At 39.9% G+C, this 72,089-nt stretch overlaps 1 pseudogene; it reads left to right on the forward strand.

The window, feature by feature from the left end:
- The first annotated feature begins 11,371 nt into the window (after positions 1 to 11,371).
- On the forward strand, positions 11,372 to 43,689 carry LOC115670815 (oligopeptide transporter 1-like; annotated as a pseudogene).
- Positions 43,690 to 72,089: the final 28,400 nt, after the last annotated feature.

A 72,089-nucleotide genomic window follows, 5' to 3' on the forward strand; every position in this document is an offset into this window, starting at 1 on the left:
AAATATCTTGGATATATTTAAAGGATTTTGAAAATTCTAAATTCTATCCAAATTTGAAAAGTAATAGATATCCAAGATTTCAAAAAAGGAAATAAAATCCTAATTGAAATAATGCTTATTATCCAAATATGCAAAATTAGATATCAATAAGCACAAATTAGGCAACCAAATATTCGAATCAAATCGGGATATGGTAATTACCTGATTTGCAGATTTCTTTCCTAATTTGAATCTGCAGCGGATCGGGATTGCGGATCGGCAGTGCGTCGGGAGCGGCGGCGCGACGTCGGGAACAGTGGCGGCTAGCGACGGTGACACGACGGGAACAGCGGCGCGGCGAGCGTCTCCGGGCAGCGGCCAACAGGCGGGGACGGGCAGCTTTCCGGCGGTGACCAGACTTGGCGTTGAGCTTACGGTGGGTCACGGTTTTCACTTGCACCTCTCTCGGTTGGATGCCTATCTCTTTGACCACTGAATGACTTTGAGTTGGGTTGGACTTCAGCGAGCAATGCCGATCGTCGTGAGAATTCGTCGGGAAACAGCAAGCGCGTCAGAGGAAAATCGTTGGCGTCGATGGAATTGGCTCGTCTCCAAGAATGGAATGCCTCGTTGTTGAGGCTTGAATCAAATTGAACTTCGTCGAAGGGGCTCCAACTGGACGTGCTGCTCTTCACCACGTGGGAAGCAGTAACAGCAACACAGGCACGGTGGCCATCGTGGAGCTTGATGGCTGTGTATTCAATGTTGTGTGTCCCCACGTTGCAGAACAAGAAGAAGAATTGTCACGGCTGCAGAACAAGTCACGGCTGCAGTGATCTTGACTTCTTTTTTCTCAGTGTTCTGTACCCATGACACCAGAACGTCATTCCAAATACATGTCCCCACGTTGACCGATAGTATGGAGCAGCGACCGACGCAAGGAGCAGCGACCGCGATGGAAATCTCAGCCGCTTCCTTCGCCTTTAGTTCTCTTTCTCAAGTGTTTTTCTCTCGTGTGTTCTCCGAAAATTCTGAGACCTCCCCCCTTGATTATGAGACATAAACATATATTTATAATGTAAACCTAGGTCAATTAGCTGGGCTTTCTAGTCCTAATGGGCTTAGGTTTAGGCTTTAATTTAATTCTAAGTGGGCTGAATTAATTTGGGCTTTTCTTTAATTAAGCATAATGGGCTAATTTAAGCTCAAATTAAGACAACCAAGCCCTTTTGCGTGTGATTTTCGACCCATGCTTTCCGAGTGAGCCGAGTCTCGTTCGGTGCCCGAGCTCGATTTACGTGATGAATTTTAAGCTTGCTTACCACCGCCGATCCGATGCGAAATGCAGTTAATCTATATGAACCTAAACTTTATGCTATGCGATTTATAATATTTTTGTTCAGGGGTTAAAATTTAATCCCTAATTTTCTATGCAATTAACCACTAAATGATGCGTCGAAATTTAGGTGTCAACAAGGCCTAATATGATTTCTAATCATGTTTTACATTGTTTGATTGCATTTCTGATTGAAAAACGCGCATGAATCGTCTCGGCCACCATTAAACTTTCTCGCCGGAGCTTCCTTGACCTCACCAGAGCGCCTCCCGTGGTCATAAGCCCCTCAAGTTAGTTGATTCTCTCTTTGATTGATGTTCTGATGTTGATTTGGATCGGTTTAGACGACTAGGGCGATTAGAGTAAAGATTTGAAGCTTGGAGAAGCATGTTTAGGTTAGTGATGACTTAGGATGTTTAGATCAGTTTTTTGCCGGCCGGCGGAGGTTCGACAGCAAACTGGTTAGACTAGTGATGGGATGTCTATGGGAGGTATGGTCTGGGAGAGGCCCCCGTTTGGCTAGTGATGGGATGTCTATGGGACGTTTGAGCGAAATATCCGTATCGGACCCTAGTAGCTCATTCGGGGACAGTTTCCCCATTCATGACAATTCATGACAAATGGAAGTACCTCTTTAGTGTGCCAATGGCACGGCGCAACAATTGCTCTTTCTGCCAAATATCTTTGCAATGTTGTAGCCGGAAAGAAGACAGAGTACCCAAGTCCCACGTTACTTTGCTAATTCTATACTACTATCTAAAGAGAGCACTTAAATATGGTGTCACGACTTAAAAAGAAACGACAAATCCTGCAAATTATAGAAATACTTTTACTAAATTAATTATAGCATTGATTATGGACATGGGACGTCCTTTCAATAAATTAGCTCTTCGGGGGCGACATGAAGAGGTACTGGCGTTGCACCGTCGGAGCCGACCTTGACTGCGTTTGTCTTCCGGTGAGTGAATTCGCCCTCGAGTGATGTCAGTAAAAGATGGGCAAAAGGACACTATAAGTGCCATAACTTGTGTACGGAGATCACTTTGGTGCCATAACTTTCTTTCGGATCACTTTGGTGCCAAGTCGGAGGAAAAACGATCACTTAAGTGTCATAAGTTTTTTTTGGATCACTTCAGTGCTAAAATATTTGAAAAACGATCACTTAAGTGCTAAAAATTTTTAAAAATGATCATTTAAGTGCTAAAATTTTTGAAAAACGATCACTTAAGTGCCAATCTCCGGCGAGCCTCTGGCGAGCCACGTCAGCTTCAGAAATTAATAAAAAAAATGCCACGCCGGATTTCCGGCGAAAAATTGTGTACGGCACCGGAGTTGGCACTTAAGTGATCGTTTTTCAAAAATTTTAGCACTTAAGTGATCGTTTTTCAAAAATTTTAGCACTAAAGTGATCCAAAAAAACTTATGGCACCAAAGTGAGCGCCATACACAAGTTATGGCACTTGTAGTGTTCTTTTGCCGTAAAAGATGAAAGGCGAAGGTGGAGATGAAACAGCTCTTGCCGTTTGCTATGAAGTTTTTATTCATGCATATCATTTATGTTTATTGATTTTTACCACAAAATCGAAATCGAAATCAAGCCAGTCCTTTTACTCCACTTAATTACAATTTGACACCGCAATAATTGATTTGTTTTTTAAATCCGAAATATCTGAAATTTCACGAAATGCAAAAGATTCACATATGATTTTCTTCAAAAACTTGAAAAAATTTAATGATATTCTAAATTTCGACAACAAAGCAAAAAGGTTATTTCTTATTTTCACTTTAGCTCAAACAAACATACCCCGATAGTGTGTTTTTTATGTTTATTATGTTTGTCTCGAAATTGTATTAGCTTGGTTAGTATGATTAAGAAATTATTCGTGTATTTATATAATTTAATATCTTTCTAGTCATCTGCCCTTGATTTGTTGATGATATTATCTTCTTGCATAACGTGCGATTTAACATACTAGTAGGTGTGCCTATATACTATATTGAGTGACTAATCACGGTACAATATTAATTGAGTTAACAATGTATAATGTTGGATGAGATGTAAATTTTTAATTTACCTATAAATTAAATTTCTAATACTTAAATTCCTAACACTTTTCGAATTTTAAATTTAAATCTTTATTATTCTTTCGGAAAGTTAAACCCCTATTATCTTATAAAACTAGTACTTATATGAACTTTGCCGTTCTACAATTCTTTTATCGTGAAAGTCGTGTTAAAAAATTACAAAATTATAAGACTACTTATTTCACTTGTCAATTAAAATATGATCTAAATACATCATAAAGTTCTCATCTGAAATTTAGTGAAGCTGTGACATCCTCGATTCGAACCCTATTTCGGCAAGAAAAGTGGCTTAAACTGTCAATGCACTAATAGCAGGTGTTGAACAAAATCCCTAATTAGTTTTGACGAATGACAAAACTATCTTTTACTAATCAGAATTACACTTAAGTTATTTGATGCAAGTAAATGCTGAGTCATCAGACTTAGTCGATGAAAGGACTTTATCATCTACTCAAAATTACTCGTTAGATTCATAAGTGTTATTTTTGGTAAGTTTATACAGGATAATCAAACTGATATCTCAAGATATCCTAATTGGCAATCATAAGATCGTTCCTTAAACACGAAGAACTACACTTATGGAAACCTTGATTCGATTGTATGGGCGATCAAATCACCTGGAGATAATGGTTTTTCTTCTAACGGCTATGCATTTTCTTTTGGGAAGTTTTCTCTAACGGTTTGATTTGGAGATCAATCCTCTGAAGATTATCCATTGGATAGATTGGAAATGGAGGAGTATAAAAGGAGTGCAAACGTCGTACAAGAAGAATAACCAGAATCGAGAATTCCAAAGTTTGAATAGAGCTTCGATCTTACATACTTGTGATTACTGTATTCCACGTTGTGACTTTAGAAAGAAAATTACTTAAGTGAATAGCGTACATGATAGTGCAGTCTATCATCTGAGAAGCACTGCTCTTGTAATCTTCTGGTGATTCAATAGTGAAACACAGCCAACAGGCTGCCAGCGTGGAGAGTGGACGTAGGTTTGATAAAGCCGAACCACTATAAAGATCTGTGTGCAGTATTCTCTATCCCTAAACTTTTATTTATTATTACTGATATTCTACTGCATACATATTTGTCAAACAAGTTCGTCAGAATATCATCTTAGTCATCAAACGCAATCATCTGACGACAACAAGTTTGTCATACGCATCCATCTGATATTGTTCATATGAGTTGTTGACCTCGACTATATTCATTCCGCACGTTTAAATCATTCAATTTGTAAAATCACCTATTTACCCCCCTCTAAGTGATAAAACTAGCCGTAACAATTGGTATCAAAGCCTAGTGCTCATTTTTCTTTGAAGTGTTATTTTACTTCTAAACTAACGATTCTTGATGGCTAGTAATGCTGAGTCAGGTCACAACAACATACCGTCTTACTTCAATGGAACTGAGTACAGTGTCCGGAAAAACAAGATGAAGACATTCATCTTGGGAATAGATCAAGATATATGGGATATCGTTGAACAAGGAATCATTCCAACTGAAACAAAATCTCCAGAAACTTCAAAAGGGCAAAATGAGACACCTTCTGCTGAAGGAATTAGAGAGCAAATCAGACCTCAAGCTCTACATCTCTCGGCCAAGGAAATTTCCAAAAGGATCTATCTTGATGCAAAAATCAAAACGGCCATATACAATGGTCTAGCACACGTTGAATATAAACGAATTGCAAATCTCAAAACTGCAAAAGAAATTTGGGATCGTCTCAAGCTTGTTCATGAAAGAACAGAGAGAGTCAAGGAGACAAATCTCAACATTCTCCTTGGGCAGTATGAGTCCTTCACTCAAAAACCAAATGAAACAATTTCCGAGATGCAGAGCATATTCACTGAAATCGTAAATGGGCTTGAATTCCAAAATAATCCCATCTTAGAACCTATGAAGGTGAACAAGTTGCTGAGAGCTCTCTCAAAAGAGTGGAACAACATCAAAGTTTCTATTCGAGAAACTCAGGGGATCAGACCACTCACAGTGGACGAACTTATCGGAACTCTTCAATCCTATGAAACTGAAAAGTTCTTAGAAATTGAAGAACCCAAAGGTAAAAAATCCATAGCTTTAAAAAATAACATTGATTCTGATGACACAGATTCAGATGAAGATGATGAAGATGAAGAGTTGGTTGAAATGGTCAAGAAACTGAGAAAGACAGCAAAGAAGGTGAAGATGAATAAGTCAAAGAAGTAATTCAAGAATTATGAGCCATCAAAAGCCAAGAAGCTAAACCTTCAGAAGAAATCAAGTGTCGAAGATGAAGAAAACAAGGACGTGATATGTTTTCACTGCAAAAAGAACGGACACATAAAGCCCAAATGTCCTCTTCTCAAAACGAACAAAGGAAAGTATGAACGATAGAAGAAGGCTTTTAAAGCTGAAACGTGGAGTGATTCAGGTGATGATGACAGCGAACAAGAATATGCCAATATCTGCTTGATGGCAAATTCAGACTCAGAATCAAGTTCTGATGAAGAAGACGAAGTAAGTAATTCCAAAATTCTTGAAGCAGTTGCAAATTATATTGATGAATTAATCTCTGTTGATAAAACTGCTTTCAAAAAGATTTCTGTATTGAAGAATGAGATTTTGTCTTTAAAAAGTGCAACTCAAAACAAGGAAATTGATGAGTCAATTGCATACGAAAATGAATGTTTAAAAAAGGAAAACAATCTTTTAAAACAGCAAGATATTTCACAAAAGGATAAGATTGATTTTTTGCAAAAGGAATTTAATCTTATCAAGGAGAATAAGGAATTCCTTGAAAAGAAAAATGATTTATTGAAAAAGGAAATTTCTGATATGAAAAATATTTCTATGGAAAGTTCTGATCGTATCTCTAAAGAAAAAGAACTTCTGAAAAATGAAATTTCAAATATAACCAAGAAATTCTCAATGGGTTCGAAAAATCTTCAACATATTTTGTCAATTCAAGCTCCCTATTATAATAAATCAGGTTTGGGTTTTGAGAAAAATACTGAATTGAAAAATATTTTTCCTAATGTCAAAGAAAGACTAAAGAAAAGACCCCCTAGATTTGTGTATCAAATTCACTTTCAAAAGCAGTTTGTGAAATTCAATGGTCAAACTTCCTTTAAGTGCTCAAATTGCGGTGATACAAATCACTTTAAGAATGATTGTCCTAAAGTTTGGAAACCTATTCAAAGGGACATTCTGAGAATGATTGATCCTAACCAAAACGGATCCAAGAAAATTTGGATACCAAAGAAAAGATGAGATTACTTTTCTTGCAGGGAATAAAAAAAAAGGGTAAGTAAAGGTATGTTGTTATATTTTGGAACATCCTTTACATATCTATAAATTCCCATTGTATTTGATATTCCTTTGGCATGTTCTATTATTTTACAATGTTGATTTACGCTGGAAATGTTTTTTTTTAATAAAAGTCAATTTTATTCCGATGGATTTTTTAGATGAAATTTTATAAAAGAGATTGATTGATATCTTATTGGGAAAGAAATAATTTGGATTTATGGACTCATTATGTGTTCTCTGACCTTGTCATGCCTTACAAAGAAATAATTTTTTTTTACGAGATATTGTTTTATATTTCCCTTAAATATTCTACTAAGATTGTTGGGAAAGAATGTTGGGCTTCTACGAAAGTTTCCTATTTTGCGCCTAACAAAAGGAAAGGATCCAAATCTATGAATACCAAAAAGGAAATGAGTTTATTGCAGGCAATTATACAAGGGAGCTTTATTGCAAATCATGATGCAATCAAAGAAGGATCTCAAGTGATGAATTCTTTCTAAAGAGGAAAGGAATATTCTGAACATGCATGTTGAGAAACAAATTGGTAATATTTGTTGCCATGTATGTAAAATATTGCATATATTTAATGCTTGAAATATCTACATTCCTTTAGCGAAATTCATTAATTATCTTTTGAGATTTATTCTTCAAGAAAACCCCTTTAATCTTTAAAGATATTATTGCATATTTTGGATACACTTGCTATATTCTTGGAAGTACTATTATAATTGACAAGTTTGATCCGCAAATCGGAGGAAGGTATGTACGTGACATTCTCTATATTTTGCAAAGATTACTATTTCTCTTACAAGTATTTGCAGGTTGTAAATGAATCTTTCCTTGTGAAGTTTGGAAAGCTTGATCCCAAAATCGTGGAGATTTTGCAATATTTTTGAAGGATCAAAAATTTCTCCTTTGCGCAATATTCTCACAAATTATTGAAGGCTTATTAAAATATTATGAGCAAACGCTTTATGCGTCGTAAAGGATAAGTTGCTTCAGAATGAAATATTTGATACTCTTATATATGCTATTCAATTTATTTATTCAAAAGAAATGGCATTATATATTACGTGAGATATTATATCTTTAACAGCGAAATTGTGCAAAAAGTTTGTTAAGTTTATGCAGATTGAATTCGAGAAGAGCTTGAATGAAGAAAATAAATTTCTTTCTCGAAATTCAAAAAGCAAACAAATGTTGCGGATGTTGCTGCTACAAACAAAATAGAGGAACAACATTATGTTCAACGTGCACAAGCCACAAGGAAAGTTGTTTGCAAAAGCTGTCTTGACGACAGGGGGAAAAAATCAAAAAGGTGAAAAGCTAAAAGTGGAAAAATGCAAAAGAAAGGGGGAGAATCATTATCATGTCAAAATGGCATCAAATTGAGGGGGAGCATAGATCAAGTATGGAAAAATCCAAATAAAGTTTTTTTTTTAATTTCTGCATGTTCTTGATTGCTATGGAAGAAAAGGTAATGTATGTTAGAACTTGCTAAGTTCTACATAATCCAGGTTAGTATTTCTTATATTTCCCTTATTTTTTGTCATATACAATCTCTTATTTATATTATCGTTTTATTATGACAAAAAGATTGTGAAATTTATTATGTACATCCGTAATCATTGATTTTTATATTTGCTGATGTATATGATAGTTGTTTCTACAGAACATGAGCTATATTGAATATATGTTATGTTCGTGAAAGATGATACTTGTAAAGGTTATGTTTCATGCCAAATAAATTTCGAAGATACTATGCAAAGATGAGTTCAATTTATATTCTCTACGTGATACCCTTTTCATTAATATCGCTTCTTGATTATGACAAAAAGGGGGAGAGAATGTAAATACGCATATATACTTATTACTTGATGCAGATATGATATGCTTTGATATGCTCAAATATGCAAATATCATATGTTTTGATATGCAGATTATTGGATGCAAAGGAAAAGAGACGGACTGTGATTCAGATTTTTATGGTTCAAATTTTGCGCTTCGCCTAATCTTATTCATGAATAAAGTTTAAAAATCTCATATCTACTCATATAGAATATCTTGAATATCTGCTACATTATATGTTTGATCATATTTCTCAAAATTATCTCAAAATCTATTTATCTGCATGGAAAGTTTTGTCACCATTAAAAAGGGGGAGATAATCTGCGAAAAGTTTCCGCGCTTGATACTTGTTTTTTATGCGTTTTGACTTGGTGTGAACTTTATTGCTATTTATCCTTTCTGCTGATGTCAAAAAGGGAGAGAAGGTTTATACAAATTATGAATGCAAATGTTGACGTAAGCGGGTAGAATGAGAATTGACATACTTAAAAATATTTTGCTGATTTCAGAACTTAACAATATTTTATGCCTTAAATGTTATATCCTCTGAATATTTTTCTAACGTTTATGGATAGTTTTGTCATCATAAAAAAGGGGGAGAATATTGAGCAAAATCCATAATTAGTTTTGACGAATAACAAAACAATCTTTTACTAATCAGAATTACACTTAAGTCATTTGATGCAGGTAAATGCTGAGTCATCAGACTTAGGGCCCGTTTGGTAACGTGCCAAATAGTGAAAATTTCTGTTCTTTTGTTCCCAGAAATAGTTTGGGAATAGAAATGCGTTTGGTAAACTTTTTGTTCCTGGGCACATTTTTGCAAAAATTTGTGCCGAGAAACAGTTTTGGAAGAGAAACAAGAAGTAAAAAAAAGTTGCTTCTTGTTTCTCGGCACAATTTTGAGAATCAGTTTTTTTTCTTCTTTTTCTTTTTTTTCTTTTCTTATTTTTGTGCTGTTCTTCCCTGGGCTGGCCCGGCCGCCGGCGACCCGCGGCCGGCGGCCGGCGACCGCCACAGCCCCGTGGCCGGCGAGGCGAGGGTCGCTCGCCGGCGAGGGCAAGGGTCGGACCTCGCCGCCCGGGCGAGGCGGCCTCGCCAGAGACGGCGAGGCCGAGCCTCGCCGCCGCGACCCACGGCGAAGCCGACCTCGCCGTGGTCGCGACGGCGAGGCTCGGCCTCGCCAGATCCGGGCGAGACCCGAGCCTCGCCGTCTCCGGGCGAGGCCGCCTCGCCCAAGCGGCGAGGGTCCGCCCCTCGCCTCACCGGCGAGCGGCGACCCTCGCCTCCGCCGGCGGCCGACGAAGGCCATGACGCCCTCGCCGGCCCTGGGCTGTGGCCGGTTGCTGGCCGCCGGCCGCCGGCGACCGGCCATGGCCAAAGAAGAAAATGGGTAGAAAGAAAAACAAATTAAACAATTCAAAATATTATTAAAATATTATTTGGGAACAGAAATTTTGTGTAGTTACCAAACGCATTTCTGTTCTTTTCTACTCTAGGAATAGAAATTTTGGACAGTTTATCAAATGCCTTAAAATACTCAAAAATTGTTTTCGGGCACAGAATAAAAAAAAATCATTTCTGTTCAGAAATAGTTCCCGGGCACAGAATGGCATTCATGCGCACCCTTAGTCGATGAAAGGACTTTGTCATTTGACTTAAAATTACTGGTCAGATTCAATAAGTGTTATTTTTTGTAAGTTTATGCAAGATAATTAAACTGATATCTCAAGATATCCTGATTGGCAATCACAAGATCGTTCCTTAAATACGACGAACTACAGTTATGAAAACCTTGATTTGATTGTATGGGCGATCAAATCACCTGGAGATAATGGTTTTTCTTCTAACGGCTATGCATTTTCTTTTGGGAAGTTTTCTCTAACGATTTGATTTGGAGATCAATCCTCTGAAGATTATCCAACGGATAGATTGGAAATGGAGGAGTATAAAAGGAGTGCAAACGTCGTACAAGAAGAATAACCAGAATCGAGAATTCCAAAGTTTGAATAGAGCTTCGATCTTACATACTTGTGATTACTATATTCCACGTTGTGACTTTAGAAAGAAAATTACTTAAGTGAAGAGCGTATATGATAGTGCAATCTATCATCTGAGAAGCACTGCTCTTGTAATCTTCTGGTGATTCAATAGTGAAACACAGCCAATAGGCTGCTAGCGTGGAGAGTGGATGTAGGCTTGATAAAGCCGAACCACTATAAAGATCTGTGTGCAGTATTATCTATCCCTAAACTTTCATTTATTATTGCTGATATTATACTGCATACATATTTGTCAAACAAGTTCGTCAGAACATCATCTTAGTCATTAGACGCAATCATCTGACGACAATAAGTTTGTCATACGCATCCATCTGATATTGTTCATATGAGTTGTTGACCTCAACTATATTCATTCCACACGTTTAAATCATTCAATTTGTAAAATCACCTATTCACCCCCCTCTAGGTGATAAAACTAACCGTAACAGCAGGGTTAGACCATGAGTCGATTCCCGAATTGTGCATAGGTCAACTATTCGATTAGGATGGGCAATTGAGTGTCGGGAAATGCGCTCGACTAGAGTACTCGACCATAAGAATCGATGCGGGACGACCTTACGCCGTCACGTAGACATGGTCACGAGCCGATTTTGGCCCGGAACCAGCTCAGGTCGAACCCGGGACCGGCCCGTTGACCGGGCCCGAGGTTCGGAACCGGAACCGGCCCGTGGCCTACGGGCCCGGTTGCAGTTCCAATAATTTTGGAACCGGCTCGGAACAGGCGGTTCCGGGCCCGATTCCAAAAAAAAAAACCCACCTCCTCCAGTCCTCCATGCCTTCCTTTCCCACCAGTGACCAGTCCCTCATCCGTCACTTCCGCTCCACCCTCTCCTCCTCCGTCTACACCCCTCTCCACCACTCCCACCCCCTCTCCGCCGCCGCCGCCCCCTCCGCCTCCCTCCTCCTCATGCCCTCCCCGGTCCTCCCACCCTTCCCTCCCTTACACGGCGTCAAGCTCGTGACCCACTTCCCCGGCAACTCCTCCGCGCCGAACCCCGCCGGGGTCCACGCCCGTCTTCGTCCTCTTCAGCCTCCTCACCGGCCAGCCCCTCGCCACCGCGGACGCCACCGTATTGACCCTGTACCGCACCGCCTGCGTCTCGGGCCTCGCCTCCGAGCTCCTCTTGCGGACCGACAGCAAGGTCCTCGTCATGGTCGGTCCCTCCTTCCCCCCTCTCCCCTGCGCCTCCTCAGGTCCTCCCCTTTTCTCCTCCGCCCGCCCCCCGTCTTCCCAGATCTGACCCTCGCCACCGTCACCGCTGTCGCCCCCACCCATGGCCGCAGCCGCCGACGCCGATGCCCCCTCCTCCTCCCCCCTCGCTACCCTATGCCTCATCTCCTTTTCTCCTCCTCCCCCCTCGAACCGGAACAGGCCGGAGCCGGAACCGGCCCGGAACCGCCGGTTCCTGAACCGTGGCCATGTCTACCGTCACGGGTCAATTAGTGAATGATTATGGATCGATTCGACAAGAGTATACTTAGTCGGATTGCAGGTGATTCCGCACAATCATTATATTAAACCCGAACGATCCTAAGCTAATTTCACAAGACCACGTGCCCCAGGTAAATAAGTCAATTACGCACGATTACATGACAACCGAGAATGATCTATTGATTGACGAGACTCGAATATGGATTGATTGACGAATCAACCATAAGTCATGCTAGCGACACCCAATAGACCGCCTTACTCGAATAGGCTGTATTAGGAGCACTTCATATTGAAGTTTAGCCACGAGCCTTGGTTAGGTTATAGGTTTTCGATTAAGGATAGTTCAGAGACTTTCATTTCCGGTTTAGTCGAGATAGAACCCCGGGAATAGTTTTGGGCCCCGAAACTTTGAACAAAGTAATTATTGGGCCGAGAATGGAAGCCCACAAGTAGGCCGCCCAAGTGGATCAAGATGGGCCTCATGCCCAAGGCCAAAGCCCTATGGGCCCAAGGAAAGCCCATTAACCTTTTCAAGCCCATTTCTCTTCAAATTGGGCCCGTTCAAGCCCAAGCCCAAGTGAATAGTGCTCGTGAATAGTGACAATGGCTGAAATTACCATTTTGCCCCTAAGTCTTTTAGAAGCCATCATTAGCTTGTCTTATAAGATCAATTTCTAGCCATTAATCTTGGCTTGTTGGGCAAGAGTTGATCTTAGCCATCCATCTTTGGGTGTGTCTTGCAAGACAAGTTAGCCTTCTCTCTCTCTCTCTCTCTCTCTCTCTCTCTCTCTCTCTCTCTCTCTCTCTCTCTCTCTCTCTCTCTCTCTCCCCTTGTTCGGCTCCCCTCTTCACCGCCCCCTCCCTCTCCCTTTTTCCTCTTGTTTTGTTTAGTACCGCCACCACCATCGTGCGCCCTTGCCGCCCCCGAGCTGTGCATAGCCGTGCGCCGCCGTCCGCCTCACGCCGGACCGCCGTGAGCTGCGCCTCACCCCTCACCGAGCCACCCTTGTTGCTATCCAACAGCCACCCGTGAGACTCATTTCCCGCACCGCCACCCGTGCCGTTCCGGATCAAGCCACGCGTAGCCCTCGCCGCCGCCGTCGCACCGGTGTCATCAGAATCGTGTTCGGGTGATAAGTGGACTTGATAGGTTATCGAGAAAATGTGATAAGCTATCATTAAAGGGATGATAAGTTATCGGGCATTTGTTGATAAGCTATCGACGAAATGGATGATAAGTTATCACGAGAGAGCGATAAGTTATCGGTTTTATTTGATAAGTTATCACAATAGGGCGATAAGTGATTGTTATATGTGGTTTGTACTTGAATTGTGTAATAATTTTGTGTATATTTCATGTGCTTTAGAGCTTGTTATGCCATGAAATGTGATTGCCCATTTTATAAACCTTGAATGTTGTTTTTAAAGAAAGGTTTTATGGACATATAAGTGGAAATTCCTGAGGTGTCGGGTTTATATGTCCGGTTTTATGAGTTAAATGGGGCAAGGATGTTTAAAAAGGAAATCGTGCAAAGGTTGATGGGTTGATTGTGCGTATGTGATCACGTGTGAATTTATTCCTGTATTTTTACGTGTGAAAGTTGCGGTACTTTGTTGTGTGAGCACGAACCACGTTTGCATTTAGCTAAATACTGAGATATAAATGAGTGGTGTGGTTATTGTGCTCGTATAATCACATAAAGGAACCGGCTGTTTTGAGGGAGAACACCTTTTGAGGTTGTCCTCATGGATAGAGGAGCTAGGTTAACCCCCTACCTTTTGTGGTTGTAATCGGGAAGATCTGCGTGGCGGACTTATAATATATTAATTCTTGATGTACTGCTATTAATGTGTGTGTATATATATATTTGTTGTATGTTTTCTAGTCTATCCCTATCCCTCCTGTTGTTGTTCGGAGATATTGTGCTTCCGCATATGCATAATTGAAAGTTAAAATAAGTGGGTCGGCGACGCGTCCTGGGACATCGCAATTCCACGACCAAGGAAGGATGTTCGCGCTCTCCAGGGTTCGGGGCGTGACAGAAGCTTATTGAACAAAATGATTAGAAATTGATGAAATGTTTATCTTCTGGGATATGATTATAAATTGTTCCCTCGCGGTTTGATTAGATTAGTTTTTTAATAATCTAAATATACCTCATATTAATGGTTTCATTAAAACAACTAGGATTAATAGATTAACAAATAATTGGAAATAAAATTAGTAACTTTCGGCTAAGATATAAAAAGAAAGGTTAATAATACCATGAAAAATCCCAAACTCGTACCATTGTGACAATTTTACCCCAAATTAATTTTTTGATCAAGAAAAACCCCAAACTAAAACACCTGTAATAAATTTATCCCAAACTAATTTTTTGATCACCAAAAACCTCAAACTGGTACATTTGTCATAAACTGATGCGCCTGTGACAAACGGAGGGTAAAACATAAAATTGGTACATCCGTCATTTGTCGCGTGTCATTTAACAAAGCAATTTGACATTAACATTTAACAGAAATAAATTGAGGGTAAATTTGTCATAGATATACCAGTTTGGGGTTTTTGGTGATAAAAAAATTAGTTTGGAGAAAAATTGTCACAAGCGTACCAGTTTGGGGTTTTTTGCGGTATTAACCCAAAAAAAGAATTGACATTACCCATTCATGACTCAGCTCTCGTCGTAATTATTTGAAAGAAAAAGAATCTCATGAGAAAAAAAAGAGTATCAATCAAGATGGAATAATAAATAATAAATAATAAAGAATTAAAGATCCTTTTAATTTATTAAATATAATATTTAGATGTATTAAATAAAATAGGGCCTAATATCCTAAAAAAAACCTTCGATTTTTGCTTCAGTCCTAATTCTATCCTAAACTTTTTTTGTCTCATTAAAAAACCCCAAACTTTAGGTCCAATCACAATTCTACCCTAAACTTTTTTTGTCTCGTAAAAAACCTAAATTATAGGTCAATTTCCAATTCTATCCTAAACTTTTTTGGTCTAATAAAAAACCCCACCTTTAGTTCTAGATCCAATATTATCCTAAATTTTTTGTTTCTCATAAGAAATTACCAACTTTTACTTGAGTCTCAAATTTGTCTCCATTAACCTTCCGTTCAAAATCGATCTTATGATCTTGCGTGGCAATTTCACGTCATTACTTTAGTTTTTCCCCAAATTTCAGATCTAGGAAAACGTCTTTTGGAGAGGGAAAATTGTTCAAAAAGTCCTACACCTATTGTACGGCGGTCAATCAAGTCCTAAACCTTTCGATTTTGTCTATTCAGTTCTAAACCTTTTGAAAAGTTGTCAATTCAATCCTAAACCTTTCAATTGTGTCAATTTAGTCCTAAACATTTTTACGATTTGCCAATTTAGTCAAAAACCTTTTAATGAATGCCAATTTAGTCTTTCTAATTAATTTTGGTCGGAAATCGCTAACGTGGTGGTCCAGTCAACACCAGTCGTCTTACGTGGTGTTGACGTAGATAAATTTTTATTTTTTAAAAAGAATTCCGAAATTTGTATAGATTTTTTCTTTTCTTTTCTTTTTCCCCTTCTTCTTAATTAAGCCGCCGGCCCTCCGTAGCCCTTGCCAGGCCATCACCAACCACAGCGAGGGCGGGTGAGGGCCGCGACGCCCTCACCCAGAGGCCGGCGAGGGTCGCTAGCCCTTGCCCGTCGCCGGCTCAATGAAGAAAATAGGAGAGAAAGAAAAGAAAAGAATAAAAAATAAGAAAAATCAATAAAAATTTCAGAATTTTTTTAAAAAAATAAAAAATGATATATATCAGTGCCATGTAGGATGGCAGGCGCTGACTGGACTGCTCATCAACGATTTTTGGCCATAATTAGCTGAAATGACTAAATTGGCAATTCGTTAAAAGGTTTAGGACTAAATTGGTAAATTATAAAAAAATTTATGACTAAATTGGCACAATCTAAAGGTTTAAGACTGAATCGGCAAAATTGAAAGATTTATGACTAAATTGGCCGCTATACAATAGGCTTAGGACCTTTTGGACAATTTTCCCCTTTTGGAGATAAATTTCCATATTAGCCCAAACAATGTCTTCTTAGATTTGAAATTTGGTAAAAACTAGAGTAATTAGTGTTGACACCTAATTTTTAGCCGACTCGCCTTCAAAAAAAAAAAAAATTCGTGATTAGGGTTCCGATCGCGACAGAACCCGTTTCTCGTACAAAAAGTGCCGTTTTTTAATTCTGTTTGTTGGCCTAGCTTCTATAGACGGTTTACCATTCATTTCATACAAAAACCCGTAAAGTCAAACAGTTGACTTTCGAGTTGACTTTTTGGTCAACCATTTGACTTTTTGGTCAACCCAGGGTCAAATTGGGGCTTTTCGCATAAAAAGATTCCTTTCAAATCCAATTTCACTTTAAAAGTGGAAATTTCAGAAAAATTCAAAGATTTGATCATTAAATCAAGCTCCTAGTGAAAAATCAACTAGGATTTGACTTTTGGTCAAACATTTGACCAAAAAATCGAAAAATACAAAAATTCAAAAATCATCTTATTTTACATTCAATCTGACTTTGGCATTTGAAATTTTGCAAAAATTGATTAAGAACATATTTTTTCCCAATTTGCGGAAATAGATTCGGAATCGGCCAAAAACAAAATTTCTTTCATTTTGTTCATATTTTAGCTTGGTTCCTTTTACGACATTTGATCCAGAGGTCATCATAAGATTACTCGTGCGACCAATTTTGTGAATCGGCACTTTGAAATGAAAACCCCCAATTTTAGCCCTAATTAGGGGCTTGAACTAATCGTTCACGATTCGCGAATGGTTGATATCATTTGACTCGTTTTTGTGAGATAAACACGAATCCGAAGTCAATTTTGCGAAATTGATTTGAGAACTCTCCAATTTTTAGATTTTTCAAAAAAGTTCTCGGATTTTGTGAAATTACAAAAATGCCCCTAATCAAGTCCTTAATTGCAAAATTAATTGAGACTGTTGATGAGATTAAATCGTGACCATTCAAATTAGCACATGTTAAATGAGGTCTTTGTTTAACCTCTAAGAAAAAGATAAGCACAAATCTTGACCGTCGAATCACACCGACGGCCGAGATTGAGTCTTGAGAAGGGTATATAACCCATTTTCCCTCCAAAACCGGGCTTTCCAGGTCGACCTGGTCAACCCGACACGACTCGAGAACCCATCTTCTTTGCCCGACGTTCACGTCAGCGCCGACCGACCAAAAGTGGCCGGATGGACTGAATTGGCACAATTGCAAAAGGTTTCGGACTGAATTTACAAAAAAAAAAAAGGTTTAGGATTGAATTGGCACAATTGCAATAGGTTTAGGACTTTTTTGGTAAATTTTCCCTATCTCACCCACTTAAAGGGCGAATCGCATCCTAGAGACCATTCTTAGAGGTTGTTTCTACTTAATCCTGCATTATGGATTTTAAGCGTTCTGTGAACGTTCATACTGTAAAAGCAAATATGTCTCAAAATGCACGATCGCAACACCCGACTTTCGGTTGTGGACTAAATTAATTCATTAAAAGTGATAAAGTGATTCTTTACGCATCTTCCCCACGCCACATAGTCGAAAGCTCATCCATCTAAATTAAATGCTAGCAGACCAATACTCTCCTCACTTGTGCATATTAGTATTGGTAGGTGGTTTTACCCAGAGGCAACATTCTTGAGAAGAGCAAGTATACAGTGATTATTCGGATGAAGGGGCTTCAAACTGATCTTAGAAATGATGGCGGGAATTGTGGTTGAAGGTGCAAAGTCTGCCGAAAAATTATCCGGTAAACTCCTGGCCCATCACCACCGAAAGCATTTACATTTGCTGTTATGGTTTTGTGACTGAATGCTACTAACTTACCACGCAGGAGGAGACGGAATAACAGATGATTGCCTCATCGAAGAGGTGCGCCTCACGGTTCCACTGACGGATGACCCATCGCTGCCCGTCTGGACATTCAGGACATGGGTTCTCGGCGTGGCCTCGTGCGTGATCTTGTGCTTCACCAACCAATTCTTCAGCTATCGGACTAACCAATACTGCATTTCGGCAATTTTAGCACAAATTGTTACACTTCCCCTAGGACGATTGATGGCCGCAACTCTCCCTTCGAGGCCGATCCAGGTCTTGTTCATGAGATGAGGGTTCTCACTAAATCCAGGACCTTTCAATTTGAAAGAATATGTCATGATCACCATCTTTGCCAACCTTGGGTCGCGCGGAGCTTATGCAGTGCAAATTTTCACAATTACCAAGATTCTCTATCACGGAAGCATCTATATTATTACAGCCTTCATGCTGTTACAGACGACTTATGCACTTCAATTTCTTCATGTTATATAGTTACTATCATTCCTTACTTGCTCATTCCTCTATATATAATTGTCTTCTTACCGAATGAATTTCATATGCATGTGACACGGCCCAAGGGAACGAAGGGCTCCGAGCCCATCCGTGAAAGATATATGGCGTCTTACGTGTATGGGACGTGACCCATTCGTGCATGGAACGTGGCCGATTCGTGCATGGGACGTGTGTTAACACCTGATTTTTAGCTCATTGTTTTTTTCATTTTTTCAAAAATCTCAAAATTAGGATTAGGAATCTTGGCCAAACCTAGAAACCTATTTTTAGACCAAAAATAATATTTTTAGCATTTTCCTGAGTTTTTCTTTAATTTCTTTTAGTCAAAATGAGTGAGAAAATCAAGAAAAATAGCAAATGAAATCTGAAAATTCCATAAAAATAGTCATTAGTCTTATTTTAAATCCAATTTCATTAATGCAACATCAATTTTGAAAATTTTCAATCGGGTATGTGTTTTTCCCAAAATTGGGCAAAATCAAACCCGAATTAAACCAAAAATGCAATTAAATCTTTTCTAGTCATTTTTAAGTCATAGTGTCTTCACAAAAAATGATTCTGGGATCTTGAATTACATGATGGTCGGTCCAATTGCACAATTTGATAAAGAAATCAGAAAAATCCAAAATTCAATTGAAAATTAGGAATTTTGAGCCCAAATTGGGAATCGTGCCCAATTCGAATTTGTCGAACCATGAGACCATCTTTTCTAGGGTTAATCACATGTGTGTAATTCAATTTTGGCACCAATATTGCCTAATCAGGTCATTAAGATATTGAATTGAACAAAACCCTATTAACCCGAGTACAAAAATTTAAAAATCTTAGACATGATTATGACAAAAATTGGGGACAATCACATATTTGGGTTCAAAATGTGACGAGAAATTCAATTTTGGGGTTTAATTTTGAAAATTGGATCAAAACCGTGCTTAATTTGCGAATTTAGTCAAAACCGAGCTTTCCAGGTCGACCGGGTCAACCCGACCCAACCAGGGAACCCATCTTCTTCGCCCGACGTCCACGTCAACGCCGGCTGACCAAAAGTGGCCGGATGGACTGAATTGGCACAATTGCAAAAGGTTGAGGACTGAATAGGCAAAAAAAAAGTTTAGGATTGAATTGGCACAATTGCAATAGGTTTAGGATTGTTTTGGTAATTTTCCCGATCTCACCCACTTAAAGGGCGAGTCGCATCCTAGAGACCATTCTGAAAGGTTGTTTCTACTTAATCCTGGATTATGGATTTTAAGCGTTCTCTAAACGCTCATACTGTAAAAGCAAATATGTCTCAAAATGCACGATCGCAACAACCGACTTTCTGTTGTGGACTAAATTGATTCTTTAAAAGTGATAAATTGATTCATTACGCATCTTCCCCACGCCACTTAGTCGACAGCTCATCCATCTAAATTAAATGCTAGCGGACCAATACTCTCCTCACTTGTGCATATTAGTATTGGTTGGTGGTTTTACCAGATGCAACATTCTTGAAAAGAGCAAGTATACAGAGATTATTCGGACGAAGGGGCTTCAAACTGATCTTAGAAAGGATGGCGGGAATCGTGGTTGAAAGTGCACAGTCTGCCGAAAAATTGACCAGTAAGTTCCTTGCCCATCACCACCGAAAGCATTTACATTTGCTGTTATGGTTTTGTGACTGAATGCTACTAACTTACCACACAGGAGGAGACGGAATAATAGATGATTACCACACACGGTTCCACTGATGGATGACCCATCGCTGCTCGTCTTGACATTCAGGACATTAGTTTTCGGCGTGGCCTCAAGCGTGATCTTGTGCTTAACCAACCAATTCTTCAGCTATCGGACTAACCAATACCGCATTTCGGCAATTTTAGCACAAATTGTTACAGTTCCCCTGGGGCGATTGATGGCCGCAACACTCCCTTCGAGACCGATTCAGGTCCCGTTCATGAGATGGGCGTTCTCACTAAATCCAGGACCTTTCAATTTGAAACAACATGTCCTGATCACCATCTTTGCCAACCTTGGGTCGCGCGGAGCCTGTGCAGTGCAAATTTTCACAATTACCAAGGTTCTCTATCACGAAAGCATCTATATTTTTACAGCCTTCATGCTATTACAAATGACTCATGCACTTCAATTTCTTCATGTTATATAGTTAATATATTTCCTTACTTGCTCGTTCCTCTATATTTAATTGTCTTCTTACCGAATGAATTTCAGATACTTGTGACACAGCCCAAGGGAACGAAGGGCCCCGAGCCCATCCGTGAACGATATATGGCGTCTTACGTGCATTGGACGTGACCCATTCGTGCATGGGACGTGTGTTAACTCTTGATTTTTAGGTCATTTTTTTTTCATATTTTCAAAAATCTCAAAATTAGGATTAGGAATCTTGGACAAACCTAGAAATCTATTTCTACACCAAAAATAATATTTTTACCATTTTCTTGAGTTTTTCTTTAATTTCATTTAGTCAAAATGAGTGAAAAAATCAAGAAAAATAGTAAATGGAATCAGAAAATTCCATAAAAATAGTCATTAGTCTTATTTTAAATCTAATTTCATTAATACATCAATAATTTTGAAAATTTTGAATCGGGTATGTGTTTTTCCCAAAATTGGGCAAAATCAAACCCGAATTAAACCAAAAATGCAATTAAATCTTGTCTAGTCATTTTTAAGTCATAGTGTCTTCACAAAAAATTATTCTGGGATCTTGAATTACATGATGGTCGGTCCAATTGCACAATTTGTTAAAGAAATTAGAAAACCCCAAAATTCAATTGAAAATTAGGAATTTTGAGCCCAAATTGGGAATCGTGCCCAATTCGAATTTGTCGAACCATGAGACCATCATTTCTAGGGTTAATCAGATTTGTGTAATTCAATTTTGCACCAATTTTACCTAATCAGGTCATTAAGCTATTGAATTGAACACAACCCTATTAACCCCAGTACAAAAATTTAAAAATCTTAGACGTGATTATGACAAAAATTGGGGAAAATCACATATTCGGGTGCAAAAGGTGATGAGAAATTCAATTTTGGGGTTTAATTTTGAAAATAGGATCAAAACCGAGCTTAATTTACGAATTTAGTCAAAACCGGGCTTTCCTGGTCGATCGGGTCAACCCGACCCGATCGGGGAACCCATCTTCTTCGCCCGACGTCCACATTAACGCCGGCCGACCAAAAGTGGCCGGATGGACTGAATTGGCACAATTGCAAAAGGTTTAGGACTGAATTGGCAACAAAAAAAAGGTTTAGGATTGAATTGGCACAATTACAATAGGTTTTGGACTTTTTTGGTAGTTTTCCCTATCTCACCCACTTAAAGGGCGAGTCGCGCCGTAGAGACCATTCTTAGAGGTTGTTTCTACTTAATCCTGCATTATGGATTTTAAGAGTTTTATGAACGTTCATACTGTAAAAGCAAATATGTATCAAAATGCACGAACGCAACAACCGACTTTCTGTTATGGACTAAATTGATTCATTAAAAGTGATAGAGTGATTCATTACGCATCTTCCCCACGCCACTTAGTCGAAAGCTCATCCATCTAAATTAAATGCTAGCAGACCAATACTCTCCTCACTTGTGCATATTAGAATTGATAGGTGGTTTTACCCAGAGGCAACATTCTTGAGAAGAGCAAGTATACAGTGATTATTCGGACGAAGGGGCTTCAAACTGATCTTAGAAAGGATGGCAGGAATCGTGGTTGAAGGTGCAGAGTCTGCCGAAAAATTGTCCAGTAAGCTCCTCGCCCATCACCACCGAAAGCATTTACATTTGTTGTTATGGTTTTGTGACTGAATGCTACTAACTTACCACGCAGGAGGAGACGGAATAACAGACGATTGCCCCATCGAAGAGGTGCGCCTCACGGTTCCACTGACGGATGACCCATCGCTACCCGTCCTGGCATTCAGGACATGGGTTCTCGGCGTGGCCTCGTGCGTGATCTTGTGCTTCACCAACCAATTCTTCAGCTATCGGACTAACCAATACCGCATTTCGGCAATTTTAGCAAAAATTGTTACACTTCCCCTGGGACGATTGATGGCCGCAACACTCCCTTCGAGGCCGATCCAGGTCCTGTTCATGAGATGGGCGTTCTCACTAAATCCAGGACCTTTCAATTTGAAAAAACATGTCCCGTTCACCATCTTTGCCAACCTTGGGTCGCGCGGAGCCTGTGCAGTGCAAATTTTCACAATTACCAAGGTTCTCTATCACGGAAGCATCCATATTATTACAGCCTTCATGCTGTTACAGACGACTCCGGCACTTCAATTTCTTCATGTTATATAGTTACTATCCTTCCTTACTTGCTCATTCCCCTATATATAATTGTCTTCTTACCGAATGAATTTCATATGCATGTGACACAGCCCAAGGGAACGAAGGGGTCCGAGCCCATCCGTGAACGATATATGGCGTCTTACGTGCATGGGACGTGACCTATTCGTGTATGGGACGTGATCCATTCGTGCATGGGACGTGTGTTAACACCTGATTTTTAGCTTATTATTTTTTTCATATTTTTAAAAATCTCAAAATTAGGATTAGAAATCTTGGCTAAACCCAGAAACCTATTCCTAGATCAAAAATAATTTTTTAGGCATTTTCCTGAGATTTTCTTTAATTTCTTTTAGTCAAAATGAGTGAGAAAATCAAGAAAAATAGCAAATGGAATCAGAAAATTCCATAAAAATAGTCATTAGTTTTATTTTAAATCCAATTTCATTAATGCATCATCAATTTTGAAAATTTTCAATCGGGTATGTGTTTTTCCCAAAATTGGGCAAAATCAATCGCGAATTAAACCAAAAATGCAATTAAATCTTTTCTAGTCATTTTTAAGTCATAGTGTCTTCACAAAAAATGATTTTGGGATCTTGAATTACATGATGGTCAGTCCAATTGCACAATTTGTGAAAGAAATCACAAAACCCCAAAATTCAATTGAAAATTAGGATTTTTGAGCCCAAATTGGGAATCGTGCCCAATTCGAAATTGTCGAACAATGAGACCATCATTTCTACGGTTAATCAGATGTGTGTAATTCAATTTTGGCATCAATTTTGCCTAATTAGGTCATTAAGATATTGAATTGAACAAAACCCTATTAACCCGAGTACAAAAATTCAAAAATCTTAGACATGATTATGACAAAAATTGGGGAAAATTAGATATTTGGGTTCAAAATTTGATGAAGAATTCAATTTTGGGGTTAAATTTTAAAAATTGGATCAAAACCGAGCTTAATTTACGAATTTAGTCAAAACCGGGCTTTCCAGGTCGACCTAGTCAACCTGACCCGACCCGAGAACCCATCTTCTTCGCCCGGCGTCGACGTCAGCGCCGGCCGGCCAAAAGTAGCCGGATGGACTGAATTGGCACAATTGAAAAATGTTTAGGACTGAATAGGAAAAAAAAAGGTTTAGGATTGAATTGGCACAATTGCAATAGGTTTAGGATTTTTTTGATAATTTTCCCTATCTTACCCACTTAAAGGGCGAGTCGCATCCTAGAGACCATTCTTAAAGGTTGTTTCTACTTAATCCTGCATTATGGATTTTAAGCATTCTATGAACGTTCATACTATAAAAGCAAATATGTCTCAAATTGCACGATCGCAACAACCGACTTTCTGTTGTGGACTAAATTGATTCTTTAAAAGTGATAAAGTGATTCATTACGCATCTTCCCCACGCCACTTAGTCGAAAGTTCATCCATCTAAATTAAATGTTAGTGGACCAATACTCTCCTCACTTGTGCATATTAGTATTGGTAGGTGGTTTTACCAGAGGCAACATTCTTGAGAAGAGCAAGTATACAGTGACTATTCGGACGAAGGGGCTTCAAACTGATCTTAGAAACGGTGGCGGGAATCGTGGTTGAAGGTGCAGAGTCTGCCGAAAAATTGTCCGGTAAGCTCCTCGCCCATCACCACCGAAAGCATTTACATTTGCTGTGATGGTTTTGTGACTGAATGCTACTAACTTACCACGCAGGAGGAGACGGAAAAACAGATGATTGCCCCATCGAAGAGGTGTGCCTCACGGTTCCACTAACGGATGACCCATCGCTGCCCGTCCTGACATTCAGGACATGGGTTCTCGGCGTGGCCTCGTGCGTGATCTTCTGCTTCACCAACCAATTCTTCAGCTATTGGACTAACCAATACCGCATTTCGACAATTTTAGCACAAATTATTACAGTTCCCCTGGGGTGATTGATAGCCGCAACACTCCCCTCGAGGCCGATCCAGATCCCGTTCATGAGATGGGGGTTTTCACTAAATCCAGGACCCTTCAATTTGAAAGAACATGTCCTGATCATCATCTTTGCCAACCTTAGGTCGCGCGGAGCCTATGCAGTGCAAATTTTCACAATTACCAAGGTTCTCTATCACGGAAGCATCCATATTATTATAGTCTTCGTGTTGTTACAGACGACTTATGCACTTCAATTTCTTCATGTTATATAGTTACTATCCTTCCTTACTTGCTCATTCCCCTATATATAATTGTCTTTTTACCGAATGAATTTCATATGCATGTGACACGGTCCAAGGGAACGAAGGGCTCTGAGCCCATCCGTGAACGATATATGGCATCTTACGTGCGTGGGACGTGACCCATTCGTGCGTGGGACGTGGCCCATTCGTGCATGGGACGTGTGTTAACACCTGATTTTTAGCTCATTTTTTTTTTATATTTTCAAAAAATCTCAAAATTAGAATTACGAATCTTGGCCAAACCTAGAAACCTATTTCTAGACCAAAAATAATTTTTTTAGCATTTTCCTGAGTTTTTCTTTAATTTCTTTTAGTCAAAATGAGTGAGAAAATCACGAAAAATAGCAAATGGAATCAGAAAATTCCATAAAAATATTTATTAGTCTTATTTTAAATCCAATTTCATTATTGGAACATCAATTTTGAAAAATTTCAATCGGGTATGTGTTTTTCCCAAAATTGGGCAAAATCAAACACGAATTAAACCAAAAATGCAATTAAATCTTTTCTAGTCATTTTTAAGTCATAGTGTCTTAAAAAAAATGATTCTGGGATCTTGAATTACTTGATGGTTGGTCCAATTGCACAATTTGTCAAAGAAATCAGAAAACCCAAAAATTCAATTGAAAATTAGGAATTTTGAGCCCAAATTGGGAATTGTGCCCAATTCGAAATTGTCGAACCATGAGACCATCGTTTCTAGGGTTAATCAGATGTGTGTAATTCAAATTTGGCAACAATATTGTCTAATCAGGTCATTAAGATATTGAATTGAACAAAATCCTATTATCCCGAATACAAAAATTTAAAAATCTTAGACATGATTATGATAAAAATTGGGGAAAATCAGATATTTGGGTTCAAAATGTGACGGGAAATTCAATTTTGGGGTTTAATTTTGAAAATTGGATCAAAACCGAGCTTAATTTGCGAATTTAGTCAAAACCGGGCTTTCCAGGTCGACCGGGTCAACCCGACCCGACCCGACCCGACCCGGGAAACCATCTTCTTCGTCCGACGTCCACGTCAGTGTCGGCCGACCAAAAGTGGCCGGTTGGACTGAATTGGCACAATTGCAAAAGGTTTAGGACTGAATAGGCAAAAAAAAAAAAAGATTTAGGATTGAATTGGCACGATTGCAATAGGTTCAGGATTATTTTGGTAATTTTCCCTATCTCACCCACTTAAAGGGCGAGTCGCATCCTAGAGACCATTCTTAGAGGTTGTTTCTACTGCATTATGGATTTTAAGCGTTCTATCAACGTTCATACTGTAAAAGTAAATATGTCTCAAAATGCACGATCGCAAAAAACAACTTTCTATTGTGGATTAAATTGATTCGTTAAAAGTGACAAAGCGATTCATTATGCATCTCCCCCACGCTACTTAGTCGAAAGCTTATCCATCTAAATTAAATGTTAGCAGACCAATACTCTCCTCACTTGTGCATATTAGTATTGATAAGTGGTATTACCAGAGGCAACATTCTTGCGAAGAGCAAGTATACAACGATTATTCGGACGAAGGGGCTTCAAACTGATCTTAGAAAGGATGGCGGGAATCGTGGTTGAAGGTGCAGAGTCTGCCGAAAAATTGTCCAGTAAGCTCCTCGCCCATCACCACCGAAAGCATTTACATTTGCTGTTATGGTTTTGCGACTGAATGCTACTAACTTACCACGCAGAAGGAGACGGAATAACAGATGATTGCCCCATCGAAGAGGTGCGCCTCACGGTTCCACTGACGGATGACCCAACGCTGCCCGTCCTGACATTTAGGAAATGGGTTCTCGGCGTGGCCTCGTTCGTGATGTTGTGCTTCACCAACCAATTCTTCAGCTATCGGACTAACCAATACCGCATTTCGGCAATTTTAGCACAAATTGTTACAGTTCCCCTCGGATGATTGATAGCCGCAACACTCCCTTCGAGGCCGATCCAAGTCACGTTCAAGAGATGGGCGTTTTCACTAAATCCACGACCTTTCAATTTGAAAAAACATGTCCCGATCACCATCTTTGCCAACCTTGGGTCGCGCGGAGCCTGTGCAATGCAAATTATCACAATTACCAAGGTTCTCTTTCACGGAAGCATCCATATTATTACAGCCTTCATGCTGTTACAGAAGACGCATGCACTTCAATTTCTTCATGTTATATTGTTACTATCCTTCCTTACTTGCTCATTCTCCTATATATAATTTTCTTCTTACCGAATGAATTTCATATGCATGTGACATGGCCCAAGGGAACAAAAGGCTCCGAGCCCATCCGTGAACGATATATGGCTTCTTACGTGCATGGGACGTGACCCATTCGTGCATGGGACGTGGCCCATTCGTGCATGGGACGTGTGTTAACACCTGATTTTTAGCTCATTATTTTTTTCATTTTTTCAAAAATCTCAAAATTAGGATTAGGAATCTTGGCCAAACCTAGAAACCTATTTCTAGACCAAAAATAATATTTTTAGCATTTTCCTAAGTTTTTCTTTAATATATTGTAGTCAAAATGAGTGAGAAAATCAAGAAAATTAGCAAATGGAATCAGAAAATTTCATAAAAATAGTCATTAGTCTTATTTTAAATCCAATTTCATTAATGCATCAATAATGTTGAAAATTTTCAATCGGGTATGTGTTTTTCCCAAAATTGGTCAATATTTAACTCGAATTAAACCGAAAATGCAATTAAATCTTTTCTAGTCATTTTTAAGTCATAGTGTCTTCACAAAAAATGATTCTGGGATCTTGAATTACATGATGGTCGTTCCAATTGCACAATTTGTTAAAGAAATCAGAAAACCACAAAATTCAATTGAAAATGAGGAATTTTGAGCCCAAATTGGGAATCGTGCCCAATTCGAAATTGTGGAACCATAAGACCATCGTTTCTAGGGTTAATCAGATGTGTGTAATTCAATTTTGGCACCAATACTACCTAATCAGGTCATTAAGATATTGAATTGAACAAAACCCTATGAAGCCGAGTACTAAAATTTAAAAATCTTACACATGATTATGACAAAAATTGGGGAAAATCACATATTTGGGGTTCAATTTTGAAAATTGAATCAAAACCGAGCTTCATTTGCGAATTTAGTCAAAACCGGGCTTTCCAGGACGACCGGGTGAACCCGACCCGACCCGGGAACCCATCTTCTTCGCCCGACGTCCACGTCAGCGCCGGCCGGCCAAAAGTGACCGGATGGACTGAATTGGCACAATTGCAAAAGGTTTAGGGCTGAATATGAAAAAAAAAGGGTTTAGGATTGAATTGGCACAATTGCAATAGGTTTAGGATTTTTTTGATAATTTTCCCTATCTGACCCACTTAAAGGGCGAGTCGCATCCTAGAGACCATTCTTAAAGGTTGTTTCTACTTAATCCTGCATTATGGATCTAAAGCGTTCTATGAACGTTCAATCTATAAAAGCAAATATGTCTCAAAATGCACGATTGCAACAACCGACTTTATGTTGTGGACTAAATTTATTCTTTAAAAGTGATAAAGTGATTCATTACGCATCTTCCTCACACCACTTAGTCAAAAGTTCATCCATCTAAATTAAATGTTAGTGGACCAATACTCTCCTCACTTGTGCATATTAGTATTGGTAGGTGGTTTTACCAGAGGCAACATTCTTGAGAAGAGCAAGTATACAGTGACTATTCGGACGAAGGGGCTTCAAACTGATCTTAGAAACGGTGGCGGGAATCGTGGTTGAAGGTGCAGAGTCTGTCGAAAAATTGTCCGGTAAGCTCCTCGCCCATCACCACCGAAAGCATTTACATTTGCTGTGATGGTTTTGTGATTGAATGCTACTAACTTACCACGCAGGAGGAGACGGAAAAACAGATGATTGCCCCATCGAAGAGGTGTGCCTCACGGTTCCACTAACGGATGACCCATCGCTGCCCGTCCTGACATTCAGGACATGGGTTCTCGGCGTGGCCTCGTGCGTGATCTTCTGCTTCACCAACCAATTCTTCAGCTATCGGACTAACCAATACCGCATTTCGGCAATTTTAGCACAAATTATTACAGTTCCCCTGGGGTGATTGATAGCCGCAACACTCCCTCGAGGCCGATCCAGATCCCGTTCATGAGATGGGAGTTTTCACTAAATCCAGGACCCTTCAATTTGAAAGAACATGTCCTGATCATCATCTTTGCCAACCTTGGGTCGCGCGGAGCCTATGCAGTGCAAATTTTCACAATTACCAAGGTTCTCTATCACGGAAGCATCCATATTATTATAGCCTTCGTGTTGTTACAGACGACTTATGCACTTCAATTTCTTCATGTTATATAGTTACTATCCTTCCTTACTTGCTCATTCCCCTATATATAATTGTCTTTTTACCGAATGAATTTCATATGCATGTGACACGGTCCAAGGGAACGAAGGGCTCTGAGCCCATCCGTGAACGATATATGGCATCTTACGTGCGTGGGACGTGACCCATTCGTGCGTGGGACGTGGCCCATTCGTGCATGGGACGTGTGCTAACACCTGATTTTTAGCTCATTTTTTTTTTCATATTTTCAAAAAATATCAAAATTAGGATTAGGAATCTTGACCAAACCTAGAAACCTATTTCTAGACCAAAAATAATTTTTTTAGCATTTTCCTGAGTTTTTCTTTAATTTCTTTTAGTCAAAATGAGTGAGAAAATCACGAAAAATAGCAAATGGAATCAGAAAATTCCATAAAAATATTTATTAGTCTTATTTTAAATCCAATTTCATTAATGGATCATCAATTTTGAAAAATTTCAATCGGGTATGTGTTTTTCCCAAAATTGGGCAAAATCAAACACGAATTAAACCAAAAATGCAATTAAATCTTTTTTAGTCATTTTTAAGTCATAGTGTCTTAAAAAAAAATGATTCTGGGATCTTGAATTACATGATGGTTGGTCCAATTGCACAATTTGTCAAAGAAATCAGAAAACCCAAAAATTCAATTGAAAATTAGGAATTTTGAGCCCAAATTGGGAATTGTGCCCAATTCGAAATTGTCGAACCATGAGACCATCGTTTCTAGGGTTAATCAGATGTGTGTAATTCAAATTTGGCAACAATATTGTCTAATCAGGTCATTAAGATATTGAATTGAACAAAATCCTATTAACCCGAGTACAAAAATTTAAAAATCTTAGACATGATTATGATAAAAATTGGGGAAAATCAGATATTTGGGTTCAAAATGTGACGAGAAATTCAATTTTGGGGTTTAATTTTGAAAATTGGATCAAAACCGAGCTTAATTTGCGAATTTAGTCAAAACCGGGCTTTCCAGGTCGACCGGGTCAACCCGACCCGACCCGGGAACCCATCTTCTTCGTCCGACGTCCACGTCAGCGTCGGCCGACCAAAAGTGGCCGGTTGGACTGAATTGGCACAATTGCAAAAGGTTTAGGACTGAATAGGCAAAAAAAAAAAGGTTTAGGATTGAATTGGCACAATTGCAATAGGTTCAGGATTATTTTGGTAATTTTCCCTATCTCACCCACTTAAAGGGCGAGTCGCATCCTAGAGACCATTCTTAGAGGTTGTTTCTACTGCATTATGGATTTTAAGCGTTCTATCAACGTTCATACTGTAAAAGTAAATATGTCTCAAAATGCACGATCGCAAAAAACGACTTTCTATTGTGGATTAAATTGATTCGTTAAAAGTGACAAAGCGATTCATTACGCATCTTCCCCACGCTACTTAGTCGAAAGCTTATCCATCTAAATTAAATGTTAGCAGACCAATACTCTCCTCACTTGTGCATATTAGTATTGATAAGTGGTATTACCAGAGGCAACATTCTTGCGAAGAGCAAGTATACAACGATTATTCGGACGAAGGGGCTTCAAACTGATCTTAGAAAGGATGGCGGGAATCGTGGTTGAAGGTGCAGAGTTTGCCGAAAAATTGTACGGTAAGCTCCTCGCCCATCACCACCGAAAGCATTTACATTTGCTGTTATGGTTTTGCGACTGAATGCTACTAACTTACCACGCAGGAGGAGACGGAATAACAGATGATTGCCCCATCGAAGAGGTGCGCCTCACGGTTCCACTGACGGATGATCCAACGCTGCCCGTCCTGACATTTAGGACATGGGTTCTCGGCGTGGCCTCGTTCGTGATGTTGTGCTTCAGCAACCAATTCTTCAGCGATCGGACTAACCAATACCGCATTTCGGCAATTTTAGCACAAATTGTTACAGTTCCCCTCGGATGATTGATAGCCGCAACACTCCCTTCAAGGCCGATCCAAGTCCCGTTCAAGAGATGGGCGTTTTCACTAAATCCACGACCTTTCAATTTGAAAAAACATGTCCCGATCACCATCTTTGCCAACCTTGGGTCGCGCGGAGCCTGTGCAATGCAAATTATCACAATTACCAAGGTTCTCTTTCACGGAAGCATCCATATTATTACAGCCTTCATGCTGTTACAGAAGACGCATGCACTTCAATTTCTTCATGTTATATTGTTACTATCCTTCCTTACTTGCTCATTCTCCTATATATAATTTTCTTCTTACCGAATGAATTTCATATGCATGTGACATGGCCCAAGGGAACGAAGGGCTCCGAGCCCATCCGTGAACGATATATGGCTTCTTACGTGCATGGGACGTGACCCATTCGTGCATGGGACGTGGCCCATTCGTGCATGGGACGTGTGTTAACACCTGATTTTTAGCTCATTATTTTTTTCATTTTTTCAAAAATCTCAAAATTAGGATTAAGAATCTTGGCCAAACCTAGAAACCTATTTCTAGACCAAAAATAATATTTTTAGCATTTTCCTGAGTTTTTCTTTAATATATTGTAGTCAAAATGAGTGAGAAAATCAAGAAAATTAGCAAATGGAATCAAAAAATTTCATAAAAAATAGTCATTAGTCTTATTTTAAATCCAATTTCATTAATGCATCAATAATGTTGAAAATTTTCAATCGGGTATGTGTTTTTCCCAAAATTGGTCAATATTTAACTCGAATTAAACCGAAAATGCAATTAAATCTTTTCTAGTCATTTTTAAGTCATAGTGTCTTCACAAAAAATGATTCTGGGATCTTGAATTACATGATGGTCGTTCCAATTGCACAATTTGTTAAAGAAATCAGAAAACCACAAAATTCAATTGAAAATGAGGAATTTTGAGCCCAAATTGGGAATCGTGCCCAATTCGAAATTGTGGAACCATGAGACCATCATTTCTAGGGTTAATCAGATATGTGTAATTCAATTTTGGCACCAATACTACCTAATCAGGTCATTAAGATATTGAATTGAACAAAACCCTATTAACCCGAGTACAAAAATTTAAAAATCTTAGACGTGATTATGACAAAAATTGGGGAAAATCACATATTTGGGTTCAAAATGTGATGAGATATTCAATTTTGGGGTTCAATTTTGAAAATTGAATCAAAACCGAGCTTAATTTGCGAATTTAGTCAAAATCGGGCTTTCCAGGACGACCGGGTCAACCCGACCCGACCCGGGAACCCATCTTCTTCGCCCGACATCCACGTCAGAGCTGGCCAACCAAAAGTGGCCGGATGTACTGAATTGGCACAATTACAAAAGGTGTAGGACTGAATAGGCAAAAAAAAAAGGTTTAGGATTGAATTGGCATAGTTGCAATAGGTTTAGGATTTTTTTGGTAATTTTCCCTATCTCACCCACTTAAAGGGCGAGTCGCATCCTAGAAACCATTCTTAAAGGTTGTTTCAACTTAATCCTGCATTATGGATTTTAAGCGTTTTGTTAACGTTCATTCATACTGTAAAAGCAAATATGTCTCAAAACGAACAATCGAAACAACCGACTTTTTGTTGTGGACTAATTTGATTCATTAAAAGTGATAAAGTGATTCATTACGCATCTTCCCCGCGCCACTTAGTCGAAAGCTCATTCATCTAAATTAAATGCTAGCGGACCAATACTCTCCTCACTTCTGCATATTAGTATTGGTAGGTGGTTTTACCAGAGGCAACATTCTTGAGAAAAGCAAGTATACTGTGATTATTCGGACGAAGGGGATTCAAACTGATCTTAGAAAGGATAGGGCGAATCGTGGTTGATGGTGCAGAGTCTGTCGAAAAATTGTCCGGTAAGCTCCTCGCCCATCACCACCGAAAGCATTTACATTTGCTGTTATGGTTTTGTGACTGAATGCTAGTAACTTACCACGTAGGAGGAGACGGAATAACATATGATTGCCCCATCGAAGAGGTGCGCCTTACGGTTCCACTGACGGATGACCCATCGCTGCCCGTCCTGACATTCAGGACACGGGTTCTCGGCGTGGTCTCGTGCGTGATGTTATGCTTCACCAACCTCGGTGTGGTTCTCGGAATGGGATGTGGCCCATTCGTGCATGGGACGTGTGTTGACACTTGATTTTTAGCTCATTTTTTTTTTCATATTTTCAAAAATCTCAAAATTAGGATTAGAAATCTTGGCCAAACCTAGAAACCTATTTCTAGACCAAAAATAATTTTTTTTAGCATTTTCCTGAATTTTTCTTTAATTTCTTTTAGTCAAAATGAGTGAGAAAATCAAGAAAAATAGCAAATAGAATCAGAAAATTTCATAAAAATAGTCATTAGTCTTATTTTAAATCCAATTTCATTAATACATCATCAATTTTGAATAATTTCAATCAGGTACGTGTTTTTCCCAAAATTGGGCAAAATCAAACCCGAATTAAACCAAAAATGCAATTAAATCTTTTCTAGTCATTTTTAAGTCATAGTGTCTTCACAACAAATGATTCTGGGACCTTGAATTACGTGTAGGTCGGTCCAATTGCACAATTTGTTAAAAAAATCAGAAAACCCTAAAAATTCAATTGAAAATTAGAAATTTTGAGCTCAAATTGGGAATCGTGCACAATTCGAAATTGTCGAACCATGAGACCATCGTTTCTAGGGTTAATTAGATGTGGGTAATTCAATTTTGGCACCAATTTTGCCTAATCAGGTCATTAAGGTATTGAATTGAACAAAACCCTATTAACCCGAGTACAAAAATTTAAAAATCTTGGACATGATTATGACAAAAATTGGGGAAAATCACATATTTGGGTTCAAAATTTGATGAAGAATTCAATTTTGGGGTTTAATTTTGAAAATTGGATCAAAATCAAGCTTAATTTGCGAATTTAGTCAAAACCGGGCTTTTCGGGTCGTCTAGGTCAACCTGACCCGACCCGGGAACCCATCTTCTTCGCCCGACTTGCCAAAAATGCATTTAAACCCAGAAAAAACAGTTCAAACCCATGACTTTATCGATTAAAATCTTGATTTTCATCACGTGTTAAACAAGATGGACAGCTGGAGATTCTCTAGCTGTCCATGCTTATCATTCCTAATCGATTCTAAATCGGTTAGGAGTGATAAACCGACTCGAAATTGATCAATAAAAGGAAGAGAAAAAAACTAATCATTGAGAAGAACATATTCGACGAAATGCCAGAGAGAGAAAAGAGCAAAACTAAAGAGAAATATCTAGAGAGAGAGGGTCGAGGGTCCCCTCACAAGTGTCCGGCACCGCCGTAAACGGCGGAACGCCGGCGAATCGTGGATAGGCCGTGAACCTCCCCTCATTGTTTTGGCCGAACTAGCTTGTCACGAAGGCCTGAAACTCAAGCTCAGTCGGTGTGATTAGGCGTTCTTCGGCGAAGCCAAGCTTACCAGTCTGAAGTTCAAGTGACGAGGAACAATTCCGCAGGCTCCGATTAGCTTGAAAACCTCATCCGATCATCAAACAAAGCAGGTAAAGTATGATCTTTATCATATTTTTCCAGAAATTCTAGAAAACGAAAATGAACTTGATATTGTCAAATCGGTGATTTCTTTGTTGATCTTGAGTGCCTTGATGTCAAAAACGAGTTTCTGATTATGTTTCTCTTTGTTTGATTGCAAAACATGGATTGAATATGCATCGAGTGAGTCGGCCTCCATTTTTAAAACATGCCGGAACTTGAAGAACCCTCGCCAGAGCATTGCCATGGCCATAGGCCAGTCAAGTTAGCATTCATTTACCTTGTTTGATGTTTCTTTAAATGTTAGGATCGTTGTAGATGGCTAGGGCGATCATAATAAGAGTTTAAGTCTTAGAAGAAATGGAGTAGGTCAGTTCTGATCTGGTGTTTTTGAGATCGGTTTTTCGCCGACCGGCAGAGGTCCGATGGCGAAGCTATAGACTAAGACTGATAGACGGTAATACAAGAAAGACATAGGATCAAAATTCAAACAAAATGGTCGTCGGATAAGGGCTTGAAGTGGCGGCGTTGAGAACTTAGAACTAGGATTCATGCACACCATGTGCTCGGCGAAATGCCGAAGAGAAAATCGCCAGAAATGGCGCTGTTTTGGCGCTGTTTATCATCGGAGAAGACGACTGGCGCCGGCGACACCCGGTTCGGTCAAACTGAATCGGGATGAACCAGGCCAGTCCAGTTCATTTCCTCGGCGGGAAAATTCAAAAAATAATAAAAAATTCCAAAATAAATAAAAATTCAAAAAAATAAATAAATAAAATTCAGAAACTCGAAAAAATTCAAAAAAATAAAAAATTCATAAAAAACAGAAAATTAGAAAATTTCATAAAAATTCAAAAATTTTCAAAAAATCCATAAAAATTCAAAAAATTTAAAAAATACAAATAAAAAATGTGAAAAAATTTAGAAAATCTAAAAAATTGGAAAATTCAAAAATTCACAAAAACTTTCAGAAAATCATAAAAATCAATTCTCGATTAATGAAATTCTTAGAAATTCAATTTTCGAAAAAAAAAATAAAAAATTTCAAAAATTCACAGAATGATTTAAAAACGCTGTGGCCAATCTTGGAAAGTGAAATTTGAATTTTTGGAAGTGACATTTTTAGAAAATCTCAAATTCAAGGGTTATAACCCCTAAAAAACCCTAAAACCTTAAAAAGACACAAATCATGAAATGAACAAGCCTTTAGGGCTTTATTAGGGTTTCGATGTTTTGGTTGGATTTCATTTTTAGAGACAATTTAGGATTGTTTGGTTTGATTGACATTGATTGCGCATTTAATTCTTAATTGATTTTCCCCGCAATTAGAATGGATAGGATTAGTGGGTAAGGCTCAGAAACTTGCATGATACGTTAGACATCGTATCGTTCTTAGGTACCGAAATGGCGTTAGGGATCTCAATTTGGGATCATTAACGTAACCAAGTCCCCGTACTCAGAATCTCTGGTTCGTAGAATCGTGATATTTCTCCCGTACCCCGATTAGGTTTCTAGTCAACCTACCAATAATGACTAGTGACGACTCCAAGATCGAAAACTTAGACTAAATAGGAAAATACCATCCACTGTCACATGAGGTATGGTCTGGGAGAGACCCTTACACGGAAATACCTTCTTAGCATGCAAATCCCGAAAACCCAAAAAACAAAAGCGCGGCGCGACAACATGGCCCATCCGTGACTAGGCGCGAGCACCGTTTGCGAACCTTTAGTTGCCTCTGACAAACGACCATGTAGCTTCCCTTGGCAGGCGTCCCTTGAGCTTCCTCACACCCCTAGGGCCTCTGGAACTTCTTGTGTAGCTATGTAATGATTGTATCGGTTCAAATACCACCGTTAGATCATGAGGGGATCAATGGATCATAATAGACCCACACTTATATATAGAGTGGATCCTCCCCCTTCATTTGTACATGCTCATTTGCAAGGAAATACTACTATGCTGCTTTCTCTCCATTCTTGTGAATCGAGTGTGTGTGTGTATGCAAGGCTGACTTGTGAGTGGTTCTAAGGCGGCACGGGTGTGGGATCATTGTGAATCGACCGACCCGTGACAAGTGGTATCAGAGCCTTTGTTCATAGCGCAATGGATGACCCACGTTCCAGTGCCGCGAATGTCCGAGGTGAGGACCGTGAGGATCGTGGAAAGGTGACCGAGAGAGTCGGCGTCCAAACCAGGAGGAGTCATGCTACCTCCAGCTCGAGGGATCAAATGGGTGACTTGGAACGTCGAATGACGACATTAGAGGGAACTGCCATAGACGTCAAAGGGATGGTCGATGACCTACAACAGATCGTCGAAGGAGTGGAAGTCGAAAGGGGAGAGCTCTTGGCTGAGATGCAAGAGCTTAAAGCCGACATGGGAGAGCACCGTGACGAGGTGTTGCAGCAACGGGATGAGACCTGGGAGGCCACGATGGTAGCCATATGCGCGGAGATCGCCGAGCTCAAGGGGAAGCTCGTGAAGGTAGAAGCAGTATGCATGAATGGGGTAAACATCGTGTAACCACGTATGGAAGCACCCAAGCCAAGAGAGTTCAAAGACTTGTGGGTGGCCAAAGATGTGGACAACTTCCTGTGCTACATAGAGCGGTACTTCTAGGCCACAGGAATGAATGACGACATGATCCGGGTAAACATAGCAGCAGTGTATTTAGCTAATAATACTTTGCTGTGGTGGTGTCGCAGGTCAGACAATAGAAGTGGCGACCCTATTACGATCTGGGCCAAGTTCGTCGAGGAATTTCAGCGGAACTATTATCCCGCCTATGCGAATGAGGAAGCTCGCGATGAGCTCAAGCGCTTTGAACAAAAGGGCATCGTCCGTGAGTATGTGAAACGGTTCTCGGAGTTGCTACTCTAGATTCCGTCAATGAATGACACAGAGACGTATCATCAGTTCATGAGAGGCATTAAGCCGTGGGCCAAACAAGAGCTCAAACGGTATAACGTGAAAGATCTCACAATAGTCACTTTCGTGGCGGAGTCCCTAGAGGAACCTAAAACTTCGTTTACAACCGAGATCGACTTTCGTCCGAGAGATAGGGTCAATGGCGAGGGAGACCAGAACAAATACAAGCGTCCGAATGGAGGTAAGCCAATACCGGCACCATCTAGGGCCCAACCGGAGTCGAGCAGTTGGGGACAACGGAAGGTACGTACCTTTAAGTGCTTCTTTTGTGACACGCCACACATGGCTCGGGAGTGTCCTAAGAGAAGCAAGCTGAAGGTCCTATGCAAAGAAGATGAGCCGAAAGAGGAGGCACGGTTGGGTTCGCTGCGAATCCTTAGTTCCATCAAGGCCAAGGAGTCCAAAGGGGTGATGTTTGTGGACGTGAAGATCGGGAGTACCACGATACGTGCGCTCGTGGATACCGGTGTGTCCAACCTCTTCATATCCTAAGAGGTTGCGAAGAAGCTGAATCTTCGGGTCAAGAAAAGAGGAGCCGGGTGGCTCAAAACGATGAACTCCAAAGAAGTCCCGACTAGCGGTGTGGCTAGGGACATGGAACTTCATCTTGGTCCATGGACCAACAAGGAGGACATCGAGGTAATCCCCCTTGATGATTATGATCTCGTGCTGGGTTTAAGATTCCTTGATCGTATAAATGCGGGCGTAATGCCCTTTGCGGATTGTATATGTATTCTGGACACGCGATGCCAATGCGTGGTCCCGATCCATTGCGAGTCGGGACACGATCGGAAGATGCTCTTGGCTATGCAGCTTAAGAAGGGAGCGAACAAGGGTGAGTTAATCTTCCTGGCAACCTTGAAGGTCAAGGATATTAAGGGTAAGGGCAAGGAGAGTGAAGTTCCAACTGAAGTGGCTCACGTCCTCGATTCGTTCCAAGATGTGATGCCGTTCGAGCTACCCAAGAAGTTGCTGCCTCGAAGATAGGTGGATTATAAGATCGAGTTAGTGCCCGATGCTCGACCATCGGCCATGGCACCCTATTGCGTGGCCCCACCCGAGTTGGAGGAATTACGGAAGCACCTCAAGGAGCTGCTCGATGCAGGATACATTTGGCCGTCCAAAGCTCTGTTCGGCGCCCCGATACTATTTCAGAAGAAGCACGACGGGTTCCTCCAAAAGTGCATCAATTACCGAGTATTGAACAAGCTCACTATAAAGAACAAGTATCCGACCTCCCTCATTGCAGACTTATTCGATCAGCTTGGTGAAGCTCGTTGGTTCACCAAGTTTGATCTTCGATCTGGTTACTACCAAGTACGGATCGCCGAAGGGGACGAGCCGAAGACCGCATGCGTAACACGATACGGGTCATATGAGTTCCTTGTCATGTTATTTGGCTTGACCAACGCCCCGGCCACATTTTGCACCTTAATGAACAAGGTACTTCACCCGTTCCTTGACCGGTTTGTTGTGGTTTACCTTGATGATATTATTGTCTAAAGCTGAATGCTCGAGGAGTACGTTGAGCACTTAAGGCGAGTCTTCCAGGTCTTGTGTGAGAACGATCCGATCGTTAAACGCGAGAAATAAGCCTTTACCCAACGGATGGTACCGTTCTTAGAGCGTCTCATTGGGGATGGACAAGTACGGATGGACGTGGCCAAGATATGTACCATTGTCAAATGGGAGCCCCCAACCAAGGTAACTGAGCTGAAGTCGTTTTTCAACCTCACAAATTACTATCGACGCTTTGTGAGGGAATATTCAAGTATTATCGTGCCACTCATGGATATGTTGAAGAAAGAAAGGTTATGGGAGTGGACGGATCGATGCCAAAAAGCGTTCAATCGGCTAAAACAGACCATGACCGAGGAGCCAGTGTTAGTGCTGCCCGATCATGTCAAGTCATACGAGGTAGAGATTGACGCTTCCGATTTTGCGATAGGTGGTGTTCTCCTGCAGGATGGACACTTGGTGGCGTTCAAGTCTCGGAAGTTAAATGAGACCGAGCGATGTTACACTGTCCAAGAAAAGGAGATGACCAAGGTAGTATACTGCCTTTATATGTGGAGACACTATCTCTTGGGATCGAAGTTCGTCGTGCAGACGGATAACCTGGCCACGAGCTACTTTCAGACCCAAAAGAAGCTAAGTTCGAAACAAGTTCGGTGGCAGCACTTCCTGGCCGAGTTCGATTACGTGCTAGAGTATAAACCAAGAAAGGCCAATTCAATGGCCGATGTCTTGAGCTGGAAGACGGAGTTGGCCAACATCATAAGTTGACCTAGCTGCCCATGGATCGACCGTATCAAGGAGGGGCTCAAGCACGATCTAATGGCCTGGCAACTACTTGAGTACGCGTAGGAAAGTAAAACTAGGCAATTTTGGTGGGAGGACGATCTCCTCTACACCAAGGGACGGCGACTATATGTGCCGCTCTACGGGAAACTAAGGAAGGAAGTGCTGCAAGAGTGCCACGATTCTAAATGGGTGGGACGTCCGGGATCCACCGCACCATGGCGCTCATTGAGGACCAATACTACTGGCCTCACGTGCGGGATGATGTCGAGGTGTATGTGAAAACATGCCTCGTGTGCCAACAAGATAAGATCGAGCAACTTTCACCGTCGGGACTCCTCAAGCCACTTCCCATCTCGGAACGTCCATGGGAGAGTGTCTCCATGGACTTCATTGTGAATTTACTCAAGTCCAAAGGATGTCGGACCCTCATGGTCATAATGACCAGTTCTCTAAGTACGCGACATTCGTGCCCGCAACAAAGGATTGTCTGGCCGAGGAGGCAGCCAAACTATTCGTCAAGCACGTCGTCAAGTACTAGGAAGTCCCACGGACGATCGTGAGCGATCGCAATCCTCGGTTCACGGGGCAGTTTTAGATTGAGCTCTTCAAGTTGCTGGGGTTGAACCTCAACTTCTCCACGAGTCTGCATCCCCAAACCGATGGATAGATGGAGAGGGTGAATGCACTTCTAGAAATATATCTCCGGCAAAATGTGAGCACAACGCAAGCAAATTGGGCGAGGTTGATTGATGTAGCTTAGTTCTTGTACAATCTACAGCGAAGCGAGTCGACAAACTAGAACTCGTTCGAGATCGTGACAGGGCAGCAGCCGCTCACTTCGAGCACAGTTGTCTCGGGCTATCGGGGATAGCCCATCTGCGTACAAGTTCGCCAAAGAATGGCATGAGCAATCGGATTTAGCGTGGGCGTGCCTACACAAGGCCTCCAAACGCATGAAGAAATGGGCCGACAAGAAGCGACGGCACATGGAATTCCAGGTCGAGAACCTAGTGTTGGCCAAGCTGCACGCGGTCCTCCAATACAGGGACGTGTACAAAGGCTTGATTCGTTGTTAAGAGGGGCCCTTTCGAGTGCTCAAACGGGTTGGAAAGGTTGCATACAAGCTGAACTTACCACCGAAGCTCAAACTGCACCCGGTGTTTTATGTAAGTATGCTTAAATCTTTCCATGTAGATGAGAAAGACCCGAACCGAGGAAAGTCACAGCGGGCATCACTTCAAGCAAAAATCTCGTATGACTGAGATATCAAGTGCATCATGGCTGATCGGATCATACGGAAGAAGTATCGGGCGCCAAGGAGAGAATACTTGGTCCGTTGGAAAGGTCTTCCGGAGAGTGAAGTAAGCTAGGAACCCTCTAAAGCTCTTTGGCAATTCCGAAAGCACATTGATGTATTTCATGCCAAAGACGCAATGAAGGCATCTCCCGATTAGGTAGGGGAGAATGACACGGCCCAAGGGAAGGAAGGGCTCCGAGCCCATCCTTAAACGAGACATGTCCCCTTAAATGCATGGGACATGGCTCATTTGTGCATGGGACATGACCCACCCGTGACCAGGCGCGAGCATCGTTTGCGACCCTTCAGTTGCCTCTGACAAACAACCCTGCAGCTTCTCTTGGCAGGCGTCCCTTGAGTTTCCCCACGGCCCTAGGGCATCTGGAACTTCTTGTGTAGCTCTGTAATGATTGTATCGGTTCAAATACCACCGTTGGATCATGAGGAGATCAACGGATCAGATATATAGGGGACCCTCCCCTTTTTTTTTTGTACATGGTCATTTGCAAAGAAGTATTATTACGCTGCTTTCTCTCCATTCTTGTGAATCGAGTATGTGTGTGCAAGGCTGACTTGGGAGTGATCCTAAGGACGCACGGGTGTGGGATCACTGTGAGTCGACCGACCTGTGACACTTGGCTATGGATGGGCTGGTTTGTTCAGACAATACCTTGTGGACTCTCCCTACATGTGGTGGCCATCACACCTAGCAGAGGTTTCTCTTTTCAAGTACTTGTTCCCTTTCTTTTAACTCACATGTGACAAATCTTGCCTTGATTCTTTCACATTACTAACTTTTTATCTTGCATATAGGGCTTTGCATGAACACGAAAAGAGGCCCAAGGGAGGATTTACGAGGCTCCAATTTTTCCTGATGGTACTCATATCGAGCTTCGCTTATTTTTTGGTGCCGGAATACCTTTTCCCAAAAATCGCTTACCTCTCCGTCGTCTCCTTTGCCATCACTTATGGGATGAGTTTTGCAGCTTTGACCTCTACCCTCTCGCATGTCGCCCTTTACCATGGAAAGTAAGTTCATTTTTATCTGTTTTCTCCTTTGTCTTGTTCAATGTATCGTTACTTACATATATAGTGTAGATTTAGTATAAATAATTTTATATTTGTCAATTACTCAACTTAGTGAAAAGATTTGGTTTTCCATGAATTATTTGATCTAGAACAATCTAGCAAATGTGGAAGAAAACGGCAGGAGGCGATCACCGCGGAGACGTGCACACAAGGCTAATGAAGCAAAACTATGAAGCAGTACCTTAGTGGCGGTTTCACGCTATCTTGATTATAGTGTTTGGACTTTCTCAGTGGGTTTGTGAAGGTTTCGGCAAACAGCTCCAACTGCCTTGGTGGGGACTCCTTCTAGAGTGTGGGATTGCGCTGTTCTTCACATTACCAGTTAGGATCATCACAGCCGCGACAAACATTGTAATTCACTTAGCTAGCAACACAAGAATGCGATTTAAATTAATAGGTAGATACCAAAGAAGAAACATTTCTGATACACAAAATATTTTGTCGCAGACGCTAGGGCTAAATGTGATCACGGAGTTGGCCATAGGATTTATGAATCCGAGGAAGCCTCTCGCCAACGTAGCCTTCAAGATGTACAGCTACATCAGCATGGCCTAAGCAATCTCATTTCTTGGAGACTTCAAATTAGGTCACTGCATGAAGATCCCTCCGAAGTCGTTGTTCGTCGTTCAGGTTAATTACATCACAGCGAGTTGAAACTTTTCAAACTCCTCCTTTTTCTCGCTTTGGACCTGCTCATAATATTGTGAACTTCCCAATTCCACAGTTGGTTGGGACAATCCTTGCTTCAAGCGTCTATTTCGGCACCTCGTGGTGGCTAGTCACCAGCACCGACCACATATGCGACAGGTCCCAGCAACCGCATGGAAGCCCATGGACATGCCCAGGCGACCATGTCTTCTACAGTGCCTCAATCAATCATCTGGGCATTCGTCTACCTGCTCAGGATATTTGGAAAGTCAGGGGTCTATCCCCAGATGAACTAGTTCTTCCTCATCGGACTGCTCGCCCCTGTGTCGGTCTGGTACCTGTCGCGGCGATTCCCCAACAAAAAGTGGATTCAACGCATGAGCATGCCAATCATCATAGACGGTGCATCACTCATTCCGCCGGCCTCAGTCCTGAACTATACGACTTGGGGTGCGGTCGGGATCTTCTTCAACTTGTATGTTTATAGGAGGTTCAAGGGTTGGTGGGCATGGTACAACTACGTCTTATCGTCCGCTCTGGATGCCGGAGTCGCCGTTATGGCAGTGCTCCTCCATTTCGCCTTTCAATCAATACAAGTCCATGGTCCAGAGTGGTGGGGACTTGTGGGAGATGATCAGTGCACATTGGCTCAATGTCTTATAGTCCCAGGGTTCAAGGTTGAGGGTTGTCCAATTATAGGTTAGAAGTTTGCGTTGGATCATTCTATGCATATGGCTAAAACTGTCCTTAAACTCGATTCACCTGAAAATTCAAAGGACGTGTTATCGGCGATTACCATACTGGAAGTACATCATGTTGGGAGAATGAGTTAGATTATATATCAACAAATGTTATGTACTCAAAGAAGAAGGGACAATAGTATTTGGTTGCAGTAACCATGATAGATATTACACGGCCCTCTCGTGTGATAGCTATCACAATCAAATTGTAGTAACTATCATCAAAATGGCCACGTCATTTCTCTCTCTCATTCGTTGATGCTAGATAACATCGACTATATTATAATTACTCAAATAGTTAACGCTTCCTGAGAAATTATTTAACTTATTGCAATTGAAATTTGAAAACATAACTTCTTTGCATTGGAAATTGTTTGATGGCAGAAAGGCCAACCCAACCTGGGCTCGACCTAGGCGTGGCACGCCTCGCCAGGTACAGGACATCTGCTGAGCAAGATGTGCCTATGCACACGACCTGACCATGTCATGCCCAGCCGAGCTTTCAAATCCCTGCCAAGTTAATGGCCGTTGGATCCTAAAAAGATGCTTGGCAGCAGCAACTCACAGAGTGGCGATTGGGGCCAATAGGTATGTGGCCCTGTAGGTAAAGAGATTAGAAGGGTGGGGCCGGAGAGTAACAGGTTCGGGGTTCAATCCCCGTGAACACCGCGCACATGTACGGGCTTTTACCAAATGAATAATGATTGGGCAATTGAGAGTAGATTCTAAGGGCCTTAGGCCCAAAGAAAAAGATAGTGAAAAACAAAACCCTCAAGGGGCTATAAAGAAAATAGAAGCAAACATACGGGCTTTTACCAAATGACCTGGCCCGGCTCTACCCGCCACGGGTCTAGGTCGTGACTGGCACGTCGAGGCAACCGTGTCGTCCTCAGGCCAACCCAACCGGTTTGCCAGCACCGCGGTAGACTGACGATAAAGCCAGTCGAGGGGGATCCAAATTTACTTCTTCGGCGCACGATGATTAGAACTAGAAAGAGATTCGGCTCTGCATCAGCATTCAGGTAGCGAGGACGACAAGTAAAAAGCAAAAGAAAAGCCACCCGAACAAACAATCAAAAGCAGTCATGATTGGGTTTTCCTCTAAGCCTACTAGTCATGCGCTCCTGGCACTTGGATTCGCTCTGCACCTTTCACATCCTCATAGCTGTAACACCAAGGTGTCGCGACCTCCTCGAACCGGCCTCGCCGCCGAAGGAGTTTGGCTAATGGATTAGTAAGTTTAACCTAGCTCGAGCTCTCCCAAGCCCATACTAATTCATAACTTAGGTTTACGTTATTAACATGCAAATCAATTTCAGTTAGGAGTCACCACTAATTAGTTTTTGGTGAGTCGATTAGATACCCAAGTAAAGCATGGGAGACTTGCTTCACTTCTACAAACCAAAGATTATAAGGGTTCGGGGACTTGATTACACTAATTAATCAACTAGTATCCTTTCAGTATCTAACTTTGTTTAAACACCACCTAACGTACTCATGCAGCAATTGGGAGTCTCGAAATTCCATCCCTAACCGAGGTAAATGAAGCAACAATCAATACGTGAACCTAACGTGCTTAATCCACCATATGCAAGATTAAATTAAACGCGCAATTCGAAATGTGTAAATCAAGCAACGTCATATCAAACGTGACACCAATCACACAAAAGGGTGAGAAAAGCCAATTCCAAATCCCAACCAATATTTTTTTGATTTTTAGAATTTTTGGAATTTTTCTGATTTTTTAAATTAATTAATTATTTATTTTTTAATGTTCTTTTTTTAAATATTTTTCAGAATTTTTAATATTTTTTGGATTTTTGAACATTTTCGGATTTTTTTGGATTTTTTTATTTTTAAAATATTTTAATATTTTTATTAATAAAAATTCTGGACTGGGTCCCCTAACTCGATCCGCCCGACTGCTTGACCCGGATTACCGACCTGCCCGAGTTTTCAAAATTTGATCTTTTTATTCTATTTCTTTTTCAATTTTTTTCATTTCCTATTTTCCCTCTTTTCTTTTCTCTTTTCTTTTTCTTTGGCTTTTCTTCCTTTTGTTCTCTTCTGCCCAGGACGTCTTCTTCACCGAGACTCCTCTTCACATTGTTCTCTTCCTTGACGTGCGTCTTCTCTCGAGAGTTCTCACTAAGTAGAATCACTGGCAACCACTATGCCGAACCAAAACCAGCCTCCTCGACTGGCACTGACGCCAAATCTGCTCTGACTAGATTAACGACGCTACCATCACCGAACCACCATCCTTAATCCAGCACCACCAGCCACCAAAACGCCAACATTGATGACCGTTTTTTTACTTTCCGATCCCAGACTTCCTGTGGTGACAATAAGTGCTAACGCAAACAAACAGGCATACAAGCATATGAAATGGAGATAGTGAACTAACGGTCGTGGCCTCAAACCGCGGGCCTCTCGGATGGGGAAGGAATTCTGCGGCGGGGATACGTGTACGCGCGACCGACTCGGACAATGTGCGAACTATGGCATAAACACAAGAAAAACACGAAGTCAGTATTGATTCGACGAATACAAGTACTAAACAAGCACAAAAACCGAGTTTTAGGCACCGATTCTACAAAAAATCATTTGGACTTCCATTTAGACATTTCATCGAACATGTGGTATGCAAGTTGAGCTAAACGTTCTTAGGTGAGAAGGGTGAGATTCAATGCGATTTCTAGCTTGAAACATGATGTAGACAACTCCAAACGACCGTGTATGACGACAAATTCATCTCAATTTACACAAAAACGTTCGAAACTTTCAAACCCAAACTCGGTGCTCAGAGCTTCTAATATCTCATTCAAGCATTTCGATGAACAGTTAGCATGTGACTAAGAACGCGAGGTCCAAATTTGATTTTGACGTGATTCTTGGCCTAACATGATACTTATAGACCCAAGTCGTCATTATACACTACGATCCAGCTTCGGTTTCACACAATTGGGTCACGACACCACCTAGTGAACTTGGTACGTGAGACTACCGAGATGCAGGGGAAAGAAAATGGCAAGTAAGTACCTGGTTCAGTTGCCGAGTTCCAGATCAGTCAGGCTAGTGTTGCCGGCGCGTAAAAATGCTCCTAATGATTGCCAATCTTCTTGCAACGAAGGGTTCTCCGTGGGTTTCTCAGCTTGATTGTGAGGAGCTCCAATGGCCAAGAATGAGAGAACGGTTGACTCGGGTGTTCGCAGGCTCTTAGTGCATGGTGGAGGGGGCTCGACGGCAATTGGGGCGGTCCTCCGACGAATGAGCGAAGCTTCGTCTTCTCCGATTCCCCTCAAGATCTCTCTCGGTCTCTCCTCTCACTCTCTGTTCTCTCTTTAAGCTCTCTGTTCCTTTCTCCCGCTCTCTCTCTCTTTTGGTCCCCCGAAAAGACCCCTCTCGGTCTCCCTTTTGGTAGAGAGTTCCCCCCTTCTTTGGCATCCGTCCAAAACGATCCCCGGGTCCGTCAATGGAGCCACCTCTTTTTCTTTCTATTTCCAGCTTGAAGCTGCCACTGATCAGGCTGCCCTCACTGCTCTACTTCTTTGTCTTGGTTAGAACGCATATAGGGAGGAGAGAGGAAGAGAGGCTGGGCTTGGGGGAAAAGAAGAAAAGAGATGGGCCGAGCTGGGCCTAGGTGCGAAGAAAGAAAAAAAAGGGGAGTTGGGCTGACACGGCCCCGATTCGCCCCCTTTTTTATTTTTATTTTTTAAAATTTTTATAATGATTTTTTAAATAAAATAAAATAGATGAAATAAATTAAAAGGAAAATATGTTTCACTAAATTCTATAAATGTAAATGCGCCTAATATTTATGTGCCATGTAATTTAATGAAAATATTTTTGCTTAAGGGTTAAAACTAAACTCCTAATTTTCTATGCACTTAAACCCTATATGACTAGGCAAAATTTAGGTGTCAACAACTGTCCCTCTTTGAATGGGAGCTTGAAGAGGTTCCCTTCAAAGATAAGAGACACCTAAATTTTGTTGGCAGAAGGCATGGGATGGCACAATGGCTAAGGCATGAGGAGTGATTTATTTATTTATAAATTTGATTTGATTTTTTTTTTGATTTTTTATAATTATTTTATAATTTTGATTTTATAATTTTGATTTTTTTTTACGAAATAAAACTAAAAGGACGCCTAGGGACTAGAACCCTATGGACGTCGAAAACTCTATGTGGGGACTAAAACCCTATAAACGGCTAAAGTGGTGGGAATAAAACCCTAAAAGCACGCCTAGGGACTAAAACCCTATGAACGTCGAAGATTATGCATAGGGACTAAAACCCTATGAATGATAAATGGATTAAAACCCTGAAGATATGCCTAGGGACTAAAATCCTATGAACGTCGAAGATTCCGCCTAGGGACTAAAATCCTATGAACGTCAAAGGCTCTGTTTAGGGACTAAAACCCTATGAATGGTAATAGATCCCACCTAGGGACTAAAACCCTATAAATGGCAATTGGAATAACACATTGAAGGAATGCCTAGGGACTAAAACCCTATGAACGTCGAAGATTTTGCCTAGAGACTAAAATCCTATGAACAGCAAAGAGACTAAAACCCAGAAAGTATGCCTAGGGACTAAAACCCTATGAACGTCAAAGGCTCCGCCTAGAGACTAAAACCTTATGAATGGCAATAGATCCCGCCTAGGGACTAAAACCCTGTGAACGACAATTGGAATAATACCTTGAAGGAACGCCTAGGGACTAAAACCCTATGAATGGCAATAGATCCTGCCTAGGGACTAAAACCCTACGAACGGCAATAGGAATAACATCTTGAAGGAATGCCTAGGGACTAAAAACCTATGAATGTGGAAGATCCCGCCTAGGGACTAAAACCCTATGAACGGCAAATTGCACTCAAGATTTTGAAATACCTAGGGTTTTGCACTCAAGGTTTTTGGAATACCTAAGGTTTTTCACTCAGGACTTCTTGTTGTAAAAAACATGGTTCAAGGATAAGACCAGGAACCTTTTGAAATCGGGGTTTAAGGGAAAACCCGGAACATTTTGAAATTGGGATTTAAGGAAAGACCGGGAACCTTTTGAAATCGGGGTTTAAGGAAAGACCTGGAACCTTTTGAAATTAGGATTTAAGGAAAGACCTGGAACATTTTGAAATCGGGGTCTAAGGAAAGACCCTGAACCTGTTAAAATCAAGGTTTCAGGAAAGACCTAGAACCTTTTGAAATTGGAGTTTAAGGAAAGACCAAGAACCTTTTGAAATTAGGGTTTCACGTGGTAAGACCTGTCATGTAAAGAAAGAAACTCTAGGCAGGTCGTTGGGGTGCTTCAGGCTGCAAAAGCTCACTATGCAAGGAAAAAGACTCTGGGATGCAAAAGCTCGCCAGGTCGATGGGGTGCTCCGGGCTACGAAAGCTCACAGTGCAATTCTGAGGTTGTAAATTTATCAATCAAGAAGATTCCGAAACGGCCACTGCACATCTAACGGAATATGTTAAATAGGTGCCCTGATAGGGAAAGCATACCAGGCGAGATCGATGTCATTCGAATGTCATGAATGACATTATCAAAAGAATATCTTCACTGAGAAAGTGTTGATTGCATGAGCAAATCAAACTAAATTCAATTGTTTGGAAACCATTCAACATCATTCAATATCACAAGATTGTCATCAGGCTTAAGAAGTGTCATTAATCATCAAATTCCCTTAGGAAAAAGTCTTTTGTCAAAATGATCTTAACTCATGAAAAGAGCTTGTTAAACATGCCAAACAAGAGCTCCATAGTCGAAAAGGGTTTCTCACAACTCTCAAGAAGGCTGTTTGATCCCATCCATTGATGTGGGAAATAGTTTGATCTCTAATGTACCTCGCATTACCAATGTCGAAGGTTTCGAAAATTATTCGCAATGAGTACATATTGACCAATCCATGAGGTCTTTCATAAGGACATAATGTGGGCTTGGTCATGGTTTCAACAACGGATAAGCATCGATGGCTAAGAAATGAAATAATCATTGATCATCATTTTCGCTAGGTTTACAAGTCAAAAAACCTTAAGATGAGATAAGACAATCTTGCCTCCACTTCTTCAAGCGATAGCTTCTTTGTAAAGTCCTTATTTTCACTTAAATCATCCCAATTAGAAGAGACTTCGAGAAACGGTTGTAATGTTGGTTCGGTAAAAATCTCAAAAGGCTTAGAAATTCTCAAATGGGATTTAAGAGTTAGTGATTATCATGGATCATTACCATATCATCCAATCTTTTCAAAGGCACTCGACTTTTGAAATCCAACTTGTCTCGAAAGTCCATTGGCTAATTATTTCAATGCAAGAGCTTTGCTATTTTCTCTAATGATTTTTGCATTTGCAATGATTTTCTCTTCATGCAAGCATTTTTCTTTTGACATTTTTTTTACAGGCATTTGCCTTGCTTTTACCAAGCACACTACTTTTTCGTGCCCTCCTAGCTTTCATTCGACTTTTGCTCATTCGAACCTTTTGAGCTCCTAGAACTTTCGAGATTTTTTACATGTTGTCACATAAGAACCAATTGGCTCAGTAAATCATGTACCTTGCCCCAGTGTGGGGAGACAATCATCATTAGGGCTTTAGAAATGAATGTTCCGGCTCAACTTAGCTGAACAAAGGGTATAAGTGTTTGGATAGAGAAATGAATGCTCTTCTTCACTTTGGGATGTTTTGAGCTTCCACAAGGATTCACCTGAAGTTACCACAAAAAGATTGATGCAAGTGAGAGCAAAGAAGTCTTTCTCATCTTTTTCACCAAATAATGTCAATCAAAATCTTCAAATTTACCCCACTGTGGGGTAGTTTTTGACAGGGGTATTTTGTGAATTCTTCACATTTAAAGGCTCAAATGGGCTTAACTATGATCACCTATAGTGTGTAAGATAGATGAAATAAATGCCTCTTTTCACTTTGATCCATGTACTACTCGTGAATGAATCCCTCATCCTTAAACAACACGGGTTTTCATTTTCACTTAACTCTCAAAGTGTTTACGGAATGTGTTTGGGAATGGCTTGCCTTTCTTCATCCTAAGCATTTCTCACTTGGCATGATTAACATCTCCTTTCATTTTGTTGAGATCAATATAGTTAATTAATCTCCATAGGGAATTTTGATTCAAAATGAATGATCTATCAAGCATAAAGACAATTTTTGGATAAAGACGATATTCAAAATTTTGTAAAAAGTTTACTTTCACAATTCCTACTTTTGTGCTCTCTTTTTTTTCAATTTTTACTTTTGTGCTTGTTTTTACAAAAACATCAAAAACTCTCTTTTCTTTTCTTTTTTTTTAATGAAAATTTTCCATTTGATTTGCATTTGAATCTTGGAAGAAGGATACTTACCTGTAGCATGGCGACTTGGTAACCCTGTAAAGAGTAAGAAAGAATGTGTTAGTGCATGAATCTTTATAAATTGAAAAATTGGAAAAGATACATCATTACCCTTCATTTGCATTTGTCCTTTGGGTCTTTGATGTTTCCTATCAAAGGAAAAGAGAATCATGTCAAAAATGGAATCAAAATGAACAATTGGAAAGGATACAATTTACCCTCATTTGAATTCGCCTTCTTGGATGTTTGACAACTCCCTTTTTTGCTTTTGTCCTTTGGGTATTAACATTTCCCTTCATCCGCTTTCTTTCGCCTTGACTTTTCGGCATTGTTTCGCTATTTGAGGGCATTGTCCCTTGGATGCTTTGCTCCGTTTATCACCTGCATAGAAAAAGATTCGACATATTATTTCCACACTTGATTGAAAATTATTTAAGAACGATGTACATCCTTTGCACCGAAATGGATGGTTCCGTCCCATCATGCCTTTTAGTTGGAAATGTTGTCACCATGATCGAATGCATTTTTTATTCCATTTCGTCATACTTCATGAATGGTCGTTGTTGCCCCTTGAGTGATTTGCTCCAATCATCTCTACAAGAAAAGGAAATGGGACGCGTTATCTCCACACTAAATTGGACTCAATGTAGGAACGATACATCCTTTCACGCTAAATTGGATGTCTTGTCATGATTTGTTGGCAAGAGGCGTTGTTCCACATATGTTGCCCATCATGCTTGCTTATAGGGGGAAAAAAAGATTTTGCCCTTTAGTCAAATGCTTCACATTGAGTTAGATGACTTCGCCATATTCAACTCCATTAAGTTTGGCATGCGGTCGTTAATCCATCTCCGTTGTCCTTATACATGGGCGAAAAAGACATGTCATTCATTTGTCAAGAATTGGGCCAATATTTGGAACGAATACTTCCTTTTTATGATAAACCGAATGATTATGTTCCATCGTGCTTTGTTTGAGAATTTCTTGAAATATTGTGCCCCTCCAATCTCATCTCTGTTTTGGCCAAATTATCTCCCAATTAAATGCTCTCTCTCTCTTATTTGTGGAGGTAAATTGGCATTGCAATGACTAATCATATTTGCTTGCGGAACTCCGCTCATTTTCCATCATTCCTTGTTGAATGCAGCCTTCCACTTTCTCCAATAGCAACCAGATAATTAAGTTCATGGACCAATTTTGAGTGTACTTTATCAATAGCTTTCAAATCTGCCACAAGAGTTACGTAATCCATGTTTGCTTGAGCCATCCTATTGGCATTCTCATCAAATGATACCAATATACATGTTGAGCATGACCACGAAATTCTTCTATTTTTGCAGCATGGTGCTACGATATGGCCAAGAAAGACGAGGCCTTCTCCATGCGGTGTGAATTGTGAGCACGCCCTTTCCGGTGTAATCTGACCACCATATATCTTTTGTGAGATCGGGAAGGTAACTGGTGCATGACCAAGAAATGAAGAGCATCCTGCCCCTGCATGTTCTGTGGGTGCCTTGTAAAGAGGCAAGGTTTGCATTTATTCTCTTCAAGGCCAGAGAGAATATATTAAATATCTCCTTTTCGTGTGTACTCAACCATACAGCCACAATCGGATGAAGATGAATGTAACCACCAACATGCTGATGTATACTTTCCTGCTCATGGTCAAACGATTTTAATTGTGGAGAAGCCTGATCTTTCTTAGCAGTATCTTTGACGCTATCAAGCACAACTGTGGTTAACATCAGAAATGGTGAAGAGTTTCTTGTTTTCTCGTCAATTGCGGGTTGAGATGAAAGGAAGCTCATGATATTCTTATTAACTAACGCATAGACAAACGCTTGAACTTGTGAACCAAGGGGGTCCTCATTTGTATCACGCTTAACATTTGTTATAGGCATATCTGTAAGCAAATAATTGGACCGCCCAAATCTATTCGGCCATACAAATCACCGGTCCACAAAACTCCATGCCATCCGATGTAAGTGTTCGGGTCTTCTCGAAACTGCACGTATCAACCTTCCCCTCTCTATGGAAAAATTGGTATCAGTTTTCCTTGACTTGTTTCAAAGCTTGTCCTCAAAACAACGCCAGGCGACTACCATCAGGAGTTCTCAGAGGAAAAGTCTTTCTAGAGTATGTTGCAGTATGTTGTTCCCAACGAACAAGACATGGCTTTTATCGTGCTTCACAGACAACTTCCCTTCAAAGCCCCTACCTGCTATAGGGACCTTCCATTGAGGAGTGGACTAGCCGGTAAGAATCGCGTCATTCACAATAGCAGCACCAGCCCATATAAGCATGTCTGTTGGAACAGACCTATCTTCTCCACTTTGACTAGAAGAGTCTAATTGAAACGATAACGCCAGGCAAAAGATCAATCCCTGGGAGTTTCACTCACTCGCCACACCGATGCACCATTAAGGTCTAACTATCAGCTCTAACACACCTTAGCTCAGTTAAAGTCTTTTAACTGACTTTTGCCATTATAGACTTAGACTGGAGTAGCATTATTCATCCGAACGCCAGAGCCTAATGTAGAAAACATCTCCATCTTTCTGTGGTTCCAACAATTTTGGCATTAGTATCATGGCCAGTGTTTTTTTTTTTTAGACAGTAGCCAAATGTTTCCTTCGTCGGGTAAGGAAGCTTGCAAAAAGTTTTATCTTGAGGCTCTGGTTCTGAAGCAGTGCGAAACCTGGTATGCCACAAACAGGACTGCGAGAGGTCTTGGCGTCCTTCAGTGCGGCGGAATAGCAGCGAACGATGATGACTCAAACGTCTAAAGCGACAGGCGACCGGAGTCATTATCCGGTGAAGATGAATGAACGATGGAAGACTAAAGGGGAGGAAATTTGCCGGCAATCCTCCACGTGAATGGAGGAACCGAACGCTCTCCTCACAAAAACCCTTCTCCGTTCTTGATTGATCCTCCCTCACGGCCCTCACTCTCGGCTCTGTCTTTTTCCAGATTTGTCTGGTTTTCTCCGCGGGGCTCGTACTATAGGCACCTTTTAGGATTGTTGTTGTGAACCCACCCATTCTTCATCAAATTTCGTGCAAAATCATTTTTCACATAATTAATAGCCACGAAAATGTGCTCTGAGAATCCTAGATTGCCACTTTTGCATACACATCGATAAAATGCATTAAATAGTGAATTATCGGCTAGCATCCGTGACTTCATGCTCATGCTTTCATCACGTAAATCTGAAGCTTGACCAATCCATTGGTTATTTGCCGAGCAAGTGACCATTGTATTCCATGTAACCACATGCTTATCAAGAATTTCATCAACAAGAAGCACACAGGTCCACATCAAGTGAGCCCCTTTAGGGACCGAATCTCGACAGCCCTCCAGCACTAGAGGAAAAGACTTTGGTTTCTTCAACAATTCCCTTGACCAAGATCAAGCAATCAAACAGAATATCCAAGAGTTTATTGAAGATTCTGAGGAACTCATGCAAGTGAACAACATGGAAGTCCAGCAAGGTGATATGTCCAAATTCTAGGCGGCCTCATGTAGTTTGGAATCTTCGAGATTATGTCTTCCAGGCCAATTGACTGAGGAAATTCAATGTTGATTCTTTCACAATCTTGGCTTTGTCAAAATTTCCAGGATGTTTCCATCTTTAAACCAATGTTAATGACTAAGAAATTTGTCAACGAATTCTTGCCAGATAGCTCATAATGTTCAAGTTGTAGACTGAGCAAACACGCAACACCATCATAACATAATCAAAGACTACACATATGGGGGCAACTAATTCTCTTCTTCTGATACCCGTTTGACGAATACAGAAAAAATTGCGAGCACTTGTACTTCCACGATGCACTTCAATCAGTGATTAGGCCACGTTGCATTTGACTCGAGTTCCAAGTGCCTACACTTTTAGCTTTAGAGGAGGCGAATGTCGAACAAACTATTCATTCTACTTGTTTGACAAAAATGGATGGACGAGTCAGTTATTGCATGAGAAATTCCTATTGGAACGATTACAACCTTACCATGTCAAAGTACCATTTTGCAAACCAACCTGCGAAAATGATCAAGCAAAGTGACAAAATCTTGTGCAAAACTTTTTTGAAACTCATTTTCAAAACATTTTGAAGGTAAAGCATAAAAGCCTAACTCGGGGGTTTAGTTTGAAACACTCCACGTACTTTCAAAGAACAATGATACAAATTAGAACCTCACTACTCAAAGACGCGAGTCACATGATTTACAACATCAATTGGGTTCACAAGTAAAACCTAAATCAGAAGACAAAGTTCCCAATGAGAATAAAGACAAGGACATGGTACAAAAACTTTTGCATAGAGGAATGCAATAAATAACCCTCGTCCTAGCTTTAAAGTCCACTTCTTGGCGTGGTCAAGCGAGAAGATTCCAAAGAACGACTGTTACACATAACCTACGAAAGGAAGATAATATTAGTATGTGAATGAAAAAGCGGACTTTCACTAGTGCTGCCTCTTATAACGAAAGTGAGGCGACGATACATGCCCCCATGGTCCCTATTTGTGGGCATTTGGTATTTCACCAAGATTTCGTCGTAAGAGGAGACATCATTAAAAGATCAAATCGCGGCTATCAATTGAACACCCCTTTTATTCCAAAGGTTTCATCGCAAAATCTGGCATCAATTTTGAAAAACTGATTTGCGATTTCATTTTTGCCAAAATGAGGTGATTCTTATTTTAAGAAATCAATACACAAAAAGCGATTTGAATTTTGATTCCGAAATGTGAACAAGAAAGAATCTTGTTGAAAATGTGATTTCAATTTTATGCCCCAAAATACAATATTGACTTGGGAGAATTTCTATACAAAATGTGATTTTAAGCCCATTATTGAAAATTTAGACAAGATCATATGTTTTGTGGGGCCAAATCAGAGATGTTTGAGATTATGCTCAAGGCTCATTATCAAGAGTGATTGTCAAAATTTTCAATTATAAGCCTATATCCCCTAAGGCATTCGATTGATTTTCGCGAATCCAAAAATGAAAGTTTCAACCAAAAGTGAACAAGTAAAGAGAGAAATCATACTTACAGTGGATGACAAACTTTCAATCACATAAATATTCTATGTAACGTGCGGCTCGACTTCTACTCTAGATGGCTCAACAAATTGGAGTTACGAGGGTGGGATGACTAGTCGCGGCCTCGTGCACTAAGCCAAGTCCTCGTAACTCCGGCTCAGTCAAGAATGATACCCCAATGCGACGCAGCCTCGCGAGCAAAGGTAAGCATTCTCGACACCAGGAAAGAAGCTTTCGGGTTTGAGTTGGGCAACCTCTACTACGCAGCCTCACGGTCGAAGTCATATCCAACTCAATACCATCCTAAACATTCCTAGTGCGGCCCAAGACCGGCGACAGGTTGTGTATGCCACATTGTAGTGCTAATGCAACAAAGGCATACACAACAATTCATATGCAATCAACACTTCAAAAGTTCAAAAACAAACATTCATTCCCAAACTCCAAACCTGCAAAACAAGGGGTTAGCAATCACTTCTCCCCTTATAACTCCCCACTGCAAGAACATTCACATTAGGGGCATCATTGAACAGGATAAACGGCCTAAGTCCACTAAGAATTCTATTCAAGTCCCCAGCGGAATCGCCAAGGTGTCGCAACCTCCCCGAACCGGCCTCGCCGCCTAAGGGGTTTGGCTAATGGATTACTAAGTTTAAACCTAGCTCGAGCTCTCCCAAGTCCATACCAATTCGCAACTTAGGTTTATGTTATTAACATGCAAATCAATTTCATTTAGGAGTTGACACTAATCAGTTTTTGGTGGGTTAATTAGATACCCAAGTAAAGCATGAGAGACTTGCTTCACTTCTACGAACCAGAGATTCTAAGGGTTCGGGCACTTGATTACACTAATTAATCAACTAGTGTCATTTCGGTACCTAACCTTATTCAAACACCACCTAACATATTCATGCAACAATTGGGAGTCTTGAAATTCCATCCCTAACCAAGGTAAGGGAAGCAACAATCAATACGCGAACCTAACGTGCTTAATCAACCACATACAAGGTTAAATTAAATGCGCAATTTGAAATCTGTAAATCTAGCAACGTGCAATCAAACGTGACACCAATCGCACAAAAGGGGAAGAAAAGCCAATTCCAAAGCCCAAACAATATTTTTTGATTTTCCAGATTTTTGGAATTTTTCTGATTTTTTTAATTAATTTTTTTAATTTAATTTTTTGATGTTCTTTTTTTAATATTTTTCATAATTTTTAATATTTTTGGATTTTTAAACATTTTCGGATTTTTTTTGGATTTTTTTTATTTTTTAAATATTTTTATGTTTTTATTAATAAAAATTCCGGACCGGGTCCCCTGACCCGATCCGCCCGACTGCCTGACCCAGATTACCGACCCGCCCGAGTTTTCAAAATTTGATCTTTTTACTCAATTTCTTTTTCGATTTTTTTTTATTTTCTATTTTCCCTCTTTTCTTTTTTCTTTTCTTTTTCTTTGGCTTTTCTTCCTTTTGTTCTCTTCTGCTCAGGACGTCTTCTTCACCGGGACTCCTCTTCACGTTGTTCTCTTCCTTGACGTGCGTCTTCTCCCAAGAGTTCTCACTGACTAGAATCACTAGCAACCACTACGCCGAACCACACCAGCCTCCTCGACTGGCACTGACATCAAATCTGCTCCGACTAGATTAACGACGCTACCATCACCGAACCACCATCCTTAATCCAGCACCACCAGCCACCAAAACGCCAACACTGACGACCGTTTTTTTACTTTCTGATCACTAGACTTCCCGTGGTGACAATAAGTGCTAAAATGCAAACAAACAGGCATACAAGCATATGAAATGGAGATAGTGAACTAACAGTCGCGGCCTCAAACCGTGGTCCTCTCGGATGGGGAAGGAATTCTCCGGCGGGGATACGTGTACGTGCGGCCGACTCGGATAATGTGCGAACCATGGCATAAACACAAGAAAAACACGAAGTCAGTATTGATTCGACGAATACAAGTACTAAACAAGCACAAAAACCGAGTTCTAGGCACCGATTCCACAAAAAATCGTTCGGACTTCCATTTAGACATTTCATCGAACTTGTGGTATGCAAGTTGACCTAAACGTTCTTGGGTGAGAAGGGTGAGATTCAATGCGATTTCTAGCTTTAAACATGATGTACACAACTCTAAACGACCGTGTATGATGACAAATTCATCTCAATTTACACAAAAACGTTCGAAACTTTCAGACCCAAACTCAGTGCTCAGAGCTTCTAATATCTCATTCAAGCATTTCGACGAACAGTTAGCATGCGACTAAGAACGCGAGGTCCGAATCTGATTTTGACGTGATTCTTGGCCTAACATGATACTTACAGACCCAAGTTGTCTTTATACACTACGATCCAGCTTCGGTATCACACGATTGGGTCACGACACCACCTAGTGAACTTGGTACGAGAGACTACCGAGATGTAGGGGAAAGAAAATGGCAAGTAAGTACCTAGTTCAGTCACCGAGTTTCAAATCAGTCGGGCTAGTGTTGCCGGCGCGTAAAAATGCTTTTGATGATCGCCAATCTTCTTGCAACGAAGGGTTCTCCGTGGGTTTCTCAGCTCGGTTGTGAGGAGCTCCGACGGCCAAGAATGAGAGAACGATTGACTCGGGTGTTCGCGGGCTCTTAGTGCACGGTGGAGGGGGCTCGACGGCGATTGGGGCGGTCCTATGACGAATGAGCGAAGCTTCGTCTTCTCCGATTCCCCTCAAGATCTCTCTCGGTCTCTCCTCTCACTCTCCTCCCGTCTCTCCTTTCACTCTCTGTTTTCTCTTTAAGCTCTCTGTTCCTTTCTCCCGCTCTCTCTATTTTGGTCCCCCGAAAAGACCCCTCTCGGTCTCCCTTTTGGCAGAGAGTTCCCCCCTCTTTGGCATCCCTCCAAAACGATCCCCGGGTCCTTCAACGGAGCTAGCTCTTTTTCTTTCTATTTCCAGCTTGAAGCTGCCACTAATCAGTCTGCCCTCACCGCTCTGCTCTGCTTCTTTGTCTTGGTCAGAACGCATGCGAGGAGGAGAGAGGAAGAGAGGCTGGGCTTGGGGGAAAAGAAGAAAAGAGATGGGCCGAGCTGGGCCCAGACACAAAGAAAGAAAAAAAGGGGGAGCTGGGCTGACACGGCCCCGATTCGCCCCCTTTTTTATTTTTATTTTTTCTTTTTTTAAAATTTTTAGAATTAATTTTTTAAATAAAATAAAATAGATGAAATAAATTAAAAGGAAAATATGTTTCACTAAATTCTATTAATGCAAATGCGCCTAATATCTATGTATTATGTAATTTAATGAAAATATTTTTGCTTAGGGTTAAAAATAAACCCCTAATTTTCTATGCACTTAAACTCTAAATGACTAGGCAAAATTTAGGTGTCAACACAAAGTTCATCATGGCACTTCTGCAGAGGTTTGGCCATGATGTGTTTGAAAGCACCATGAGAGTTGTTCTTTCTCTCTTTCTCTCTTTCCCTATTTGGGACAGGGACTTGTCAATAAGGGTTTTGCTTCTACGAACTGCATTTCCTGTTTTCACAGTACTTTTGCCGTCTCGTTCCAACCTTGTTCGAAGAAATTTTAGGAAGAATGAAAACTGATGAGGTGTTTCTTCACTTGTGATTTCACTTGGGAAAACTAGGTCGGACAGTGGCCATCTCTACTTAAATGGTGTGTCGATCCGAGTTTTCCTTGCGTCCGAATGAAGTTACAACTTTGCATGGAAATCTAGAGATTCCCGTGAAATTATTTCTCTACGTCTAGCTCAAAGGATTGTGCCTGGTAAGTATGAACTCGAGAAGCTATGATCCTTGAGGAGTAAAGCACCAGTCTTTTTCCGACCGAGCCGGGCAAGTTATTTATCTTGGCTCGAACCATGTAGACAGTATACTGTTACGAGTTAGGGTGGGAGAAATGAGTAATAGTGGAGGAAAAACGAAATTGTTGTGTTGCCGTTATGACTTTCATCCACGTCTATGTTCATATGGAAAACCCACCATCGAAAGACCGATAAGAGGATGTTTAGACATGACTCTTTAAGGATTTGCAGGAAATAATGTGCAATGATGAGAAAAAATAGCGACATTCTTGTCCATGCCGGATTCGAAATGGACAAAGCAGATTTTTAACATGATTCTCCATTGATCGACGTGGGCAAAGGGCTTGATCATCATGGGCAAAAGTGGAGAACGGAACGGAGGTTGAAACTACCTCTCCCGAAGTGAATGATGGCACTTGAAAAAACAGGTCCTTTTGATTGCGCGCATGGGTGGCATTCTTTTCTCTTCCTTTAAAGATATAAATCTTATAGCTAAGTGTTGATCAAATATTAAGGGTGCATATATTTTACCGAAAAACGAATAATTTGAAAAATATTTTTTTTAAAATAACTTAGCAAATAATATTTTTATTATTTACGAAAATATTAGACATAAATTGTTGTCGACAATGAAAATATTTTTTAGTGACAAATTATTTCAATATATATTAAGCAATTATTTTTAAGAAAATATTTTTTAAAACTATTCATTTTTCATGAAACATATGGAGCCTAAAAAGACAATGAGGAAGTAAAATAGAGATGAAGGAACATAACAGTCAGAAAAAACGGTGTCCCTCTCCCCCAACGTATATGCCTAGGTCGTCGTCGTGCTCCACCCATGGTCGCCATCACCATTGTCCATCTCACAGCTGCTTCTTTGCCTCTTTCAGAGCTTGCCTACATCGCATCCTCGCCCGCCTCCATCACAAGCCTGTCGCCGTGTCACCAAGAGCAATAACCCGCGAACAAGCCCAAGAGATTTTCTTAGTTGGTACACCTCAACGTACGTCATCCACAAACACTTGTATATTCAATAATATCATCTCTAGAAGTGCAATATGACAACTCTTGTTTATAAGTTACATGACCAATTTATGCTTTTTAGTTGGGAGAAAATATCACAAAAAATCTCAAATTATGCTTATTATGACATATTTATTATGAATTGTTTTGTAATATTGAAAACCTTAAACCATGCTCACTGTGACACGTTTAACCTAAACTTTTTCTTGAAACATAAAAAATCTCAAACTTGTACCTATGTGACACATTTACCCCTCTATCAATGTTCCATCAGATGATTTTTTAGTCAAAATAATGTCATTTTTATTTTATTGAAGCCGCGTGGCATCATGTCAATAACATCTTATTTCCAAGGTCAATATAGGTAAATTTTTAATGATCCTCGTTGACAGAACTTTGACGGAGAGTAAATATGTTACACTATTAAAAGTTTAAAATTTTTGGTATCACAAAAAAAGCATAGAATAAATATGTTACATATTGTTGACTTTTTTAGTCGCTTTTGCCCTTTTAGTTGAGCTATTCTAAGTTATAAAGAAACTAGAGTATCGTTCTCTCCTATAATGATTGCCATTACTGTAATGATCTCTACACAATGTAACCATGTCCACTACTTAATAAATATACCACTCAATGCATCATGTAACAAGTTATTAGCTTTGTATTTTAGCAAAAAAAAAAGTTATCAGCTTAGTATTTTATAATTAAAAAAACAGTTATTAGTTAATGGGAAATTCCTATTAAGCCCCTACAGTAGCACTCTCTCGTAGTCATGGCCACAGTTCAGGAACCGCCGGTTCCGGTTCCTGGCCATGTATGAACCGGAACCGGAACCGCCCATGGCGGTTCCGGTTCCGGGTCGGTTCCGGGCTAGTTCCGGTCCGGCTCCGGATCCGGGCCGGTTCCGGTTCATAATTTAAAATTTTAAAAAAAATTATTAAATAAAAAAAATAATGAAATTATGAAATAATGAATTATTCAATATAAATTGTAATCAAATTTGGGGACAAAAAGAGAGAATGAGGGGCTTGAACTTAATAAATTATCATTAAGTGTCTTACAATTCGTTACAATGATCTATAAAAAAAAAGGAGCACAATATATATGCCCTAAAATGACCCAAAAACCTAAGCCTATCCGAACCCCCGCATTCCATGCGCAGGGGTCACATGTCGTCGGATTATACTTCGGTTTCCCTAAGCTCACGTGGGCATGCCCGATATGAGAAACAAGGGTCCCCGAAATATTTGCCAACTCTAACAGTTCTTTTATCCTCAGTCGTCGCTACCCGTTCCGGTAGGGTACCGGTACCGATGGTATCTCCGTCGTTAAAGAATTTTGGATTCATTATTCCGATTTATCTCTTGTTGTCGGTATTGAGCCATCGTCCAATCATCGACACAAGCTTGCAGCTCCACTGATTCTGGAGCTAATCTTGAACGATGTTCGTCCAAAATATTACCTCCGGCACTGAATGCTTGTTCGACCGCAACTGTGGAAGAAAATACTTCGTTCTTAAAGGCTAAGACGAAATTTTGACATTGCTCTTTCTGCCAAATATCTTTGCAATGTTGTAGCCGAAAAGAAGACGGAGTACCCTAGTCCCGCGTTACTTTGCTAATTCTATACTGTTATCTAAAGAGAGCACTTAAATATGGTGTCACGTTTTAAAAAGAAACGACACATCCTGGAAATTATAGAAATACTTTTACTAAATTAATTATAGCATTGATTACGGACATGGGACGTCCTTTCAATAAATTAGCTCTTCGGGGGCGACGGGAAGAGGTACCGGCGCTGAGCCGCCGGAGCCGACCCTGACTGCGTTTGTCTTCCGGCTAGTGAATTCGCCGTCGAGTGATGCCGGTAAAAGATGAAAGGCGAAGGTGGAGAAGAAATAGCTGTTGCCATTTGCTCTGAAGTTTTTATACATGCATGTCGTGTATGTTTATTGATTTTTACCACGAAATCGAAATCGAAATCGAAATCAAATCAGTCCTTTTACTTTTGATTTCCACTTAATTACAATTTCACACCGCAATAATTGATTTGTTTTTTAAATCTGAAATATCTGAAATTTCACCAAATGCAAAAGATTCACATATGATTTTGTTGAAAAACTTGAAAAATTTTAATGATATTCTAAATTTCGACAACAAAGCAAAAAGGTTATTTCTTATTTTCACTTTAGCTCAAACAAACATACCCTGATAGTGTGCTTTTTATGTTTATTATGTTTATCTTGAAATTATGTTAGCTTGGTTAGTATGATTAACAAATTATTCGTGTAATTATATAATTTGATATCTTTCTAGTCATCTGCCCTTGATTTGTTGATGATATTATCTTCTTGCATAATGTGCGATTTAACATACTAGTAGGTGTGCCTATATACTATATTGAGTGACTAATCATGGTACAATATTAATTGAGTTAATAATGTATAATGTTGGATGAGATGTAAAATTTTAATTTACCTATAAATTAAATTTCTAATACTTAAATTCCTAACACTTTTCTAATTTTAAATTTGAATCTTTATTATTCTTTCGGAAAGTTAAACCCCTATTATCTTATAAAACTAGTACTTATATGACCTTTGCCACTGTACAATTCTTTTATCGTGAAAGTCGTGTTAAAAAATTACAAAATTATAAGACTACTTATTTCACTTGTCAATTGAAATATGATCTAAATACATCATAAAGTTCTCATCTGAAATTTAGTGAAGCTCATTGAACAAAATGATTAGAAATTGATGAAATGTTTATCTTCTGGGATATGATTAGAAATTGTTCCCTCGTGGTTTGATTAGATTAGTTTTTTAATAATCTACATATACCTCATATTAATGGTTTCATTAAAACAACTAGGATTAATAGATTAACAAATAATTGGAAATAAAATTAGTAACTTTCGGCTAAGATATAAAAAGAATTGACATTATCCATTCATGACTCAGCTCTCGTCGTAATATTTGAAAGAGAAAAAATCTCATGAGAAAAAAAAGAGTATCAATCAAGATGGAATAATAAATAAATAAAAGTATAGAATTAAAGATCCTTTTAATATATTAAATAGAATATTTAGATGTATTAAATAAAATAAGGCCTAATATCCTAAAAAAACCATCGATTTTCGCTTCAGTCCCAATTCTATTATAAACTTTTTTTGTCTCATTAAAAAACCTCAAACTTTAGATCCAATCACAATTCTACCCTACACTTTTTTTGTCTTATAGAAAACTCCAATTATCGGTCAATTTCCAACTTTATCCTAAACTTTTTTGGTCTAATAAAAAACCTCACCTTTAGTTCTAGACCCAAGTTTATCCTAAATTTTTTGTTTCTCATAAGAAATTACCAACTTTTACTTGAGTTTCAAATCTGTCTTCATTAACCTTCCGTTCAAAATCGATCTTAATGATCTTACGTGGCAATTTCATGTCATTACTTTAGTTTTTCCCCAAATTTCAGATCTAAGAAAACATCTTTTGGAGAGGGAAAATTGTTCAAAAAGTCCTACACATATTATACAACGGTCAATCAAGTCCTAAACCTTTCAATTTTGTCTATTCAGTCCTAAACCGTTTAAAAAGTTGTCAATTCAATCCTAAACCTTTCAATTATGCCAATTTAGTCCTAAATATTTTTACGATTTGCCAATTTAGTCATAAATCGTTTAATGAATACCAATTTAGTCCTTCCAATTAATTTTGGCCGGAAATCGCTAACATGGTGATCCAATCGACACCGGTCGTCTTACGTGGCGTTGACATAGATAAATTTTTATTTTATAAAAAGAATTCCGAATTTTTTATTGATTTTTTCTTTTCTTTTTTCCTTTCTTCGTCATTGAGCCACCGGCCCTCCGTAGCCCTTGCCAGGCCGTCACCAACCACAACGAGGGCAAGCGAGGGCCGTGACGCCCTCACCTAGAGGTCGACGAGGGTCGCCGGCCATTGCCCGCCACCGGCTCAATGAAGAAAATAGGAGAGAAAGAAAAGAAAAGAATAAAAAATAAGAAAAATCAATAAAAATTTCAGAATTTTTTTTAAAAAATAAAAAATTATGTACATTAGTGCCATGTACGACAACAGGCGCTGACTGGACTGCTCGTCAATGATTTTTGGCCAAAATTAGTCTAAAGGACTAAATTGGCAATTCGTTAAAAGGTTTAGGACTAAATTGGCAAATTGTAATAAATTTTAGGATTAAATTGGTACAATTGAAAGGTTTAAGACTAAATTGGCTGCTGTACAATAGGTTTAGAACTTTTTGGACAATTTTCCCCTTTTGGAGATAAATTTCCATATTAGCCCAAATAATGTCTTCTTAGATTTGAAATTTGGTAAAAACTAGAGCAATTAGGATTGGCTTTCTTCAATTGCTCTTACTCTTAAGAAGTTTTCCATCCATCTCGCTCAGGGATCTTGGATTTTGCGCTCGATTTTCGATATCTCGTGCTCGAGAGTGTTCCATCTCCTACCAAATAGCCTAAATGTGGGTCGAAGCATATGGCAGAGAAGGAGGATTCAAGGTAGTTTAGTCAAGTAACCAGTAACCCTTGCTTCTAATCCTAGTGTCCATGGCACATTCGCGTTAATCCATGAGTAGAGGAATTATATAGACACATAGATCCATGGATCAATATATCTCAATCCGTCGACCTAGAGATGTTAAACCTGTATAGATTATTTGGATTGAGGTAAGACCTACAAAAACACATAAAGGTTAGCGTCTTAAGACACTTGTTTATATCTTTTAGAAATAGTCGCGCTCCTCTATCTTCCAAAAGGAAAGAAAGATCTCTGAGAGATGATAATAACACAACACATTGATTTCGCGACCGATAAGCCCAAGCTGCTCATTTACCAAAAAGGTATACTTCTTTATTGAGCCTTTTGAGCATGTTCTATTCGATATAGGTAGGAAACATGATAATCTTATAAAAATCTCAATCATATCAAGTCACGATGAAATAGGTCAATCCTGTCCTCTTGCAAAAGAATAAAAAAGCACGAAGTAATAAAATATAGAATAGTAGAGTAGTTTAATACAATAGAAATGAATACATTGATTTTCTCAACTCACGAACAAGATCCAAGAAGAAGAGGCCATCTTAGGTTTCTTTGGTACTACAACCTGTTAAGGTTATATAGCTACTACAACATTTCCAAGTGGGAGAACTTGCGCTCGGGACACTCGGCTCGAGATAGTCGAATAGTTCATGTTTGGGAGTTTTCCATCTCTCGATTGTCAACGAGAAATTTTGGACAGAGGATTAACGGGTGCAGATTTGTGACTCAAGTAAAAATTAGTGATTTTTTATGAGACTAAACAAATTTTAGGGTAAAATTGGAACTGGACAGTAGAGATGAGATATGACCTAAAGTTTGGAATTTTTCACAAGACAAAAAAGGTTTAGGTTAAAATAGGGACTGTATTTAAAGTTGGGGTTATTTTATCGGACGGAAACAAAATTATGATAGAATTAGGACTCGACCTAAAGTTGAGATTTTCTTAAAATATTAGGCCATAAAAATAGGCTAAAGGGAGATGATTCATGCTAACACTAACACATAAAACGTAAACTTCTCACTTGCGTCCATTCCCTCCACGTCTTTTGTTACGCGGGTGTCTCCGTAACCATCTTATACCATCTTCCCATTGCTCCACCTCGACGAACCTTCAAGGTTTCTCTCCTTGTCCGTCCTTCACCAAGACTCCGCGTACTCCTCTAGCGTCGCCCCTTCATACCGTTCACCATTCGCCGTTCATCGTCTCGCTTTTCTCTCCTCCCACGTATGCGCACACGCGCTTGTGGAGGAATGTATCCTCTTTTGTGCCTGTCCGACGAAGATCATGTCGTCTCCCCAGTCCTTGGCACAATAGTCTCATCATTAAAGGTCTTTGGCTGTACGTACCCGATCTGCGTTCCACAGAAATGCCTCCATGGCATTTTACAGCCACAAGGACTACTTCGCCTACTGGTCTCGGTTTCGGGTATTTCTCTATCAAATAGAAGTTGGCGATGCCAATGACAACATTCCATTACTATAAGACGGACAGCCAGCGGTGGCGCAAGACTCGAGCCTGTTCATCCTTTGACAACGCCACATTCCCCACCCCATTGATGACACCAAGCGAATAGGATGCCGAAGAATGGAGCTCGCTTTTTATGAAAACTATCCTTAAATTCGATTCACCTGAAAATTCCAAGGACGTGATATCGGCGATTACCATACCGGAAGTACATCATGTTGGGAGAATGAGTTAGATTATATATTTAATAGATGTTATGTACTCAAAGAAGAAAGGACGATAGTATTTGGTTGTAGAAACCCTGATAGATATTACAAGATGTGGAAGATAAGAGGAAAAAAAAAGAGTGTAAATGAATAAGTGCACAAAACAAAATGTGGAAGATAAGACGGAAGTAGAACTTAGGGAAGTCAAAATGGTCAATTTTGTATAATCTCTCATTTTATAGCAGTATAGATAGATATACTGTTTTATCTTAATAAATTCCTACAACATCCTTGATTTTGTCCCCCTCCCAAATTTCTCAAATTTCTTGAAATTTCAATGATTAGGAAAGTATTTTTCTTATAATAATAACGATTTAAATAGGATATATGAGGTAATTAAGTTAATAATTTGCTTTCAATTTGATAAAAAAACAAGTTTTATGGTTGTGGAATGTGACATTCGCTATTTTATGTAAAAACACCGAATTTCATTACTAGAGAAAAGTCCGCGGAAATAGTTCAACCACTTCAGAAAAACAGAAGGTCCCATGGGGTGTAGTAATCTTCCGGAGCTTATCAGATCAAAGCGATCTGCTTCTAGCTAAAGGGAGACTTTTGACCAAGACTCGAGTAATGCTTTCACAAATTTCTTTATACCTGTGCTTAGGGGTGTCAATGAGTCGAGTCGGATCGAGTCGAGCTTTCGTGATATCCTACCTGACCCGAAACTAATAGGGTCGCGCTTGACCTGCACAGACCTTGCCCAAGACCCTGTTCAGCATATATTCCAAGGATCGGGCCTGATTTCGGGTTTTTTTTTTTTGCAGCAGATAGATTGGAAATTGCTGTGAACCTCTTGAATTCTCTGAACTCTCTTGAACTTTCCAGTTTTTTCCGGTCATTCCCTCGCTCGAACTCTCTTGAACTTTCCGCCATCATTGCTGCCGTCGGACGGCCGGTGCAGCACGATGACTGGATTGAACGGGGACCGGTTGCCCCCGTTCCTACGGCTTCGGCACAGGACCGGGCCGAGGCTCTAGTCCTAACCCGATTGCGACCTGATCATGTACATTGCGGCGGTGGGGAACCTCCTGTGGCGAGCATCGGCGGCGATCAACGGCGACGCGTTCTCGATCTCCTCGACGAACTGTCGCAATTGGGGCAAGTGATCGAGTCTTGGCTGCAAACCCTGATGAAACGGATGCACCTGTAGCACCAATAAGACGACGTCGCCGAAGACATCTAATGATCCTCCAGAACCTAACGACCGATCGAACCCAACCCTGGAATCCACCCGCCCTTCCTCCTCCTCCTTATGCTGCAGATCCTAGGAGCAAGAAAACCCAACCCTGACAACCCTAAAAATCAAAACTTTGGCTCGAGCGCCATCGAATCCGAGTCGATTTTCTACTGCAAACGGCCGAAAGAAACCCTAATTCGCGGGACCCAGATCACAGAAGAGGATCGATTCCATGGAGAGAGGTTCACTTGGGGAGATTGACAGCTCAAGGATGAGCAAAGATCGAATTTTTACTTTGCTCATCCTCAATGATGGACTGACGCTAAGCTACATGGGAGTTCGTGCTCTGCAGCTGCACAAAAAGTGAGAGAGAGGAGAGAGAAGGGGAGAGACGAAAGAGAGGGAGATGTGTGGACTGTGACCCGTGGGTGATCTCGCGGTGTCAATGGGTCGGGCCCAACCCTACCCTAACATAGTAATACCCACATCTAAAAGCCCTATCCAAAGAAGACAAGCTTCAATCCCAAAAAAACCTAAATTTTAGGACCGGGTCGGGCTGGCGTAGGCTTTTTGGACAAAGAGCAATTTTTTCCAACATTGATCGATCAAAGTCTTGTCCGATTACGAAAGTTAGGAATCTAAAAAGATACCTCAAAACTTGAAGCACTCATAGATTTCTTTGGGCCAAACATGGAGCAGTAATCATTGGAGTTCTGTGGAAAAGCATCTCACAGGTTCGTTGTACCACCATGAGTCGTTTGATATTTGAAGAGGCAATCACAAAACACCAATCAACCTCGGGTGAAAACCAGTCAAGTTAGTTGCCAATCGTTAAGAACAAAATAATATTTTGTTTATAATAATAAAAAGTTAAGGAAATAATTTTGATAATTTCTTTAAATATCTCAAATCATTGGGTTTTTTGGGTTTTGGGAGTAAATGATGTACAATTAATTAAAAATATTCTACTTCACTACATCAACTAGTTTCAAGCACGCGATAGGTGCTGCGCAATTAATTTTCATTCCTTGTGCAGCTTATAAGCTAATAATAAATGTCAGAACTTAATTGCACAAGGAAATAAAAAAAACTTGGACATTTTTTTCTACACATTTTTTAAAAAATATAAGAAAAAAATTTATCACATTGAGTGAATGGATGAGGTTGATTGCATAATAAGGACAATTGAGTAATGTTACCAAGTGCACTTTTTTTTAATAGAAAGTGGGTGGTTAATTTATTTTTTCTTTTTACATTTTTATCTTTTTTATTGGTCGATTTTCCCTTTTTTCCTCTTTGATTTACAGTTAAGAAAACAAAGGGCTATAATAAAAAACACAAAAGTGAGACAATGGGCTATTTTCCCTCAAGGCTCTGTGTGTTTTGCAAAAAATGAATATTGTGAAAAATATATTCCTAATTATGATTGCTTGTATCACTTGAAATAATTAGTTAATAAAAAATACTTTCACTAGCGATAACAATTTATACAACATGCGCACATCAGAGCCTAAAAGTATAAAATAATAAGTGCACAAAACAAGATATGGAAGATAAGAAGGAAAAAAAAGTGTAAAAGAATAAGTGCACAAAACAAAATGTGGAAGATAAGAAGGAAGTAGAACTCAACGAAGTCAAAATGGTCAATTTTGTATAATCTCTCATTTTATGGCAGTATAGATAGATATAATAATTTATCTTAATAAATTACTACAACATCCTTCATTTTGTCCCACCTCCCAAATTTCTCAAATTTCTTGAAATTTCAAAGTTTAGGAAAGTATTTTCAGGAGCTTTTTGGAAAAAAGAAAATTGGAGAGCTAAATATTATAATAATAATTCTTTATATTGGATATATGAGGTAATTAAGTTAATAATTTGCTTTCAGAGATAACAACTTTTGTGGTTATCGAAATGTGACATTCGCTATTTGAGCCATTGCAATTATGGTAATACCAACGGGCCCAGTAAAAGGTTGCTTTTTATGGGCTCTTACAAGAGATTCAAGCAAAGAGCGTGCCCAGCAAGTTGTGATAATTGCGTTTAAAATAAGATTAATACTACAAAAAATCCTAAATTAGTATATCTATGATAAATTTACTCCAAACTAATTTTTTTACTACCAAAAATCCTAAATTGGTACACATGTGATAAATTTACCCAAAATTAATTTTTTGATCACTAAAAATCCTAAATTTGTACACTTATGACAAATTTACCCTCTGTTAAATTGAATTAATATCATGAAAAACCACATATAAACCTGTGGTAAACCCCAGACTGGTACACCCGTCAACTACCATCAGTAATTTGACAGTAAAATTTAACGGAAAGTAATGGAGGGTAAATTTATCACATGTGTATCAAGAGTAAATTTGTCACAAATATATCAATTTGGGTTTTTTTAGTGGTATTAACCCTTTAAAATAATAGAGTTACCGCAAACAAAATCTCATCTGGATGGGTCTAGGCTAGAAAATCTCTCTACTTCGTCCCAAAATCAGGCCGGGGGTTTGAGTCTTGGCGGGGTGAAGCCTTTACCACCTATGCTCGGTGGGGCCCAAGCCTTGCCCATCTTCCCTAACCACGCCAGTGGCTAGGTCTAAGTACAAGCATGTTTATTACATGTACGAAAAACTTAATTTAAGCTTAGTGTAAATAAGGGTTAATACCACGAAAAATTCCAAACTGGTACATCTGTAACAAATTTTCTCATAATTAATTTTTGGGATGCCAAAAATCCTAAATCGATACACCCGTGATAAATTTACCACAAATTGATATGAATTTTCATGTGGACTTACCATCATCTAACTTAGTAATTTCACGGTAAAATTTGACGGAAGCTAATAAAGGGTAAATATGTCACGAGTGTACTTATTTAGGATTTTTGGTAAATTTAAAATAAATTTATCACATATGTATTTTTTCGTGGTATTAATCCCATATGTAACTCACCGATTAGAAGCTTTATATGATGAATTTCTTTGAATCAGCGATAACGAAATGGTAACTACGCAAAAAAAAATGGCGTATCCAAAAGAAGAAGAGAGATATTTTCTTCAATCAATCATGTGATCTCTCTCTCCGCAAATAAATAAATGAAACTATAGGCGGGACTTTCCATGCACGTGCTTTGACTAAGTTTCGATCCGTTTGAAGAGGCTCGGCTCCTACGTGAAAATATCAGGCTGTTGTCGCTTGGTAAAGGGTGAGAAGACACGTGGATGAACTCGGAATCTCAACTTAAATCCATTCAGAAGGTTCAAAATTAACAAGACTAGCTCAACCTAATTTTGGGATTTTTTGCTTTTATGGAGGAGTGGTTCGAACAGGCTGTAATTTTTGTTTTTTGTTTTTTTTACTTTTCCAAATCTAGGGAATTTACACAGCTAATATATTTTTCTTAGCAAAAGCCACCAAAAATCCTAGGGATAAGTACAGCGCAAGTGCCATAACTTTTGTACGGAGGACACTTAAGTGCCATAACTTTTTTTTGGCTTACTTGAGTGCCATAACTTTCAAAAAAATGATCACTCAAGTGCCACTTACGAGCTGATCGTGAAGGCCCGAAACCCCGGCTTTTCCGGTCAAATGGTGACCTTCCCGGCGAGGCGAGCACCACCAGCTTGAAGA

This window comes from Syzygium oleosum, unplaced genomic scaffold, assembly GCF_021117445.2.
Source record: "Syzygium oleosum isolate NSW1041296 unplaced genomic scaffold, Sole_v2.1 Sole_v2.05, whole genome shotgun sequence".
Taxonomy (NCBI): Eukaryota; Viridiplantae; Streptophyta; class Magnoliopsida; order Myrtales; family Myrtaceae; genus Syzygium; species Syzygium oleosum.